This window comes from Mytilus trossulus, chromosome 13, assembly GCF_036588685.1.
Source record: "Mytilus trossulus isolate FHL-02 chromosome 13, PNRI_Mtr1.1.1.hap1, whole genome shotgun sequence".
Taxonomy (NCBI): domain Eukaryota; kingdom Metazoa; phylum Mollusca; class Bivalvia; order Mytilida; family Mytilidae; genus Mytilus; species Mytilus trossulus.
Window position 1 is genome coordinate 22,246,082 of NC_086385.1, and position 72,089 is coordinate 22,318,170.

The 72,089-nt window shown below is 31.9% G+C and overlaps 5 protein-coding genes across 8 annotated transcripts in view; 3 read left to right on the forward strand and 2 right to left on the reverse strand.

Moving 5' to 3' along the window:
- Positions 1 to 2,372, forward strand: part of LOC134695485 (zinc finger protein 62 homolog) — a 13,594-nt gene extending 11,222 nt beyond the window's left edge. Inside the window, exon 5 of the mRNA XM_063556765.1 lies at positions 472 to 2,372. Coding sequence (XP_063412835.1) covers positions 472 to 1,820 — 1,349 coding nt within the window. The 3' untranslated portion in view covers positions 1,821 to 2,372. The remainder of the gene's footprint in view (positions 1 to 471) is intronic.
- Positions 2,373 to 6,060: 3,688 nt separating this feature from the next.
- Positions 6,061 to 17,574, reverse strand: LOC134695173 (cell division control protein 6 homolog). The gene is made up of 12 exons (XM_063556377.1): positions 17,388 to 17,574; positions 17,037 to 17,174; positions 14,821 to 14,908; positions 14,217 to 14,455; positions 13,563 to 13,640; positions 12,450 to 12,959; positions 11,813 to 12,012; positions 10,964 to 11,127; positions 10,060 to 10,306; positions 9,463 to 9,816; positions 8,655 to 8,795; positions 6,061 to 8,321 (listed from the first exon to the last, which is right to left on the reverse strand). The coding sequence occupies exons 2-12, from the start codon at positions 17,164 to 17,166 to the stop codon at positions 8,232 to 8,234; spliced, it is 2,241 nt and encodes a 746-aa protein (XP_063412447.1). The 5' UTR covers positions 17,167 to 17,174; positions 17,388 to 17,574; the 3' UTR covers positions 6,061 to 8,231.
- A 3,828-nt stretch (positions 17,575 to 21,402) lies between these two features.
- Positions 21,403 to 47,169, forward strand: LOC134694627 (pre-mRNA-splicing factor CWC22 homolog). Its single transcript, XM_063555663.1, has 19 exons — positions 21,403 to 21,476; positions 28,212 to 31,911; positions 32,292 to 32,644; positions 34,713 to 34,913; positions 35,358 to 35,486; positions 35,989 to 36,082; positions 37,601 to 37,729; positions 37,940 to 38,075; positions 38,945 to 39,048; positions 39,820 to 39,922; positions 40,245 to 40,307; positions 40,733 to 40,822; positions 41,460 to 41,602; positions 41,927 to 42,004; positions 42,494 to 42,646; positions 43,050 to 43,177; positions 44,914 to 45,015; positions 45,989 to 46,149; positions 46,627 to 47,169. The coding sequence occupies exons 1-19, from the start codon at positions 21,469 to 21,471 to the stop codon at positions 47,052 to 47,054; spliced, it is 6,303 nt and encodes a 2,100-aa protein (XP_063411733.1). The 5' UTR covers positions 21,403 to 21,468; the 3' UTR covers positions 47,055 to 47,169.
- A 4,045-nt stretch (positions 47,170 to 51,214) lies between these two features.
- On the forward strand, positions 51,215 to 63,497 carry LOC134694688 (uncharacterized). Of its 3 annotated transcripts, none has more exons than XM_063555733.1 (5): positions 51,215 to 51,363; positions 58,994 to 59,197; positions 59,611 to 59,793; positions 61,288 to 61,441; positions 62,124 to 63,497. In XM_063555733.1, exons 1-5 carry the CDS (start codon positions 51,329 to 51,331, stop codon positions 62,232 to 62,234), a joined length of 687 nt encoding a protein of 228 aa, XP_063411803.1. In that variant the 5' UTR covers positions 51,215 to 51,328; the 3' UTR covers positions 62,235 to 63,497. The 3 variants fall into 3 exon arrangements, with proteins under 3 accessions (XP_063411803.1, XP_063411804.1, XP_063411802.1); XM_063555734.1 differs by lacking the exon at positions 51,215 to 51,363 and adding an exon at positions 55,363 to 55,547; XM_063555732.1 differs by lacking the exon at positions 51,215 to 51,363 and adding an exon at positions 58,396 to 58,580.
- A 2,812-nt stretch (positions 63,498 to 66,309) lies between these two features.
- Positions 66,310 to 72,089, reverse strand: part of LOC134695222 (ubiquitin-conjugating enzyme E2 E1-like) — a 22,166-nt gene continuing 16,386 nt past the window's right edge. For both annotated transcript variants that reach the window (XM_063556434.1, XM_063556435.1), the window contains exons 4-5: positions 69,976 to 70,108; positions 66,310 to 68,803 (exon numbers count right to left, since the gene is read on the reverse strand). In XM_063556434.1, coding sequence (XP_063412504.1) covers positions 68,552 to 68,803; positions 69,976 to 70,108 — 385 coding nt within the window. In that variant the 3' untranslated portion in view covers positions 66,310 to 68,551. The remainder of the gene's footprint in view (positions 68,804 to 69,975; positions 70,109 to 72,089) is intronic.

Sequence of the window (72,089 nt, forward strand, 5' to 3'; positions counted from 1 at the left end):
AAGATGTGGTATGAGAACCAATGAGACAACTCTCAATCCAAGTCATTTTGTAAAAGTAAACCATAATGGCTATATATTAGGTCAAAGTGTCTTTTAATATCTGAATCTAAAGATACAATCATAATTGATATTGAAATTTGAGCAGAATAGAGAAATAAAAACCCAGATGCCTCGATTGTCTGGTTTGATAGGGACCCGCTCTTTGATCCTGCAGTTGTTGACACCATCAGCATCTTTTTACATGTTTTAATAAACTTTCTATTAAACCCCAAAAATGATAGGATGCAAATTCTGGACTGTATCAATAACAACTTAATGTTTGTCCCAAGTAAGCTTAATTTAAATGCATTGTAAACACAACTGTTTAGGGGACATCATTGTACTGTATAGGCAATACCCTCACAATTTCTATGATAAGTGTGTTGAGTTTCTAGTAATATCTTAATGATCTTATTAATTTGACTTTTACAGAGGGTGAGCAGAAGAGTAATTCAGTGGATAATGATGACTCTATGTACAATCAAATCTCTCAATACATGGTGGACAATTGTCATATGGAGTCTATTGTTGCTACCAACTTCCGTTATAATGTCCCTGTTACTGACCCCTCTTCAGAACAAGGGCAAGCAGACAATACATGTGAAGGTAATCAGAGTGAAGGTGTTAATGAAGATGATAAAAAATTCAACATGGCTTCTAATCTGAAAAATGCCATTAGCACAAACGAAAGGAGAGGACAGTTCATATGCAATGTGTGTGGTATGATTTTTGACAGAATGAATTTGTTCAGACTACATGCAGCATATTGTGGAAACATTGATCAAAAGGTCAAAGTTCACATTGTAGGAAGGAAGAAAAAATATGAATGTCCAATATGTGGGAAGTTATTCCCAGATCGCCGTGGCATTGAGAGACACGGAGTTGTTCATTCAGGCATCAAAGCATATGAGTGTGTTGTGTGTGGACGGTCATACACTCAGAAAGGTCATCTTGAACTGCACATGAAGAAACACAGTGATAATTTCTTTGAGCGGTTTGAGTGTCCGTATTGTTTTAAAATCTTAGAAAAGAAGGATAGATTTGTAATACACAAAGCTTCACACATGTCAGAGTTTCCATACACATGTAACGTATGTAACTCATCCATGAGGTCACTCCAGGACCTCTATCAACATTTCAAAACACATGAGCATCATCAGTTTTACTTTGTTGAAAATAAGATAGGGTTAGGGACACCAGGAGAACAGGTACCAGAAGATAGTACACCAATAGAATTGGTTACAAACGACAGTACACATACAGTGCCACCTATAGAAATATTTGATTCTGACAAACTTCAAGAACTCTCCAACAGCCAGTTAAAGTTAAGAGAAGAAGGACAATACTTGTGTGATGAGAACCACTTTATTTTTGTATGTCAAATTTGCCACAAACAGTTTCAGACTTGGCAAATTATGCTTGAACATGTTGATCGTCATTTCGGTATGACTCGTCAGTTTACATGTGAGACTTGCAATACAGCTTTTGGTACGGTGGAAAATTTAAAAAAACATTTAGATGAGCATAAGAAAGATTATCAAAATATGTGCACAGTTTGTAAAAAATTCTTTTCAGAAGAAGAGGCATTGAAAGAACATTTTGTAATTCACAAGAGATTTGCACAGAAACGCTCTTTTTATGTAAAGCAACCTAATTTGACTAAAAAGCGACGTAAATTAAAAGAGAAACAAGATTCCCCTCTAATAACCTCTCTTGATCATGCTGATCATGTACCAACTTTCAATTTAGACATGCTTAAAGCGTTGGATAATGTATCTTGATGTTAATTTATAAAATGAAAATTTTAAGATAATAACTCCTTTGAGGATAGGCTGGAGTTGACAGATGATTTCAGTCTATTGATTTGTAAACTTGTCTTGCAGATCGTTTTTCTGGCGGATTGGCTTTTAAGAGTTATTGTCCTAAAATGATCGTTTTTTTCCATTTTATGTGTTTTTCACTTAAATTTTGAATACAATATAAATAGAAGATTACAAATTTTAGACGGCAAAAATGATCAGCAATTTGCCCTTTTTTGGTGTTTTGACTACATTCTTGAAAAAAACACTTATAAGCCGTCAAGATTGATAAGACAAGATTTACAATTAGGTCAATATGAGTGCAGTGTTAAATGATCTCTTTATCCTATTGTTCCAAATGAATATTTTTACCCATTTTCCAATATTGCGAAAAGCCAAATATCTTGAAACTTATAATTAATTTGTTGATATTAATATCTGTCATACAGATGGTACCATACACATTGACTAATATTGATTTGGCTCCTTTAATTTTCATAAAATTTTGACAAAATATTTACTTTGACCTGTTGATATATAATTTTTTTTTTAAAGCTTGCACCAAATACTTTATTCGAAAAATTTTCATTGGATATGTATACATAGCAGTTTGACAGAATATTTTGATCATTGAGAAGCTTAATATTTCTTTAGTAATAGAATGTGATCAAAATGTTCTGCCGAATTTTTTAGAGTTATCTCCCTATAGTGTTATGTACACCTTAATGACTTGTAGCCTAGTCAATGCAAATCAAATATGTTACAATAAATTAAAACGCATTGCCCTGTATGACATTTGTTTTAAATAAGTTATTATATTGCATAATTTAAAAGGTAAAAATATACATGTAGGTCCTTAGATTGCTTTTGGCAATATTTGTTATACTTGCCAAACTAGCATGACTATGAAATAATGTGTTGCTTTTATAGTATTTATTAATGAACACAAACAAATGAATTCCCCCATAGATTAACAATTGTGTTGTACAATGTATATCATTTCACATTATAAATATGAATTACAAATATTTTTACATGTAAATATGAATTACACATATTTTTACAATTTGTTTACTAGACACTAAGTTATGTACATTTGTTATCTTTGTCTGTGTATTTCATTATATTAAATATATAAATGTTCATGGTTGGTTCTTTTTAAGAGTGAACATTGAGAAATGAAAATGGGTAATGTGTCAAAGAGACAACAACTCAACAAGATGCAGAAAACGGTTGAGGGACATGAAAACTGTGTATAATCATTCGTAGATTCTCTTGCCTGCACTTCTTGAAATTTTTATCTCTGACTGAAATGCTGCAAGCCAAAACCCCAGTAAATGTTTATAGAATACCATTATGCCATAGCATCAATTATAATTTTGGTTTCTGGCTTTAATTAATGAAATAATTCAGCAAGTATTAAAAAAGGGAGATGTGGTAGGATTGACATTGAGACAACTATCCATCAGAAGAAACGTGGATGAAAGGATCTATGGGTGTCATTGTATGGCCTTCAACAATAGGAAAATCTCAAATCATGGTCAGCTTTTAAAGGCCCTAGCATGAAAACATCTGAAAAAATTCAAGTGTGAAAACCAACAGCTTGTTTTACATATGAGAGGTCAACAACTATTGCATTGTGAATTTGTTTTGCGGAGTACTGTAAATTCAGATATTATTGCGTGCATTTATTATTGCGATTTTGTTATTTTAGACTTAAATGCGATTTAAATTTTTACAATTTTGAGAAAAATCCTGTTAAATTCATATAAAATATTTCAAAATGCGTGTTTAAATTATTGCGTTTACAACTCAGTCGCATTTTTCGCAATAATAAAAACCTCGCATTAATTTCTGAATTTACAGTATATCTGCCACATGTCCTTTTCAAACTGCACAAGTGAGGTTAGGTGTATTTCTCATTAATTATACTTGAAAGGTGTCATGATTTTGTTGAACCTGGTAATTTCTGTCGCAAAAACTGTGACAAAGGGATAGTGATCTATCACCAGCTGCATTATCTAACTACTTAAAAACTTACTATTTAGAAAGGAGAAGACCATGAGACTTCATAGATGTCTATAAATGATAAGTTTCCATCTTATTTATGTCCATTGTCTTTGACCTCATTTTCATGGTTCAGTGACAATTGATTTTTTGTATGGTTAATTTCTCTTATTATTAATAGGATAACTATATTTGGTATGTGTGTACCTTGCTAGGTCCTCATGCCTGTCAGACAGTTTTCCCATGACCTCAACCTCATTTCATGGATGATTCATAAGTCCATATCTCAGAACCTATAAACAATAGGTCTACAGCATTTGGTGTATGGGAGGATTGTTAGTATGACTTCCAAACCAAAACGGTCATTTATTCTGGACATTGTGTGTCTAGGAAAAGAATGAAACTGACATCTACTTAAGCCTTCATTTTATGGTACAGAGCTAAATGTTAAGTTTAAGTGTTTTGTCCTGGGTTTTTTTAAACTATATGCAAAAGGTCAACCATATTTTGTGTATGGAAATAATCAAGAATGTACATGTCAGACTGGCAGGTTTCATTTGTATTTTAACCTGATTTCATGGCTCATTGGTCAATGCTAAGTTTTCCTGGTAAATAATTTAGCGATTGGTCTATATTTAAGGCATGAAATGACTCAAGGTGGGTAATGTCTGCCTGGTTTGCCTGGCATGATTCATTTTATCTTGACCTCATTTTCATGGTGCATAAGTCATTTTTAAGTTATGGTTTGGTCTGTTCTTTGTATACTACAAGTGATAAGTCAACAATGCAGGATGTATGGAATGATTGTCAGATCTATATGTATTTCCCTCACCTCTTTTTCTTGTATGATTAATTAGAAACTTGTAGTTAAAATCCATAGCTAAGACTATCAACGTAAAATCAATGATTAGTAAAGCAAACAAGATATTTCAGTGTGTGCACTCTTGTTATTCTATCAAAATGTTGAATTTTCAGTTCATCAGTTACTTCATACAAATCAATAAAATTGAATATGTCTATTGGTTGTAAGAAATAAGGAAAACAATTTTGGTACAACCCAGCAGTATATTTTATCTTTGACCTCCTTGGATAGGTGGTTCACCCTGTATTGAAGATCACATATTGAATTTATGTTTTAAATTCAGGTGAAGATTTCTTTTAATGATGGATGGAAATTATTGATGTATTGAGATAATAAGATTGGAATGTATTTATGGAAAGCCCTTTACATGCTGTCCAGTTAACAAGAGTGCACAGCTTTGATTGTCTTGATCACAATTGAATTTGGGGTTGAAAGTCTATTTTTCAAATACAAGTGTAACAGAATTTTAACCTTGACATGGAATCATGAAAATAGGTCAAGAACATATCGACCTTGTTAGCCAGAAATGTACACCTAGCAATCATTCTTCTAATATTATGAATGTTAAGTAAATTAATCAAACCTTTTAAATAGCAAAGAAGTTACCAAAAACTCTCCTGGTCACCTAAAATTCAAACCAATGAACCTTGAATATGAGATCAAGGTAAGATGTTTTTCAACTTGAATAAAAAAATTTATTCTATCTGAAAGAGACCTAATCATAAAAGAGAATCCATAAAGGTGATGAGGTCAAGTTCACATTTTAAGTCATTAATAATCATTTGCAACTTGTAAAGGAAAAATATGAAAGCTGGGTATGGGTAATTGTTACGGTTTATAAATTTTTGTTAGGTTGCCTTCTCACTGATGTTTACTCACTCAACATCAATGTTAATATTACAATATATATTATATGATGAGTTAAGCCTTTTTCAACTGATTTTTATAGTTTGTTTATATGTTGTACTGTTATACCACTGTCCCAGGTTAGGGGGAGGGTTGGGATTCCACTAACATGTATAACCCTGCCACATTATTTATGTTTGTGCCTGTCCCAAGTCAGGAGCCTGTATTTCATTGGTTGTCTTTTGTTTATGTGTTACATATTTGTTTTTCATTCATTTTTTTATATAAATAAGGCGGCTAGTTTTCTTGTTTGAATTCTTCTACATTGTCTTAATGGGGCCTTTTATAGCTGACTATGCAGTATGGGCTTTGCTCATTGTTGAAGGCTGTACGGTGACCTATAGTTGTTAATGTCTGTGTCATTTTGTTTTTTTGTGGACAGTTGTCTCATTGGCTATCATACCACATCTTCTTTTTTTATATATAATATAAAGCAACAATAAAACATTAATTCAACAATTTTATTTTAACAATTCACTTGATTAAACATAAAAATTGATTAATAAAAATTACATTCAATTTAAAAATTACATTATATAGAAAATAGAAAAACTGATTCCAGTCTTTGTAAAAATGGAACGATCAGACATACAAAAACTTAAATTATTGTCTTTTATTTTAAGAAATTTCAGGAAGTCCTGAAAAAACAAATTGGTTCATTGAAAAATACACACAGACTCTGAATTTCATGAGGCAATTTTAACATATTGCCTTTACTTATAATCCAAAAATCAACAGCAGCCTTAAAACAAAATTGGTACATTTACAATTGAACTTAGCTTTATACTGTTTAGATGTATTTGTTTGTTGGAAGTTACAACAATTGCAGAAAACTGAAAACTTCATTTACATAATAATATGAACTTTAAATAAAAAAAATCACAAGGTATAAATTTATAGTTTATTTTTACATTTGTCAGAGTAGGTCTTAAAAGTATTATTTGATGTCCAGAGTTTTTCAACAAGTTGAGAGAGTGACAACAGTAATCCTAAATCACAATTTTTAATAAATGAATCAACCCTTTCAAGTATAAGGTACAGATGGAAAATCATAAAATAAGGGAAAGGAATTTCTACAAAAACTTTTGTCATGCCCTCTGAATCAATATTCTGGTTAGCGGTGGTAAAAATAACATGCATCTTTAGACAAAATATTAATATTAAACTTGAAATAATTATATCAATCTATTATAAGAATTGTTTAATTCCTTGCATACAATATATAAGTATACAATTCAATCACACAGTATCACTATTATTATCAAGTATTACAAAATCAAATTTTAATACAAGTTATTTCACAAATAATCTTTTCTTATGGTAAGCTTCTATACTTCAATCAAACAGTCATGTTCACTTATTTTCTATTCAAACAATACACATATTTATTCAAAATACTACGTCCATTTTATGGAAAAGCAATCATTTTCAAAATTGACAATCTTTAAATAACATGTACTACATTTTCAAGTCATACTTAAATAAATTCAAATACACAATTCTTTTCTCACAAAAACACTTGCACATAAATCAATCTTTTCCTTTAAAATTACATTCATTTCAAATAAATATTCAAACACACAATAAAGTGGGTTTTTTTCTTCTTCTCCTGGCAATAAATTAATGATTATTTTTCATGAACTTTAGACAAAAACACATGTCAATAGTATCATTTTCAACCAAATAAGTACTATCCAATTAAACTCACTTTGAAACAAATATACTAGCTATCAAATGAAGAACAAAAATGAGTCTAAAACAAAAGATCTGGTCATAAATATAAGCACATAATAAACAAAAGTTATTGTTTGGAAACTAGAAAAATGCTTGTTTTTGGCCCTTCGTTTGCCCCCAATTCTGGCATGTGAAAGGTATTCAGTATGTCATGGAAGCAGATGGATTTTTAACAATATCTTCTGATTTTGTATTGAAGTTTTTCAAATCTTCAGACATTGAATAGAAAGTGAAATATCCCAATACCAGCATGCCATGAAATGTTTCATATAATACTTAACAAAAATATGACCCAGATTTTAAGCATTTGCACCTTTTCCTTAAAATTGGATATTCAAAAATGGAACTGTACTAATTGTACAAACTACACTTTTCTCTCGTATCATTTTTAATAGTGTAAAAAAAGGATTGTACTATAATATTCCACAAATGATTGCAACCTTATAACAACTCACATTTTACATATTTGCTAGACTAGCATTTTTGAAAAATTGTAAGTTATAAAATGGAGTGAACTTTATAATCTAAAGTAAAATGCAATTGTACATTGTTGTAAGCATAAGGAATTCTACATCCATAAAAAAAAATTCTTAAATATTTTGGAACATAAGTAAACATTACACATGCATCAAGTGTCTTGCATTTCAACTGCTACTTTCAACTATTATTTTATTTAGTTTGAAATTTTTTAGATTTTTTGGTAAATATTTTTGTACCATTTTTTTGACATTTTTTTTCAATAATGACTAAATAAGAATTATAAAAGCTCCTGTTCAGAGAACTTCTACCATAGATTTTCTTCCATGAAGCCGATTCCTCTATGAAATATTTTTTGACAATATCATTGTGGACATTCTGTACATCACATTGCATTATAAGATATATCATGGTAGTCCATCTTTCATTATAGATGACATCAAAACTTTATCTTGTAACGTATGTTCCAGTTCTCTTTCATCAAGTTTCAACACAATCTGCAAATAAATAAAACAATTGAAAATCTGTTAAATGGAATATATCATAGGATATTACTTGTTTGTTTGTATATCTAACAAATATTTGTCTACAGTGTGATTAAAGCAATTTTCAGAATTTATGAAATTGTATAAAATTAAAAATCAAAATCATATAAACTTTAAAACAATTATTACATTACCTTATATTCAATAACTATTTTTTATTTTCCAGTTTCATGTGAAAAAAGGTCTTTTTAAAGTATTATCTAAATTCTTGAACAGGTCGAGTGAAAATAAGTTATGGCTAAAATAAATATTTCCAATGTAGTGGATTTTCATAAACAAACCAACCTTTGCTAGACGTCCATCTTTAATTTTCTTAATACCCATAATTCCTCTTGTTTCCAGCAGATTACAAATGCCCTGGTATTCTGTGTAATCAACTGTTGCCATCTGTCTCTTCTTACATATCTTACTGTATGTATCATGGACCTATAAATCAAAATATAAAGAAGATACAAAACATTTCATAATCATCAAATAATATTATATGTTCTAATTACAATGTTCTCCCACATATTTCAATAAAAAAAATCATTACCCATTAATGTTGATACTACTATATTAAATATTCTTTGCCTGCTTCATTTCTCAACTCAGTTGTTATTATAAATCTGATCTTTTATTTCAATTTTCAATATCTGTTTGAACCCGCAAAACCACCAAAGATATACAAGCAAGTCGTTTGATCCACAGACTTTGATCTAAGGCGAGTGAAGTAGTTCACAACAACATGAGCGACATGCTGACTCAATATCTGACAATCTAAAACCACAAACTTTATAACTAGAAAGTTGTAGGGAACATTGTCAGGACAGAAAGAAAAAATCTTGATTTTGGAAGTATAAAGAATTTTGGATTTCAATTTTAGTAGAAATTTTCTGCATTCAAGTTTGTTGGAAGACCACATTTTGTCGAAAATGTCTTCAACGGTAATTCTGACTGATCAATTCAAACCCGGTCTGGTGTAAAGAAGTTATGAAAATACATGTTTTATTTCCCAGATTGGGAATGCTTTATCCATCCTAAAGAATGTAATACACCTTTCCCTTACCCATCCTAAAGAATGTAATATACCTTTTGCCTTTAATCAACCTACCTTGCCCATTGTGACCTCCTTCATCTTGCCTTTATTCACCATCAGCAGCAGAGTACAAACTATAAGTTTCTGTTGTAGTGGAATGCTATCTTGACTGTTGGATACAGAACTAGAGCCATAGACCTCTGATAACACTTTGTTGATCTGGACCACACCTATCTTCTTAGGGACTGCTGGAGGTCGTTTTGTAGGACTAGATAACACCTTCTGTGTCTTTACCTCATGTTCCACCATTTCTACAGCACGGCGACATACATCAAGAGCCTTCCTCATGTCCCCAGCCACAGCTGATATCTTACGGGCACAGAACTGAATGGCACTTGGTTCCATAACTGCCAAACCCTGCTCCTCTATCTGCAAATAGGCATTATTTATTTTAAAACTTTTTCCAACTACATAAAGAAATTAACTAAAAAAACTTTGTGAAACTAAAATAATCCAAATGAATACTTTTCATCATAATGAAATGACATGTATTATATAACAGAATGTGAATTCTTATTACTGAGATACATTGATACAAACTTTGCAATAGATTCTTGATTTACAGTATATGAACAAGTCTTCCTCTCATCATATCATTTTCTTTTAACATACCTTTTTTAATCTATCTTTAATAATATTTGCAATCTGGTCTTTACTGTAAGGAGCAAAGTTTAAGAGTTGAGGTTTACAGTTGGGCCTAGCCTGTAACCTTGGTAATATTCTATCTGTTAGATCTAAGGCATTAGCTATCCCAATCAGTACTAGTCTAGATTTCTGTAATGATGGCCACTCAAAGATTGTGTATAGTATTTCTTGATTTTTACTGTCCAGTTGATCAATCTCGTCCAAAACCATAATTCTGTAATAACAATGTAATGTATTGTTTATAATTATTATATGTGATCTTCTAATGCATTTCCTCATTTCTCTACATTAAAGGATATTAACTGATATGGTGACCATGAAAAATAATTACCTGATTTGTTGGTTTAACATCACATTTTTAAGTTTTTTGTATATTAACAATGCTTTGTAATCATAAAATTGAAAGCATAAGACTTAACTGCAATTGATTTGCATTGCTTTTTTTTCCAAAACATCTTTTTTTTCCAAAACATAGTACATACAAACTGTGCTTCCAACAATTTTTTCAATTATCAATAAACACTCAAAATTATGCTAAGCAAATGTATTCATAACTGCCACTTAGCTGACTTAATATCTCAACTTTGTTATTGAAATTGTAACAATAAGCAATAAGACATACAATCATAGAATTTGTGATCTATTTTCAATAACTGTGTAAACCCGCAAAACCACCAAAGATATATAAGCAAGTCGTTTGATCCACAGACTTTGATCTAGGGCGGGTGAAGTAGTTCACAACAACATGAGCGACATGCTGACTCAATATCTGACAATCTAAAACCACAAACTTTATAACTAGAAAGTTGTAGGGAACATTGTCAGGACAAGAACAACAAGATGTGATAGGAGTGTTTGAACGTAAACTTACATGCTTGGTCCAGCTGTGGTGAGGTATTTCTCAACTGCACGTAGTCTGTCTTTAGCTGATGGTGGTGACTTTCCTGTTAGATCTGTATATAATTTACCATACACTGTTGCAGAGTCTCTCAATGTCATACAGTTTAAATATACTGATTTACAGCTATGAGCAGCCTAACAATAGAAATAACAAATATAATGATTAGTTTTTCAGTATTTGAATGTTACATCAAAACTTACATAATTCTTGAAGAGATTTTAATAAGAGGATAAATATTGATAAATTTGAAATTCCAGTATTTGTCTTTAAAGAATTAAACATTGGAAACTTGTACATATGTCTGTACCGGACATGACCAGGGTGCTATTGTAGTAGTATTGTATGCATGCAGCATTTGTGTATGTGGTGCATTTTCAAAGGATATGTTTTGTTATCTTGAGAATCTATTTTTGTTCTACTCCCATTACATTGGAAATATTTGGCCCTATGGTCAGGTTGTTGTTGCTTTGACACATTCACAATTCCATTCTCAATTTTATTACTCTTAAAATGTGAAATTAATTTTCAATAACTGTTTGAACCCGCAAAACCACCAAAGATATATAAGCAAGTCGTTTGATCCACAGACTTTGATCTAGGGCGGGTGAAGTAGTTCACAACAACATGAGCGACATGCTGACTCAATATATGACAATCTAAAACCACAAACTTTATAACTAGAAAGTTGTAGGGAACATTGTCAGGAAGAAAAAAAACAAAGAATATGTTAGTACATTTGTAGCTTATAAAACCTGGTGTCTTATAAATTATGTTTTGTATAGGTTCAAATATTTTTTATATAGTCACAGTAATACATACTCTAACATTATCCAGTATATGGGTAAGAACAGCTGTTTTCCCTGTTCCTGGTGCTCCAGATATGTATAAACTTCCACCTGTTTTCTTTGTCACATGACCTCTGACAAACTGGTTTACAGTCTCAGTCTCTACTTCTCTACCTACAATACGGTCTGGTTTGGCTGTATGAAATGACTGTTTAGCTAAGTGGTATGCATGTGCTACAATAGAAAGAAGAAACCTGTCATATAACAGACATTTCAATACAACAAAAATGCTTAAATAGGTTTTTCTAAAATTGTTTATTTCTTGTACATATAGCTTGTAAAAGAACCATATATAATGGATACCTGCATAAAAAGCAAGCATACTTTATTTTTTTTCCTACACAAATTTAACTACAAATGGATGCAAATGCCCTAAGAGTTAAAAGCAGTCTAAACGGCGTCTAGTCTTTTGCAGACTTTCCGTATTTTTATTTTCTATGTTCTACCCAATACTCTCAAATAGCACCATTAGATTTGTAGTAGTACTGTCTTAAAAATTAAGGTGTCAAATTTTTCAGATATTTTAAAACATTATTTTGTAGGTTTTATTTTGTACATCAAGTTTTCTATAAGATAAAAAAAAAGGTTTAAATAATAGTAAAGAATATTACCTTCCTGTTTCTCTAACTTGAGTGAATTGTTTGGTGAGAACAGGGACTTGACTGGTGAACCCTGGGAGATCAATGACAGACCACCCTTATTTGTTTTTCCTGGTGATGGCATTATGTTGTAATCCATCTTCCTTGGCGACAGAGGTATTCGTACCGGAGATGACAGCTTCAGATTACTCATCATTGTACCAGGTGACATCAATAAATTACGAGATGAGAACTGGTTCTCGGTTCTGGTAGGAGACATTACTTTCCGTGGAGAAAGTAAGAAATCTGACTTCTTAGGTGACAGGATATTTCTCCTTGGAGAATAGAAGTGGTCTAACGACAAGTCTTTCCTTGGTGACAGGGGATGATCTGATCCCCTTGGTGATAATAAATGTTTTTTAGGAGATGGTGGGTACTCGGGTGATATAATAACTTGTTGTGGTACAATGCTTGGTGAGGGTAACCCTTTTCCTTCTGGTGATCGAAAGTGTTCCACAGTTTTCTTTGGTGAGAAAGGGAACTCTGAAAAATAAAGGAAAAATGTATTTTTCATTTATATAAACATTTGAATATCACATGTGTAGAAAAACTTGCATCATATAATAAATCATTATCAATACCTTGTCTTGATTTTTTAAACCGTTAGTTAATGTTTAAATTGTTTTACGCTAGTCGTGTTGGTGGTACTTATAGCTTTCTGTTTGGCTACCTGTTGAAGGCCGCACTTTGACCTATTAGGGTTTACTTTTACAAATTGAGACTGGAATGGGAGATGTCTCATACTACATCTTACATCTTCTTAACCTATAATTCCGCTAAACAAATTTCTTTTTGTTTGATGTCAGGCAGGTTCAGGCTGGCATGAAAAGTTTAGTCATAATTGTAATTATGTCTTATGAAAGTGTGAAATAGTGTGAGTCATTTGGTTTTAGAACTTCTTTATTGTGACCATAAGATTTTGAAAAACAATAAATGTATGACCTTGGTTAGTTTGTTGCATCATTTCAAGCACCAACTTATTATAATCCCTTTAAAACTGAATTTCAGAGGCACACAGTTGAACGTCTTTAAAGTATGTTACACAAAAAACTAATTTTCCTTAGAACATTATAATTGTTTACATACTTTCAGTAATTTTATTTTCAGCAACGACTTCTCTTTGACCTTTAGGCTTTGTAGAAGTCAGACCTGAATTCTCATCATCTGAAGGAATATAAATAAAATCAATTAATGTCTACAAATCATTACTTTTAAATCACATGTAAAGGCAATTTTATCAGTGTGGTTAAAATGTATGTTTGCAGATTGGATAAAACCAAAATAGTCAGTTTGACCTGTAAACACATCTTTAAAACAAGTAATACACATAAAAAAACTTTCATTTTTCTTGTCTTAAGTTTTTTTTGTAAAGATGAAAAAAATCCTCATTGTAGATGCTTGTCTTTAATCAAAATTTGATCTCAGATGTGCTACAGTTGCAAGTAATTTTTTGTAATATTTTTCTATTTGTATATATCCTTTTCTTCAGATTTTTAAGAAACTTCTTTGATTGCTCTTCAAGGTAAATATTCTACTGAGTTTAAGGGCTGAATTGATGTCCTGTAAAGTGTCATGATTGCCAAATATTTAACTGCTTGACACCAAATAAAGTTCATTGTAATATATCTTCAAAGAAGAGCGAAGATGAAGAAAAGCCTATAAATGAAAATATTTTCCCCTTGATATTTTGATTTCTTAAAACATGTAAAGCTAGCAAATTATAATGGTACATGGTCTTACCACTTGAGGATGTAGATATAAGTTCCCACATATCTGTGTTAATTTTATCATTTGTCTCTTTTTTCTTCAGCTTAAGCTTGGTCTTTGTTTCAACTTTGTCTGACAAGCCATTTTTGCCCCTGATTGGTGTCTCAGCATTTCTCTGTCTGGCACTTTTCCTACTTGGTGTTTCAACTTTACAACGTCTCCCAGTTGTTGGTGTTTCTGCTCTCTGTCTGGTGCTTGATGTCTTAGCACTTCTGAAAAGCAAAATTTAAAAACTTAAATTCATTGATATAATGACATTGCAGCCATGAATATTTGTCAATGAGAAATCTTAAATCATAATTTTCATTGTTTGCTGATAAGGACTACTATTGAACACACAGGTAATACCCTTGACAACTTTAAGCTTCTTTTCTTGAATGATCATTTAAATAAATTTAGGATGATATTCTTAAATACATAACATTTAAACTGTTAGTTTTCAATGTATACATGGTATATTACCAGTGTTTAGTTAATTAATTAGAAAATTACAAATGTATGAGCATGTAAAATATAACAGGAACAACAAATACAATTTTGAACTTATTGTGAGTCTTGACAAAGATTAGCTTTTTACCTGTCAGTTGATGGTGTCTGTTGTCTTGTTGTTCTTTGTCCTTTCTTTTGTTTACTTGGAGAACACTGTAAATTCTTGTCACTGTTTTCTGTAAAAAAAAAATTGTGAAATTCTGAATTTGTTTACTGTGAATTGTTAATTAGTTTATAGCTTGACAAGACCAGATTTAAATAAAACCCCATAATTTAAAACGTAAAATCTAAAATTTATAAAAATTGAAAGGGACCTCATCTCATGTCAGTTGTTGAGTGATGAATTTGAAAATCTAAGCTGACTTATATACCCTGAACCAAATTTGAAAAATCCTTATGTAGTTCCTGAGCAATATAATTTCATATTATTATTATAACAGTATACTCCCACTTTTTGTAAGCAGGGGCATAACTAAGAAAACTGTGATGATTAACTCAATCATAGTCAATACACCTAATCACTATTTATTCCATTCCGGATAAGTTCTAAAATTACACAACTTTTTCATCCAGTTTAAGCTATCTGGGACCCTGTTAAAGCAATTCACCATGCATGATACTTTTTAATGAGACCTGTTTAAACTACCGTAAATACTTCAACAAAATATTGTTTTACTTTTTTAATTTCGAAAAAGAGGATTTAACTCATCAAAGTTTCTAGATGATCGCTTTCTTAAGTTTTTCCTCCCTCAGATCACTACTGATGACCTCTATTTTTGGCGGCTTGACCCAAACAGGAAGTTGTATAAATGACTGTTTTTCCCAAATTGGACTAAATAGCATTAAGGTGTATTGAAGGACAATCAACTTAGGAATAGGTCCCTATCAGACGGACAGCCTGTTGAAGTGACTGTGTAAATTCTGTACCTTCAAGTATTCATCATCTTTCTTATATAGTTTTACACACAAGCAAGGTTTAAGCAAGGATTTTGAGGGCTTTAGTCACTTTTGCGCGCTATAAAAATCAACCTTATTTTGTGTAAAAGCAAGGGACCAATGATGTATATTACTAGCTTCATCTTTTGACTTTGTCAGATTTTAAGGGATTGAGGCACCACCATGATTGCCAGTTATTCTGACTGTATTGGCCATTATTATGAAAGATTCTGACATGGAATCCAGAAATATAGTTGACAATTTCTCTTCAATTTGTTCCAGGGGTCATTCCTGATCAACAAAAGTTGGGTTATATTTTTTTTTAAAACAATCGAGGAATTTACTTGCAATGATTATTTCACTGCATACTCATTATCCTTATAAAAGGTCTAAATCTATATTTGGAAATCATTTCTATTAAGTTGGAAATGTGTAAAATCCTTTTTGAAACTATTATAATGACTGAAAGGAGGTTGTAAACAAATCAACAATAGATCACGTTTACTACTTTCGGTTTTAAAATGAAATGAAAACGGGAAGTGACACGTGGATATAAATTCAAAACGAGTCCGGATTCATCAGGCAATAATTATTTTTCGATTTCAATTCCTTTTATAGTAAAAGATATATGTTTGTCTCGCTCGTTTAATTAATTCTAAATGATTTCTTATTTTATGGTTTCAATGTCTATAAATAGTCAAAAGGAATATTTTCATGCATGCGTAGAACACAATACAGGAAGCACCTGTTTAACTCGTGTAAGCTTGAATAAACACATTAAAGTTCTTTATTTTAAATGGAAATTGTCGAAAGTTTTTGATGAAAATTTAAATCAAATATGACAAAAATGCCTTCGAATGACAAATCTACAACAAAAGAACTTCAGATTGTGATTGTTTGAGAAATATTGAAATTCAAATGCGAACTGTTCGGGTTGTTAAAATGCTGACTGACTGATTTTCCTGGGGAAATAATTATGATGATCATTCAAATATGGGGTTTATTAATAATTAACAGATTAGTGACCCATCTGGGGTTTATTAATAATTAATGGATTAGTGACCCATCCGATGTTGATAAGCTGATTAGTTGTAACAAGGATGTATAACTAACATACTCTAGTCTAATATACGTCCTTGGTTGTAATCACAACTTGTAACACCTGTTGAAAATATTAATTAGCTGGAGGTCATAAACTTGTCAAAAACATGGACAGGTAGATTTATAGTTTTTAGTGCAAAATTTTTTTACACTTTCAAAATAAAGTGACGAAATTGATTTGAAATACTTTCTTCAATGAGAAAACCCTTTCATAAAATACGAAAGTGACAAGCGCTAGCAAAATCACTGCACAACCATGGTATATACCTTCTTTTGTTCTTTTTCTTGGGGACTCTGGTTTCACTGAATTTTCTTGACTATCTGCATCTTTAGAACTTCTAAGACGAGTTGACTTTCTGATGGGAAATTCTAATTTTCTCTGGACAATTGCAGACATTCCTTAGCCTGAAATTTCAATAGAAACAATAAATTTCAATATCACATTTCTATTCCGATGATGAACGCTTTTCCATAAAGGAGCGCAAAATGAGCAATAACCAATTATCTACAATTGATTCAATATTTTGACACAAGAAAAAAAAAACGCTTTGCAACCAGCTGATCATTGATGATATGAGTCAAAATATTTCTGCCACCTAAAGAAACTGTTTTATTTACCGTGTTTGTTATCTGGACAGTTAGTTTCAGTGCTTGCTAATCATCAATAATACTTTCATATAATCTTAAACCAGTTATGACAACGCTTGGTACGGACACTTCTCTTGTTTTATGTTCAATGGTCTGGTAGGATGTACACAATAATGAAAGGTAAACAAAGTTGGCGGGAAATTTATGTATGAAGCGATTTGATTGGTCATGAAAAATAATATTTTTGTTAACTATTGTACAGACTCGTAGCATACCTGGTTAGACGTTTTTTTCTTGAACTTCCATATCTGAGAGGACTATAACACAGAGATTATGTTATAGAAGTCCCAGCTTCCATATTTATAAAAAGAAGGGTGGTGTTTTTTTTTTTTTATTAAAATTTAACATTTAAAATACTTTATTGATAAAAGTAATATATTGGCGATATATTTAAAATGGATTAAATTTGATTTTTTAAAACATATATGACATTGAAGACGATCGAATGTTTGGGGAAATTTCATAAGCTTTCAGTTAGTCACATATCTTATATTCTATTATTAAAGTTTACTTTTGTTTGTATCTTCTTTGAATATGTTTGTGCTTTCCCTGGAAATTCTCTCCCTGGAAATACTCTTTAAAAAAATAAATGGTTGAAAATGTGCCGAAAATTGATCCGTTGAATTTGGGTTTCACTCATTTTGTAGAAAGATGCGTTGCAAATGTCATTTCTTTCTAAAAAAAAAGTCAAGTAGCAGAAAAACAAAAACACCTTAGTAGTAAGTTTTAAAACTGGGACTGACTTCTATAACTGTTTAATTATCTCACGGTTCAAAAGGACAATACTGAATGGGAATAAACGTTTTCATTGTGTTGCATTTTGCTGGAGGTTAGATCATGTAATTAAATATTTTAAATATGGTTTTTATATGTCTCTGTTTAAAGTTATGTAATTTGCTTATTTTTAGAAATGATTGGGATCAAGAATATGATATCTCTGAAAATATATGTTAATTTTTTTTTATCACGGATGTCATTCGGTTTAACGAGAGAATTGACCGTGAAAGAATACCTAAGGGTGGTCAAGCATTAAGTTTGGCTATGATCGTGAAAGATCTGGTACCGGATCGTAATCAAATTTAAATTCCACCTCAAAATATGTGGGGGGGGGGGGGGGGGGGACGCGGAATAAATCCGAAAACTTAACAAATATGTCTGTCAAAATGATTCAACTAAAAGTTTATCAACAACACTACATGCAATAAGATAAAGAAAAAATGCAGTACTTTATGAGAAAACACAAAAGGCGCAATACATGTCTATTCATTAAAAAAAAACTTTTATGGTCGCCATCCAATATATCATGATATTTTTTAAACTTAATCTTTTGTGTGACCAAAATAAAAGTACATGTATGCTCTTCCGTTGAAACCGTTCATTTGTTCACGATAATCTTGAATTTTGTTGATTTTTCATCGACTTGATCGTGAAAGATTAGACAACGCATTATTTTGATCGTGAACTGAGGACAATGCATGACCAGACTAAATAATAAGAAAACAATAGCTTGTTTACCAATTGATATACTTGCAACTGATGGAAGCGTATAACTGTTTAAATGAGAACGCACATTCAAGCTTTCAATATATTTCTTTTCTAAATTCAAACCTTTACCTCGAAAGTTAAAACAACAAGTATAAAAACATGTCTAGATAAGTTGATTTCCAAAATAGAAGGATCATTACGAGCAAAAAAGTTATATATATGTATCTTTAAACGCATCCGTCATGGTAAAACAGATACCCTGAGAGAACAACAAGCGCAATGAGCACACGTATAACAACAAAGAAAGCGCAATGGACCGGTGATACAATAAGATGCTAGGAATAGTGAGGATCCATGCATTTTAGTCACAAACTGTTATAACTCGGCCAACTTCCCTCTTGTTATGACCTTTGGGTTCGAAAAGGTCGTCCGATTTACTATTTGTAGTAATTTATAAGAAAAATAGTAATTTTGATTACTTTGTTAGATACAACTTATACCGATCGTTAATTTTTACGACTTTTGTACTTTACACTCGTAAGGCTGGTTTATTATTACAATTACTTGTATAAATATTGGCGTTTTATCCGAACTTGGACGATTCCCTCTTTAGTTGATATTGTTACCCTCATGTGTATATGTTTGCACGCGGCCTTATCAACTGACCTACAATGCTACTTACATCAGCTTCCAATGAAACAGGAGAGGTATAGATACAAGCAGGAACAAATATATTTATTATGTTCTCAGTTACAACCAATTATTTGTATGATACAATTAAATCCTTCAGCGAGAAATTAAAGTTTGATCTCTCTATTTGCCAAAAATGTATATTGAAAACAAATTCAAGATGTAATACTAAAAAAATCTTCAAATTATAATTTGTCAATCATTGAAAATGATTCCATGTCTTATGATGAACCTGAGAACAGTATATCTAACGGTAAATGTATAATGTACCGTATATGTTCCTGCATCGGCGAGCACAGCACATTTAAACCTTTTTGATGTCGGCAAACGTCACCGTAGTCAACTTTGAGATTGAAAATTTTGTTATGATCAAAATCAAACAAAAAGTGTAGATTTAGACTAAGAAAATAATATATCAAATAACCCAACGCCAACACAAAAAGTAAAATCCCAAAAATATCATACTCCGAGGAAAATTCAAAACAGAAAGTCCGTAATCAAACGGCAATTCAAAAGCTGAATCAAATCAAACGAATGGATATAACAACTGCCATATTCCTGACTAAGTACAGGCATTTTCTTATGCAGAAAATGGTGGAGTAAACCTGGTTGTATAGCTATCTAAACCTCTCACTTGTATGACCTTTGTGCTTTCTTTTGCAGACTTTCGAGTTCAGGACAAGTCTGCAAAAGAAAGCACAAAATTAAGAGCCACAAAGTGAGAAGAAGAAGAAAAGTTGAAACTCTTTCAGACTATTTCTGCAATGTCGCCAATACCTGTCCAACCAGAGACATATACATATATGGGTAGATATGTGTCTCTGGTCTAACTATTTGCGTTTTTCTAAATGCCCCACCAAGCTGCCAATACTATAAAAAAAAATCTTCATTTGACTAACCTTCAATGCACTATCGTTTATATTCGTTTGTATTAACAGAAAGTTCATTACATGGCTGATAAAACTTTCAAAAGGTTGACAATATTTAAGCTGAAAATCCAAAGTCGACCATTTGACATACACCATGTTTGAAAATATATTAAACATTATCCGTTGAGATTTAATCGACTGCATTTAAAAAATGATAAAATTTCATGTTTCATGTTATCTATGGTCAATCAGGTGTGGGGAAGCTATATACATGTAAGACTATATGAGTATGCATCTAATCAATCAGCAGTCACTGGCAAATATATGATAAAAATCAGACCCATATATAAGTTGAAAACGAACTGAAAATGCCTTCATTAGAGATTTTTTTTTAGAAAGTTCTTATTGAAGTAAAGAAAATCGATTTTACTTATGTAAAAAAGAAGATGTGGTATGATTGCTAATGAGACAATTCTCCACAAGTGACCAAATGACACAGAAATTAACAACTAAAGGTCCCCGTACGGTCTTCAACAATGAGCATGCCGTGTTTAAATTGCTTATAAGATTTATAAGATAAGATATTTTTTTCAAATAAGGTCCCCAGGGGGTATATACACATAAAATATATATAATTGTTACAACATACAGTATTGTACATGACATCTATATAATAAACCTTAATTATTCTATTGATATATATTCATACAGCCGGCTATTATATGCTAAATAAACTGAAAAGTATTTTTAAGAGTTGATACTCCATATGATTACGAACTATTTCTTTTGATAAATGGTTGCGTATAATGCAGGTAATGATTGTTTTACATTTTCCCAGTATTGTCAATAAATCCCATGGGATATCAAAGCCGCGATTGGCAATGTTGTTAGTTGGTGATTCGAGAAAAGGCCGCGGGATATACACATAGTGTCAAAAATATTTTTAACCGGAAGTGTATTTTTTTATAGAAGAAAACGAGAACGGATGAACTTCGTTGAACTACAATATGCCGAGGTATTTTGTGTTATATTGTGAATTAATAGGGACAAATGACATGATCAAAGCTCTATACATTTGATATAATCCTTTAAATATTATTTAACGTAAACTTTGATTATCAAAAGACTTATTTCACGTATTAAACCTGGATTTTTATGACAAAAATATCTGAAAATTTCAGGGGAAAATTATTATTTGTGAACATACATGTTGCAGGAACTAAATAAAAGCTATAATGTAATAATTTACAGAGAAGATCACACTAAAACTATAAAAGTTATACAACTAAAATCGAAAAATATTGTTTCATTATTCACAAGTGTGTGCCTTGTAGAGAAGACTATACCTTCTAAGAAAGAAAGAAATGCAAATGTCCTTTGGCTTATCAATTTCATACATCAATCCTGATAAAAAATTGGTTTAGGTTTGGTAAGGTTGAAACTAAAGTATAGTACTGCTAGCCTGCCCTGATGAGACTTGCCAACGATCTCAACGTTTAACATGTTTTTCTGACATTTCTGATCAATAGACCACTTTCGAGTTCATCCGTCACCGAAAAAAACTCGTCAATTATACGCGCCTTTATCACCGTCATTTGTGCGTTTAGGGGCGTCGTCACTTCCTTACAATGTTGAGCGAGTGGTTGGAAAATTATAATTCTATATTGTACGAATTATTCGGCAAATTGAATTCTGAAAATAGACAATCAACACTGCTGTCATTAGGGGATTGTCATTAAGTACCTACAGAGCAACCATTATTTCTAGAATATCCTGCACAAAAACGATCACTAAGACGCTTGATGAACGTAAATAGTGCAGGGATACAGGCGAGCCCCTCGATCTGGTAAATGACGTCATAAAGGCGTGCATAATTGACGAGTTTTTGCCGGTGACGGATGAACTCGAAAGTGGTCTATTTCGAGGCATGACATGTACATCCACTTGGTCCATAGGATGTTTTAGCCATACTGCCACATCGTCAATAGGACATATCCTCCATACTTTATAATGAATAAAAATATTATATCGTCTGGAAATATGAATTGTATGCGTACAAGGCTTTAAAACAGGTAGAAAGAGTGGATTACATGTATATTGTAGGTGAGCAAAATTTTAACCTATTTTGAACTGAGTACATTTACTAATAAAATGAATATTTTGAGGCAATGTGTGGTTTTTCTTTATACTGCATATCCTACAATATCCAAATGAAATATTTAGGGTAAAACCCACATTTAATTGAATTCTAAGTGAACAAAATATAAATCTGTAAAACTGTACTATTGATGACATCATTAAATAAAACTCTAGACAGTAAGACTATCAAAACATTTCGCATGATCAACATCTTAAACCAGGCCATATAGGGTCAGTGACTGTAAATGTATATCACAAATAGATCATTTGCAGTATACAAGTATTTGTCCTATTGTAGTTGTAACATTGACATGTAATATGTACAAGTTTGTCATTTCGAAAGAGTCAATATTAATTCATTGCTTCTCACAAGGTACCTTTTCATTGCTTATTCCTAGGATCATTCAATGCCAGTGAGTGGACAAAGTAGCACATTTACATCTTTTATTATGACTTTTCTGTTTCACCAAACATGCCAAAAAGGACATCATGTCAATCTAGTTTTTACACAGTTGCTCCGAAATTTTCTTTTTATATAAAGTAAAAAAAAGAAACTTTAAATTGAATGTCATATAAAAACCCAAACTATTATGTATTTACAATTGTAGCAAGGCTTTTCACCTCAAGAAAGAATTATAAATAAAATAATTAAAACCTCAAATCAAGTAATAGTTAAGTCAATTGTTAAAATATTTAATTTAATTCTAAAAACGGATATATACCCAAAATCATGGAAGGACTCGTATATAATCGCACTTCATAAGAAGGGAGACAAATCTGATCCCAATAATTACAGAGATATATCTGTAATCAGTAATCTTCCTAAAATATTCAATGCTGTACTCAATAATAGACTAATCACAGTTGTGGATAAACAGCTGAATAACTGTCAATTTTGCTTCAGAGAAAACCACAGAACTGCTGACAGTATTTTCATATTAAAATCTTTAATTAATAAATATATACACAAAAATAACAAAAAAATCTATGTATGCTTCATTGACTTCAGAAAGGCATTTGACTCTGTATGGAGGACAGCCCTTCTATATAAATTATGCAAAATGGGAGTAGGAAAGTCTTTTTACAGAGTAATAAAACAACAATATTTAAATACAAAATCCTCTTTAAAATATAAAGATCACATTTCTGACTATCAGAATCTAAGGAGGGTCTCCAAAATAGTCTAAATAAAGTTTCCATGTTTTGTAAAAACTGGCAGCTTTCACTAAACATAAATAAAACAAAAAGTATGGTCTTTTCAACAACAAAGCAAAAGCCTGAAACATCTATACTTGTATATAAAAACAAAAAAAATAGAGAATGTTTTAGAATATCCTTACTTAGGTCTGCTGATTAAATCAAATGGTAATCTCAGTCATAGTACAGCTGAATTAACAAAAAAGGCAAAAAAGGTTTTGTTTTCTATTAAAACATATACTAATTCTCTTGCATTTTGGCAGCCTTCCTATCAGAGTGTCAAACAACTTATTTGACACCTTAGTGAGACCTATATTGTTGACTTATAATTCTGAAATAACATATTTGGACTCTTATATAACATATTTCAAAGCTAAAAAAGAGCTTTGGTTTCTGGAAAAATTGTGAACCCATTAGATTTTATTGACAAGACTCCAATAACTTGCATCTTGGTTATTGCAAGATTACCCTTGGCACTAACAAGAGTGCCTCAAATTTTGGTACAAGGAGCGAATTGGGAAGACTGGCTATTGAATGTCATATAAAAACCCAAACTATTATGTATTTAGCAAGGCTTTTCACCTCAAATTTGAATCCCTTATCACATGAATCTTTTCAATTAACTAAAACTTTGGATTCTAGTAGTGGCTCCTATTCATGGTTCACTTTTGCAAAAGATATTCTTTCTGAATTTAACATAGATATAGATAGACTAAAAACCTGTGATAATTTAACACAATTAAAAAATATTAAAAGCTATATTAAACCCCAAATAAACTCATACTACAACAACCTGTTGATGGATAAGTTGAGATCTATTGATGATAAAAGTAAATTAAATTTTTATAAAGGACTTGAGCCAAATCTATTGATCAAACCTTACCTCTCTAACTCAAACTTTGAATTTAGAAAATTAATTACAAAACTTAGAATCAGTGACCATTCATTATTAATTGCAAGTGGAAGGCATTTTAAAATTCCTCGCGAAGAGAGACTTTGCAAAATATGCAAAGTACTAGATGATGAGAAACATTTCTTAATAAATTGTTCTCATAATTCAAATATTAGATTAACATATTTTAATTGCATTAACAGAGAAAGTAATTCATTTGCTAATCTGATTATTTCTCACTGACAATGACAAAGTTATATATATACTTAACCCATCAACACCAACACAAGTGAATAAACTAGAATCCTTTATAAAAAAGTCAATGGAACTGAGAACAGGGGACCCTTTAATATTTACCTGAATTTGTGTATATATATTGAGTTACTTAGTTATTGTCTTTATTTGTTTTTGTTGTTGTTATATGTCACAAACTGTCAAGTTCATATGGCAATAAAACTTTGAATTGAATTGAATTTAAAACTTTTTTTATTTATTTTTTTGCTCTTTAACACAACATAGAGATTTTTGTAAGTTTTTGTTAACACAAATTCCTGGGTTGTATTTTAATAAATACAACTTAATCAATGAAAACACCAATATTCCGAGAGTAATAGATTATAATTAAGACGAAACAGTACTATTGACTTGAACTAGTTCTACTATATATATAGCTAAGGAAGCACCTCAACTACAAAACTTTTATTCCTATTCTATTATTTGAAAAATGTTTGAAATAAAATATTTTGGTTTATTATTAAATCCATTTGAAAAGAGGGACTAGGAAATTTTTGCCAATGACTGTAGAATTGACAACAGATCAAGAGGTTGTCAAATTTAAAATGGCATAGTAATTAAATAATATTGGATTGTTGGGTGATATTTGCTCTGACTGCACAAAGTGACTATTTTACGGCAAGAACCTGTTGAGTCAAATGAAACAAGTTTCTTTTATATTAATTCTTTTTTTAAATTATTGAACTCATATATATACATGATATATATAATATACATGATATATATATATATTTACTTAACTTAAGTTATGTATGCACGATTTTTATACGACCGCAAATTTTGAAAAAATTTTCGTCGTATATTGCTATCACGTTGGCGTCGTCGTCGTCGTCGTCGTCGTCGTCCGAATACTTTTAGTTTTCGCACTCTAACTTTAGTAAAAGTGAATAGAAATCTATGAAATTTTAACACAAGGTTTATGACCATAAAAGGAAGGCTGGTATTGATTTTGGGAGTTTTGGTCCCAACATTTTAGGAATTAGGGGCCAAAAAGGGCCCAAATAAGCATTTTCTTGGTTTTCGTACTATAACTTTAGTTTAAGTTAATAGAAATCTATGAAATTTTGACACAAGGTTTATGACCACAAAAGAAAGGTTGGGATTGATTTTGGGAGTTTTGGTTTCAACAGTTTAGGAATTAGGGGCCAAAAAAGGGCCCAAATAAGCATTATTCTTGGTTTTCGCACAATAACTTTAGTTAAAGTCAATAGAAATCAATGAAATTTAAACACAATGTTTATGACCACAAAAGGAAGGTTGGTATTGATTTTGGGAGTTTCGGTCCCAACAGTTTAGGAATTAGGGGCCAATAGGGACCCAAATAAGCATTTTTCTTGGTTTTCGCACCATAGCGTTAGTATAGGTAAATAGAAATCTATGAATTTAAACACAAGGTTTATGACTATAAAAGGAAGGTTGGTATTGATTTTGGGAGTTTAGTCCCAACAGTTAAGGAAAAAGGGGCCCAAAGGGTCCAAAATTAAACTTTGTTTGATTTCATCAAAATTGAATAATTGGGGTTCTTTTATATGCCGAATCTAACTGTGTATGTAGATTCTTAATTTTTGGTCCCGTTTTCAAATTGGTCTACATTAAGGTCCAAAGGGTCCAAAATTAAACTTAGTTTGATTTTAACAAAAATTGAAACCTTGGGGTTTTTTGATATGCTGAATCTAAAAATGTACTTAGATTTTTGATTATTGGCCCAGTTTTCAAGTTGGCCCAAATCGAGGTCCAAAATTAAACATTGTTTGATTTCATCAAAAATTGAATAATTGGGGTTCTTTGATATGCCAAATCTAACTGTGTATGTAGATTCTTAATTTTTGGTCCAGTTTTAAAATTGGTCTTAATTAAAGTGCAAAGGGTCCAAAATTAAACTAAGTTTGATTTTAACAAAAATTAAATTCTTGGGCCTCTTTGATATGCTGAATCTAAACATGTACTTAGATTTTTGATTATGGGCCCAGTTTTCAAGTTGGTCCTAATCCGGATCTAAAATTATTATATTAAGTATTGTGCAATAGCAAGTCTTTTCAATTGCACAGTATTGTGCAATGGCAAGAAATATCTAATTTCACAATATTGTGAAATAGCAAATTTTTTTTTAATTAAGAGTTATCTTTCTTTGTCCAGTATAGTAAGCAAGAAATATCTGCAAGAATTTTTTTTTAATTGGAGTTATCTTTCTTTGTCCAGAATCAACTTAAATCTTTGTTATATACAATATACAATGTATATTCACTTTTTACTACCAACTGATAAATTTAAATAATCTTTACCATTCATTGATAACAAGCAGTTTTTTTACATCTTAATATTTTATGATGTATTTAAATGAGTAGTAATTGTTGCTAACTCCATTAGAATATTTCAATTGAAATTAGTTTTGGAATAAGGGAAAGGGGGATGTGATTAAAAAATTGGGTTCAATTTTTCTCATTTGAAATTTCATAAATAAAAAGAAAATTTCTTCAAACATTTTTTTGAGAGGATTAATATTCAACAGCATAGTGAATTGCTCTAAGAGAAAACAAAAATTTTAAGTTCATTTGAATACATTCATTCTGTGTCAGAAACCTATGCTGTGTCAACTATTTAATCACAATCCAAATTTAGAGCGGAATCCAGCTTGAATGTTGTGTCCATACTTGCCCCAACCGTTCAGGGTTCAACCTCTGCGGTCGTATAAAGCTACGCCCTGCGGAGCATCTGGTTATATTTATTACGAATATATAATACATTTAATATAATGTCATGAATGTATTATCGACTAACAAAATTGCATTCAGAGATTGTTGAATGCAGGCTAATAAACTTTGAAGTTGTTATCAAAGTTATCTGGGTTGTAACATTCATAAACAATCAACACCGAGCTCAGCATGTGAAGCACATGCCAAAAAAGTGAATTAATAAAGCCTAGATAATTTGTTTTATATACAAAAAGAAGATGTGGTATGATTGCCATTGAGACAACTCTCAATAAGAGACCAAATGAAATGACACAGAAATTAACAGCTATAGGTCACTGGATGGCCTTCAACAATGAGTAAAGCCCAAATACTATAAATTTCCTAATTCTTTAAATACTTACATTTAATTGACATTATTTGATTTTCATGGTTTCAAATCAAACATACAAATTTCATAATGTTTAAATTGGATCTATATTGGGGAATCATCAGTATTCTTAAAAGTATAATCTGAACAATATCTGTATATTTTCAGATTAGCAATAGAAAGACGATCATCAAACAGTAAGACCAAGATATCTCATAGAGACAGTTCATCTGGTACCTCTGATTCTGATTCAGATAGCTCATCTTCAAGTGATTCCTCCAGCAGTTCATCAAGTAGCAGCTCTGGTTCTCATAAAAATAGGTCAAGAACGAACAAGACAGACAAGGCACGAAAATCAAGCACAGATTCCAGTTCTTCAGATGAATCCCGCGAAAGATATTTGAGAACAAAATCCAGCGTAAATTTAAATCAACAACCAATAAGGAAATCACATGATCAGAAACAAAGATCTCGTTCTCGTGATAGAAAAAGGTCAAGATCTAGATCAAATGGCAAAAACAAGCAAATTTCAAAGTTGAATGACAGAAAGTCAAGTGGAAAATTGGTCAGTGATTCTGGTAAAGAAAAATCAAATAAGCCCAGACAAAATTCCCCAAACAGACGCTCAAATCGTAGATCAAGGTCAAATGACAGAAATTCCAGACAAAGATTAGAAGGTGCACAGCGGTCATATGCAACCTTGATGGATGACAGATCACCAAACTTTATTCCACCAAGGTCAAGATCACCTGATGATAGATTTAGACGAGGTAGATCTCGGTCCCATAGTCCAAGAGTAGATCCAAGATATTACAAGAGAAATGATCATGGTGACTATGATGACATAAGACACCCAGATGATAGAGATCATGTAGATTTTGTAAGACCTGATCATAGAGATGACTTCAGGGATTATGGTAGGGATGGTCCTAGGGAATATGGTAGAGCTGGTTCCAGAGAATATAGAAGAGAGGACCCAAGAGATTTTAATCGAGATGATCCGTGGGAATTTGGAAGGGAGGGTAGTAGGGGTTTTGACAGAGACAATTTTAGGGACAGAAGACATGATTATAGAGAATATGATGGGGATCGAGGGAGTAGAGATATTGAGAGACCACATGGAAATGATATCTCAGGGTCCAATAATATCTGGAGTTCACGTGAAAGAGGTGAACAAAGACAAAATAGACATCAAGAAATGGCAAGAGATAAAGAGTTTTTGGAAAGAAACAAATCAAGTTGGACAGATAATAATTCTCCAAGAGAAACTGAGAGAAAATCTTCCAGTAATAAAAACAGCAGCAGATCTCCAGCTCCAGGATCAGGGATGAAATATTCAAGAGAGCGTGAGACAATCAGATTAAAAGAAAAATCCAGGGAAGATCAAAGGTTATCTAAGGAAAAAGGAACAGGTGATCAGACAGATAATAAGTCATTAACAAAAGACAAGGCTTCAAAAGACAGGAAAGAAGAAAGGAAGAGTTCTGAAACAAGCAGATCTAGAGATAAACACAGGGGAAGTAGGTCACCAAGCCATAAAAAATCTAGGACAGAAGACAGCTCAAAGGAAAGTGGAAAACCTAGTGATAGCAGAGACAGCAAAACAAAAAATACAAAAAGTAGCTCACCTGAAAATAGGAAGAATAAATCGGAAGTTAATGAAAGTAGGTCAAAGTCGAACCATGCCAGTGACACTAAAACAAGATCAGATGATAAAAGAATTGACAGTAAGTCAAAGTCAAATCAAACCAGAAGTAGGTCACCTGATAATAGGAAAAGTAGGTCATCAGATGATAGAATTAAAGACAGTAAGTCAAGGACAGATCAGAAAGAAAATGAATTTGCTAAGAGAACTGGAAGTAGAAACAAAGAGGATTTGCAGAAGAAAAATGATAACATTACTGAAAATCAAGGTTCAAAATCAAGAAAAAAAAGTTCCTCATCACCCTCAGATAGCTCATCTTCAAGTAGTTCAGAAGATGATAGCAGTTCTTCTTCATCTTCATCATCAGAGGATAGTGAACCAAGAAAGAAAAAGACCAATATCAAACAGTCTACAAAATCTAAGCCAAGACATGATAGTTCAAGTGAAAGTGATGGTTCACCACAAAGAAGAAAAAGAGGCGAAAAGGAAAAAGAAGGGAGAGCAGAATCATCATCAAAAGGAATCAGGTCTCCAAATTCGCAAAAAAAGGAGAAACTTGGAGATAGGAAAAGTGACAGATCTCTAAAACAGAGGAGATCAATTTCTGATAGTCCACAACGTAAAGAGAGCAGGAATAGTCCACAACGTAAAGAGAGCAGGAATAGTCCACAACATAAAGAGAGCAGGAACAAGGCTTCAAGGAGACATGAAGCATCAAGATCTCAGAGCCCACCAAAGAAAGAGAAAACTGTAAATAAGAGTCGGGAAAGTTCATCTAAAAGACAGGAGAGATCTGATTCTGAAAGTCCACAAAAGAAGAGTACTACATCCAGAAAATCAGAAAAGATACCAGCTAGACGTCGAGATCAAAGACATTCAGCCTCTGCTAGTCCTGTAAGAAAAGATCACAGAGGGTCTATATCTGCTAGTCCTAATAGAAAAAGAGGGGATAAGAAAAGGTCTCCAAGTCCAAATAAAGATAAACAGAGTGGGAGGAGATCTGGGTCAGATAGTCCAGAAAGGGCCAAGACAAAAAGAAGTAAGGAATCTTCAACCTCAAATCCAGCACAGAGGAAGGAAAAAGAAGAGAAAAGGGTGACTTCAAAAACTAGATATAGGGATAAATCAGAATCCAGAAGTCCACAGCCAAGAAAATCTAAGACTCCTGCGACGATGAAAGATTCAGAAAACAAGCAAGATGATAGAAGTGGTAGAAAAAGAGCTGATTCACAAACTAAACCTGAAAGAAAGGACTCTCAGAGAAGAGGTAGAAGATCTAAATCTAGGAGCCCACCTCTCAGTAAAGAAGATAGAAAACGATCAAGTTCTGGTAGTCAAACTGAAAGGAAAGACTCACAAAGGAAAAAAACTAGTGCAGAAAAAGACACTCCAAATTCATCTCCCAGGAAACCTTCCTCAAACAGTAAAGAGAAAACTGGGGGTAACAAACAATCACCTGAAAAGTCAAAATCAAAGAGATCTAGTCCAGAACAGAAAAGGGCAGCTTCCTCATCTGATAGTCCTTCTCCAAAGCCAGTCACCAAAAATAGATCAAGGGCAAGGTCTTCTTCTGTTAGCCCTGAAAGGAAGAAAACAAAAGGGTCAAGATCGTTTTCAGGGAGTCCATCAGGGACCAAAGCAGATCATAGAAAACATGATGAAGACAGAAGGTCAAGGTCACCTTCATCAGACTCATCACAATCACATTCATCTAAATCACCCAAAAAAATAAAAAGTCACTCAACAAGAAGCACTCCTGTCTCTAATCATTCCACCCATAGCTCATCTTCAAAACAGAGACAAAAAGATGACTCTAGCAAAACATTGGAAAGTGTCAAGGATCTTGAATCAAGGTCTCGTTCAGCTTCACCTACTGTAAAACATGCTGATTCAAAGAAAGAATCAGATCAAAATGATAGAAGTTTTGAGTCTCAAAAATCATCTTCACCCCAAAAGCTGAATGTGAGTACTAAATCTGGTGATAGAAATAAAAGTCTTACATCAGGAGTTGAGGATCAATCTTTTGGAAATGAGCCAAGCTTTACAGTTGAAGCAGGGAACCAGTCCTTAGTATCAGACGGTCCCAACACATCAATGGACAGTGTAAAGAGATTGGAACGTAAACATGACATGGCCAAGTTTGAGAGTGAGCCAGAGAGTGGTGAGATTACTAGCAGTGATAGTGAAGATGAGAGACCGCCAGCAATTAAAAGTATTATACAGGTAGGTTGTCTTTTTCTATCAGTCTGTTAGTATATTACTAAATACTTACCACCAAAAAAAGATTGAAATGCATGATAACCAACATGCCAAGTGGATTTCTATATCTGAAATTGAAGACTTAGTTGAATTAAGTGCTTTTATGGCTTGTAATTTTATCTATTGAAGAAATTTCCTTTTTAATAATAAATAATTTTTGTAGGATGATCAGTGTCAAACTATAAACAATGCAGCATCTTTCTAAAAAAAAAGTTTATAAATGTCTTTTTTTATGAACACATTATAATTCTGATTTTAAATTGTCATTCAAGATTCATGGTCAATTATAACTAAATATTCAATATCAATTTTCATTTAGATTCAATGTCAATTTTTCATTTCAGATTCAAGGTCAAAACCAAAAAGAGGAGGATGAGTCTGATGTAGATGATGATGGTCAGAATCAGCAGCCAAGGAAACGCAAACACAGTAGTGAAAATGGGTCAAATGATGAAAGGAAGGAGAAGAAGAAGGAAAGAAAAGAAGATGAAGGTCAAAGGTCATCATCAAAACGGAGAATTGATGAAAGGCAAGATTCTAGAGGTGACAACAGGAGACGTATGAATGATGGTAGAAGTAATCACTACAATGATAGAGGTGATGATAATGATGACAGAGATAATAAGAGAAGGAGGAGAGATCCAGAGAGAATGAGGGGTGGATATGGGGATAGAAGAAGAAGGCCAGAAAGTGACAGGTAATTTATAAATATGTACATCCTTACTTTAATGAATGCAATAAAAATAGAGAGGTTACATACTAACCAACTTAGTTTGAATATTAAATTGAAGCAAAACTGTATATACATTTTCCAATTGCTATTCTTCTTTGAGCTTTTTTCAGACGCCAATTATTTTCTATAATAGATAACAAATAACTTAATCATACAGAGGTATTCTATGTAGACATGAAAATTGAAATCAAATTATGTAGTATATGGAAAGAAAAGTTTTTCTATATTATTATCACATAAGGCAGATTTTACAGTATTGTGTTCTGTCTCCTACTTTCATGTTGCTAACGTGACAGAGACAAAAATGAGTAACGTTAGCGACATTTGGACATGTCACATGAGCAACAACATCTTTTAAAGATAAAATGTATGCACACAGTGATGTTTAATATATGCCTGGAGTAATAAAATTGTACAGTCTGGTTTAGAATTTCTAAATATACAGAATGTCATTTGCAGGTGTACTTTATATCAAATGAATACACAAGAAACCAATTCGTAATAGTAACATTAGCAACATCTACTATCATGACATTACGTTTTGTTGCGAACGTCTTTTTGATGGACGGAATACATTTAAGGTCCTCTTGTAACGATATTACATACAACTGACCTTCTTTGCTTCCCCATCATGTGAAGGAACTGACTCCGAATCTATTTCTGCAAAGGGCGATATTGTAACTCCTATACAGGAGAGTTACAGATCTAAATATATGTTGCTCACGTGACACTGATTTGGACGGAAACCTCGAGCAGTAACGTTCGCAAAAAATAAAACAGCCAATGATATTGATTCTTCAAGTCCTTTGACCCCCTTACGTCATCCAAATTTAATATGATTGCTATTTTCAATTATTTATAAAACCCGGGATAAAAATAACTACAATGGCCTGTCTGAGAACCAACAAGAAAATTGCGATCGTGACATACCACAATGGACGGAAAAGATGTGACGTTAGCAACAATATTATTAAATTACCTTTTTTAGCCTTTACCAATAAAAATCTGCCTTAAAGTTATGATTAAAACACAAAAGAAGACTTTTTATTAAAATATAAGTCCCTGTTATTAGGCTCAACTTATAAATAATACTTCAAAATTCCACTCCAAATAAGCTGGATGTCAGTAAAGTAGGTCATGATGTCTATTCCATGTCCAATATTTTGAAATTGAAAACCCTCTAATTCTAACAAAAAACACAAACACAGAGTTATTTTTATTTTTATTTACTCAGAAAGACACATTTTATTCAATAACATAATGCACTACTCCATTACACAGTCTGTTTCACAGTTTCAGCAATTGCTTTTTTGATGGATACAAAAAAACAATAATTCCTTCTTATTGTAAAATCTGCCATAAGCAACACGACGGGTGCCACATTTGGAGCAGGATCTACTTACCCTTCCGGATCACCTGAGATCACCACTAATTTTTGGTGGGGTTTGTGTTGTTTATTCTTTAGTTATACCCCCGCTTTAAAAAAGGGGGGGTATACTGTTTTACCTCTGTCTGTCCGTCCGTCAGTCAGTCAGTCCGTCCCATGAATATTTTTCGTTGATTTTTCTCAGGAACTACAATACAAGGATTTTTGAAATTTGGTTTCAGGGTTTATCTAAGTCAGCTATACCGTGTGATGCGTTTTCAGATTGATCACTTGACAACTTCCGGTTTACCGAACACTTGTATGATTTTACACATGATAGCCAAGTTGAAAATTTTCGTCACACTTTTCTCAGGAACTACAATACAAGGATTTCTGAAATTTGGTTTCAGGGTTTATCTAAGTCAGCTATACTGTGTGATGCCTTTTCAGATTCATCACTCGACAACTTCCTGTTTTTTTCTATGTTGTGTCATGTGTACTATTGTTTGTCTGTCTTTTTCATTTTTAGCCATGGCGTTGTCAGTTTATTTTAGATTTATGAGTTTGACTGTCCCTTTGGTATCTTTCGTCCCTCTTTTATTATTATTGAGTGAAATTAAACATTTATCTTATATCAGAAGTATAATTCTTTAGCAATGCTTTCAGTGAGTCGAGGAAAAGAAAATCAGAAAATCTGAACACCAGTAACAATGCTGATGACCAGCGTCCTGGTGATACTGTAGAACCTCCCGCCAAAAAGAAGCCAGCAGACGACAGCTTGATGTCTTTGACAACGAGGACAGGTGGTGCTTACATTCCTCCAGCTAGACTAAGGGCAATGCAGGCAAAAATTACAGATAAAACAAGGTATAAAGTAAAACAAGCCTATTAATTATTATATTCTTTCTTAAGAAAAGGGGGCCATTTTGCAATCATCTTGTCTGTTAGTTAGGTCAACAGATATTTTCATTTCTGTCTACTTAGTCATGCTGAACAAAATTAATTCATTTTTGGTTAGCAGGTTGACAGTGATGCACTTTCAACTTTTCAGATCGGCCAGACACCTGCTGTTTTGTTTTCATATACTTTGAAATACAATTGGGGCAATGCTTAGCATGTCAATGTGTGCAAAATTTTTACTTCTTTTAGAATGAATTTCTTTTATGACTTAATGTTCCATACAAACATCCAGTATTTCTTTTGAACTTGTATTAGTACTTTTAGTAGTTTGAAGAAAAATCCACATATCATACATTAATTTTTTACATATTTGTGAAAGTGCTTGTTTCAGTTTTTCTTTGTACATTTCAGTATTGAGTACCAGAGAATATCTTGGGAAGCCTTGAAGAAAAGTATAAATGGTTTAGTGAACAAAGTTAACGTGTCCAATCTCATTTTCATTGTCAGAGAACTGTTCCAGGAAAATATTGTCAGGGGAAGGTAAGATTTTCATTGTTAAAGAAGAACTGTTCCAGGAAAGTTTTGTAAACAGAAGGTAATACTTTCATTGTAACAGAACTGTTTCATGAAAATGTTGTCAGGGGAAGGCATGATTTTCATGGTTATATACCAAACACTTACATGTACATCATTTTACACATGAGAAGCCAAGTTGAAATCTTTCGTCATATTTTTCTCTGAAACTACAATACAGGGATTTCTGAAATTTGGTTTCAGGGTTTATATAAGTCAGCTAAAGCGTGTGATGCCTTTTCAGATTCATGGCTCAACAAATTCCTGTTTACCGAGCACTTACATCATTTTACACAGGAGGAGTCAAGTTGAAAATTTTCGTCACATCTTTCTAAGGTTTACTCTTTCTTACTATACCACATCTAATTTTTATATTGACCACTTGCAACAAAATTGGTTGTTAACATATTAAAAGTTTCTGTTAGAAAACAGGTAATGTTGAATTTGATATGTTTATTTTGTTTGGCAGGGGGTTATTAGCCAGATCTGTGATACAAGCTCAGTCAGCTTCGCCTACTTTTACTCATGTGTATGCAGCATTAGTGTCAGTCATTAATACAAAGGTTAGTATCCTACTTGTCCTCTTAAACGTCATTTTTTCTATGTACTTACTTAAAATATGGTGGTTTGTAAAGATGAAGAGGCCTTATTTGAATAGCTTTAGTATTTTAAATGCTGATGTTCTTTTCCTATCTCAGATACAACACAAGTGTAATAGTTTTGTATATGGCAGATTTTACAGTATTGTGTTCTGTCTCCTACTTTCATGTTGCTAACGTGACGGAGACAAAAATAAGTAACGTTAGCGACATTTGGACATGTAACATGAGCAACAACATCTTTAAAAGTTCAAATGTATGCACACAGTGATGTTTAATATATGCCTGAAGTAATAAAATTGTACAGTCTGGTTTACAATTTCTAAATATACAGAATGTCATTTGCAGGTGTACTTTATATCAAATGAATACACATGAAACCAATTCGTAATAGTAACATTAGCAACATCTACTATCATGACATTACGTTTTGTTGCGAACGTCTTTTTGATGGACAGAATACATTTAAGGTCCTCTTGTAACGATATTACATACAACTAACCTTCTTTGCTACCCCATCATGTGAAGGAACTGACTCCGAATCTAATCCTGCAAAGGGCGATATCGTAACTCCTATACAGGAGAGTTACAAATCTAAATATATGTTGCTCACGTGACGCTGATTTGGACGGAAACCTCAAGTAGTAACGTTCGCAAAAAATAAAACAGCCAATGATATTGATTCCTCAAGTCCTTTGACCCCCTTACGTCATCCAAATTTAATATGATTGCTATTTTCAATTATTTATAAAACCCGGGATAAAAATAACTACAATTGCCTGTCTGAGAACCAACAAGAAAATTGCGATCGTGACATACCACAATGGACGGAAAAGACGTGACGTTAGCAACAATATTATTAAATTACCTTTTTTAGCCTTTACCAATAAAAATCTGCCTTAAAGTTATGATTAAAACACAAAAGAAGACTTTTTATTAAAATATAAGTCCATGTGATAAGGCTCAACTTATAAATAATACTTCAAAATTCCACTCCAAATAAGCTGGATGTCAGTAAAGTAGGTCATGATGTCTATTCCATGTCCAATATTTTGAAATTGAAAACCCTCTAATTCTTACAAAAAACACAAGCACAGAGTAATTTTTATTTTTATTTACTCAGAAAGACACATTTTATTCAATAACATAATGCATTACTCCATTACACAGTCTGTTTCACAGTTTCAGCAATTGCTTTTTTGATGGATACAAAAAAACAATAATTCCTTCTTATTGTAAAATCTGCCACATATAGAAATGGCAAAACTATTTTCTTGCAGAAAAATGATGTGAACAGTGATGTTAAAAAATTCCATCTGTTTTGAAAATATAAGGTTTTTGGCGAAGTTTAGAATTTTAAGAATGATACAATTTCGATATATTTTTAATTGGTTTATATGTTATATTTTGATTTTATTTTCATTCGCTGGTGTTTATGATAATAAAATAAAAAATGATAAACAATTACCTTTAATATTTCAGTTTCCACAAGTTGGAGAGTTGATATTGCGACGATTAGTGATACAGTTTAGACGTGGATTTAAGAGGAATGACAAAAGTCTTTGTTTATCCACGACCAGATTCATAGCTCACCTAGTCAACCAACAAGTGGTAAGATCAGATATAATGAAACATCAGGATATTAATGAAACATCAGAATATTAATTAAACTATTTGAATTTAATGGACACTATCATAAATTGAGAGAATGCATATTTCATTAAATTTATTTATTGTTTCAGGCCCATGAAGTTCTATCATTAGAAATATTGACCTTGTTATTGGAGAATGTTTCTAGATATACATGTTTTATTGTTTCAGGCCCATGAAGTTCTGTCATTAGAAATCTTGACCTTGTTATTGGAGAATTCTTCTGATGATTCTGTAGAAGTAGCTGTGGGGTTCCTGAAGGAAAGTGGACAGAAATTAACAGAGGTCTCACCAAGGGGAATTAACGGTAATAATCAAACTTCGTGCATGATGAGATTTAATCCTTAAAAAATATGAAGTACTCAGAAGATGACTTGGACATTTTTGTTAATGAGTGTCAGAAAAAAAGGTATGAGAGAATAAATTATACATTTGACAGACATTGTAAGTAAGTAAGTTCGTCATCGTTTATCAAATACCATTACACATGCATTACAGATAAGTAGCAAGTAGCTTTTTTGTGCACTAATAATTTATATCGTAGATGGGAGGGGTATATTCTAGATAAAAACTAATGATGAATTGGTCTTTGTGGAATAAGGCAGTTTGTATCTTTTACGATGCTAATATCAAAAAGAAGGTGGGGTGGGATTGCTAATGAGACAACTCTTCAAAAGAGACTGATTGACACAGAACTTACCAATTATAGGTCACTTTATGGCCTTCAATAATGAACAAAGCCCATACTGCAAAAGAAGGACAAAGATACCAAAGGGACAGTCCAACTCAAAAATGAAAAAGACAAACAGACAAACAATAGTACACATGACACAACATATAAAACTAAAGAATAAGCAACATGAATCCCACCAAAAAACGGGTGATCTCAGGTGCTCCGGAAGGGTAAGCAGATCCTGCTCCACATGTGGCACCCATCGTGTTGCTCATGTTATAACAAATTCGGTATATAGTCTAATTCGGTAGATCACATTCATGAAAGGGAAGGGGATTGTAGTTACGACGTAAGGAGCAAGTTAGTTTGTAAAAGGTCTTTTATAAACTGTCAATATTAGCTGATTTTGTTAATAAAAAATATTCTTTGGCACTGATAAAAATTGTTAAAATTCTAGCAAGTTTCCACACTACATTCTCATAAAAGAATTTTTTATTTTTCAGCAATATTTGAGAGATTGAGGAATGTTTTACATGAAGGACAGATTGATGTCAGGGTGCAGTATATGGTAGAAGTTATGTTTGCAATCAGAAAAGATGGATTTAAGGTAAAAAAAAACAATGATAGATTCAGAGTAGGTTGGTACTTACTAAAATGATTGTTATTTCTTGAATAGTTTATTTAGAATCATTTTCATGAGAGGTTAAGTGCTATAAAACCAGGTTCAATCCACCATTTTCTTCATTTGAAAATGCCTGTACCAGGTCAGGATTATGACAGTTGTTGTCCATTTGTTTGATGTGTTTTATTATTTGATTTTGCCATTTGATAAGGGACTTTCTGTTTTGAATTTACTTGGAGTTCAGTATTTTTGTGATTATACTTTTTTTCATAACAGTGTAGACAGCCACAATACTTTTTTTGTAATAATACTAGATTATTTACCTTTAACTTGTTTTTCATCAGCATCAGATAACAGTGATTTGATGCTCACTCAGTCTGTCAGAGGCCTTCTAACGTGGATTTAAATAAAATAAAAGAGTAAAGTACATGCAGGTACATGAGAAGAAAAAAAAGAAATTTTAAGTATTCAACATTTAATTCAACAATGTCCATTTTGTTACTCCACTGATCAAAATATATAAGAAGAAATGGTTGAGTGCACAAGATACTAGTTCAACCTTCTTTTAAATGTTAATGGCAGATCTTTGTCAGAATAAATAACTCACTACTTGGCTACATTTAGTGGGATCTTTAGTTTGACTAACATTCAAGATACTTGTCTATTATGATTTTATGTCATGTTTTTTGTGTGTGTTAAATCAATTGGAGGAATCATTCAAACTGGTATTAATGGTTTCTGTATTTTATTATTAAGGATCATCAGTCAGTTGTTGAGGAACTAGATCTTGTGGAGGAAGATGACCAGTTTACTCATATGATGACGTTAGAGGAAGAAGGAACACCAGAAGAAATGCTGAGTAAGAATTCACATGTTTATATGTGAACTATAATAAAACCGGAAAAAAAATGACAACCTGAATTTTCATCTGCTATTTTGATTTTGGTAGAGAATTTGTATTTTCAAGTATCTTTATAAGTCAGTTGTTGAATTTACTGTTTAATTGGAAATATGTTAATTTTTTTGTTTAATTATTTTAATAAAGATAACTTCTCATTTTACTAGTAACTTCAACTTCAAATATTTCTATTGAAGTTTATCAAGTATGCAATGTTGTTTTCTATTATAAAAAGTATAGCTTGAAAAAACAAAATGTTAATGGTATTTCTTTATATTTTCAGATGTATTCAAGTTTGATCCTGACTTTGAATCTAATGAAGAAAAGTACAAGACTTTAAAGAAAGGTAAGATCAGTGTGCTTATTGAAGGAATTAAACAAGTTTGCATTACAAGCACACACAATGGATGTCATTTCTACTCACTTATAATTAAATATCATGTAAAGGTCTACTTTTTCTGGAATATTTTTGTATGTCATGTATGTGTGTCTAGTTTGAAACGACCATTTTACTTTTGGATTGAGTTTTCTTGCATGTCTTTTAAAAAAAAGCTTCTAGTGACTTAATCAGCATGAGTCTCACTCTAGATATTTGAGCATATTAATGGAAGGGTTTCATGATAAAATTTATGTCATGTTATTCTTCTATCAACACTATAATTAAGATGTAAGTCAGTGGTAATTGTCATTTTGGATTTTTTGTTCATTATCTGTCAATTCATTTTGAAACTTTTGTGAAATAAATATTTGAATCAATTTTGTTTTTTTCAGAAATATTAGACGAAGGCAGCTCTGATGAGGAGGGTGGAAGTGGATCAGGATCAGAATCGGAGAGTGATGAAAGTGGAGGAGAAACTGAAGGTAATGTAGTTTCAAACATACACAAACAATATATATATAAATATAAAAATATGGCACTCTAGGATATATTTGTAATTCTGCTTTTAGTAAAAAAAAAAAAAAAGAAAGAAATAGCTAATATTAGGTTTTAAAAAACAGTTTATCACATTCAAAATAGACAATTTACTTCAGTGAATTGTTTAGTTACAGATATTTGTGAATATATTTTTAAGTCGACAGAAGATTAATGTTTAATTACAGATATACATTAAAACAAATCTGATTTAGGAGAAAAATATTCTGCAACCAATAGAGCAAAAATTATTATTGTTATCTCTAAATGATTAGACATTTATGAGAATAAATGTTCTACAAATTGTGGGAGGAATAGTATTGCTGATGTACATGAATAAATTAGGGAAAATCATACTGTTGATGTTCAGTAAAAAAAAAATGACATTAGATACATGAGACATGTTAAACATGAGGAAAAGATTCTTAAAATAGTGCAATTTAAAGAATTTAAATTTGTTAAAAGTATATACTGAAATTAGGATGAATTAAAAAAATAAAAAATTCAGTAACAAATTCACATTATTAGACTGCTAATGTAATACCAATGTTAAGTTTACTGTAACTTGTACATTATATTTTCTAGAAGCAAAGCAGACTATTATAGACAACACAGAAACAAATCTTGTGGCCTTAAGAAGGACCATATACCTCACCATACAGTCAAGTTTGGACTTCGAAGAATGTGCTCATAAGTTGTTAAAGATGAAAATGAAACCTGGCCAAGAAGTAAGTGTGTTGTCATAGGGTTGCTGTCTCTAGGATGTTTTTTTTTGTTCTTTATGGTATTTTGTTTTCCAAAACTTTTATAATCCTTTGAACTATTCATTAAACAACATTTTTCACTTTTTCTATCTTTACTATGTTCATTTTCAAGCCACATGAAAAATTTGAAAAATACATATATTCAAACCTACCTCTACTCTTAAGTTACTTAGCTTGCGATCAACAAGGACTGAATGAAATATAATTAATCTATAGATTTGTAGTTGTCCTAATGCGTATATCCCTTGCTCTAACACATTTATTAAATGTACAATGGTTTTTTTTCAGATTGAGCTTTGTAATATGATATTGGATTGCTGTGCTCAACAGAGAACTTATGAAAAGTTTTTTGGTTTATTAGCTCAGGTGAGTGTTAAATTATAGCTGATACTCAACTTTTAATTCTATTCTGCATCAGTATTCACATTATAAAAATGCTATTCTGCATCTGACAGTATTCACATTATAAAAATGCTATTCTGAATTTCAAGATTTAATCGTTTGAGGTCTTTAAACATTTCTGGGCTATTCCAGAAAAAAATGTATGGTGGGGTTGGAAGGCAGTTTTTGTCAGCACCCGCCACCCAAACTATTGTAATTGAAAATTATAGTGCATTATAGTGTGAAAAATTGCTCTGATACCCATCACCCATGTATTATTAATACAATGTGCCTTCCAAACCCCCCATACATTTTTTTCTGGAATAGCCCTCTATTCACTTTATTAAGTATTTTTTGGTTAAAGCATTTTCTAAAGATGTTTGAGTTTTTTGTCTTGTAAAAGAAATAGACTTCCTTTTTGCTTGTATACTTCTATAAAATGATTAACATCTTATATATTGTTAATTTTTTCAGCGATTCTGTATGATTGATAAGAAGTATATTGAACCTTTCCAAGAAATGTTTAAAGAGCAGTACGAGACCATACATCGCCTGGAGACTAACAAGTTGAGGAATGTTGCCAAGTTCTTTGCACATTTATTGCACACAGATGCAATATCTTGGGGAGTAAGTTTCCTGTTTAGATTTCTTATTTATAAATGATATAACTAGCAAACAACATGTTTGATTTCAAAAGGTAAAAATCGAATGGTTTGTGCTAATTGATTGCTAATAAGAGCTCTAAAAGTATCTATAGGACAAGCAATCAGATTGCTATGGGGGGTCAGAGTTGGAAAACTTATTTCATAGGTCTGCCATTTTGCAACTATTGTTTGTGTCAGCTGACATTTAAATTATATTCGTGTTTAGGGCAGACCAATAATCAAAATGAATTACCTCCCTTTGACTAGAATGATCAATTATTACAAGCTATAAGCAGACAAGGTGCATATTTTGTGCTCATGAAGAATCTTATTATTTACTTGTGTGAGTGCTTTACTTTATAAAAAATATCTCTCTTCATTTACAGGTCATTACCTGTATCAGGTTAAATGAAGACGACACCTCCTCAGCAAGCCGTATTTTTATCAAGATTATGTTTCAAGAGTTATCTGAGTTCATGGGACTGCCAAAGTTAAATGAGAGACTCAAGGATCCGTAAGTTATATTTAAACATTTTGATTAGACAATTATTGTAGTGTTGATGTTAAGAATGTGTGTTTAATACACAGCAGAGTCCTTTTCATATCATGCTCTTCTCCGGACATGCATGTTATATATGTCACTGATCTTAAAACACAAATCTATCATCTTGATCATTCTCTTATAATGTTCTATTACAATTATTTCAAGTGAACACTTTATAATAAGTTTTCAAAATTCATAGGTCACCACTTCCAAAAACTTGAAACACAAAACAAGGCAAACGGATAGTGATTTTCATTTCCCTTACATTAGACATACACTTCCATGGTGAAAGTTGAATATTAATATTAGAATGTACTTTGTTAAATGTTATGGTTTAAAAAAATAGGAAATTAAGATCTAGAATTTTGTAAAAGCATGTAATTAAATAACAGCCCCTCCTATCAGTTTAAGAATTTTTATGCCCCACCTACGATAGTAGAGGGGCATTATGTTTTCTGGTCTGTGCGTCCGTTCGTTCAGGTTAAAGTTTTTGGACAATGTAGTTTTTGATGAAGCTGAAGTCCAATCAACTTGAAACTTAGTACACTTGTTGCTTATGATATGATCTTTCAAATTTTAAAGCCAATTTGGACTTTTGACTTCTATTTCACGGTCCACTGAACATAGAAAATGAAAGTGGAAGTTTCAGGTTAAAGTTTTTGGTCATGGATAGTTTTTGATGAAATTGAAGTCCAATCAACTTGAAACGTAGTACATATGTTCCCTATAGTATAATCTTTCTAATTTTAATGCCAAATTAGATTATTACCCAATTTTTTGGTCCATGATACATGCAAAAGGATAGTGCGAGTGGGGCATCCGTGTACTTTGGACACATTCTTGTTTATTGTTTCTTTTTATTGTATGTGACTTATAATTTTGAATGAAGCAGGGAATATGACATGCTGCTATATGAATACCTTTGTTTGTGATTTGAATCAATCATGATTATTAAAAAAAAAATCATTCAAATAAAAAAAAATTGGTCTGTGCAGTTAAAAGTCAATATTCCAATGACTTCATATATAATCGATGCAGATTGCTAGTGATATAACTATGTCTTACAAACTCAACAGGATGTAATTGTGAACATTAGCACATCTACAAATCATATAACTTGTTATTACTTTCTCCCAGCAGGTTATGACTTTCAAATTTATTTTTCTCAGCTATTTGTCTCCACCTACATTCTAAAGGTGAAAAATTTATATTTGTTTCCCCATGTGCCTGAAGTGTTAACACCTTAACAACTCCAATCTAATGGGACTCCTGCTGAATATGTGAGAAATAAGAAGAGTTTATTTGACTTATTGTTACATGATGCTAAACTTAATTTGCACATGTTAAGATTGTTTCTAAATATAATACAATCTGTTGTGAAAAAAGGTCATGGCATAACCATTATAATTGTTTGTTGGATTTTATTGAAACCCAAGTATCCTAGTTCTTATCTGACAAGGCATTGATTTTTCATAGAGATTACGAGGGAAGACATCAAGATTATAGGCAATGAAATAAACTAATGAAGAGGCTTTGCAAATCAAATTTATGCAGATTTCTGTATTTAATTAAAAATTAATTTTCTTTCTTGTAATTCCTTCAAAAAGAAATTCTCTAACAAGCAGAGATTTTTGTTTACATATGAAGCCATATTAAGAATAATAGTCCTACAGCCAACCATTTAGTATTAATTATTTCTATTTCAGGACATTACAAGGTTTCTTTGAAGGCATCCTACCAAGAGATAATCCAAAGAATACAAGATTTGCTATAAATTTCTTCACAACAATTGGTTTAGGTGGACTGACGTAAGTCAACTTTGATGTTATTTTAAATAATAGATAAAGGATTACACTATTTACTATCAAGTTCAGTGATAAAGGATTACACTATTTACTATCAAGTTCATTTAAACAAGTGGTGAGGTGAAGTGATGTAGTTTTGATACAAATCTAAATCTAGGTATAAATTATTCACAATTGTACTCAGTGGTGGATCCAGGGGGTGAATAGATGCCTCCTTTGAATGCTAAAATATTAAAGATATCAACGTTTTCATTATATATGAATTCCAAGTGTCAAAATGTCTAAAAATGTGTTCCCCTTTGCTTTACTTTGTTCTATTTATATTCAATTATCAAAAGTTATGACCCCTTTTCAAAAATCCTGGACCTGCCCCTGGTACTATCAATTCAGTAAATCAATTGATAAGTTGGAACTGAAGTTAGTGTACAATTTTGTTTTTGAATGTATGACAAATCTAATTTACTGTCAAAAATTTTGTTGTAAGACCACATTTTATGTTGATTTATCTACTACTTATACGACTTAAAAAGTAAAATCACAAAAATACTGAACTTAGAGGAAAATCAATTTGGAAAGTCCATAATCACATGGCATAATCAAATAACAAAACGCATCAAAAACGAATGGACAAGAACTGTCATTTTCCTGACTTGATACAGGCATTTTCAAATGTAGAAAATGGTGGATTTAATCTGGTTCTATAGTGCTAACCCTCTCACTTTCATGACAGATTCATTAGACTCAAAGAGTTTGAATTCATGTTTCTGTCATTAGCACATGTTATTTGCAATATTGTCAAAAAAGGTGGTATTAAAGGGGCTAATTTTTGCAGTGATGTGTTTTCAACCTGTAAGGCAGGAGGTAATATTGGATGCTTTATAACCTGTATCATTTCTTCTTTTGTATAATTATAACTGATATTCATATTGATTTTTAAGATGAATTATTATAAAGTATTTATGAACTTTGTTTGCAGGGATGATTTACGAGAATGTTTGAAAAATGTCCAGAAACCAGTCGTTGAACAAGAAGCTGCAGAGGAGTCTGACAGTTCATCTTCATCATCGTCCTCATCATCTTCTTCATCAGATGATTCATCTTCATCAGACAGCAGTTCTGATTCTGATTCTAGTTCAGGTAATGTCTAAAATGTCATACACAAACATAAAATTTTCATCACATTTATTTACCAAATGAGAGAGGGTTTTAAATAGTAAGCAGTAAATCAGTCATATTTGCTCTGCAAAAAATATATTCTATGTTTGTATGTCTTCGTCTATTTTATATATTTTCATGAGTGTCCATTATTTTTATGCTCCCTTCCTAAGTAGAGGGCATGATGTTCCCTTCCTTTCATCTGTTTATCCTTTTGCAATTCAATCTGTCCTGTATCAGGTTAAAGTTTTTGTTGAAGGGAGATTACTGTTAAGTGGTGATTACATGTAAATCAACTTGAAATTTAGAACACATGTTCATAATTATATGCCAAATTATGGTTTTGACCCTGACTTTACAGTTCACTGAAAAACTAAAAAGGATGAGCTGGTCCTTTAAACACAATTCTTGTTCAATTTTGTGTTAAAATTTCTATAATAAATCATTATAAAATTTTAGGAAGTTCGTCAGATGAACAATCCAAGAAAAAGAAGATCTCAGCAAAACATCGGAAAAAGGTTGGGGATAAAAGAAGAGGGAGCAAAACTAATGGGGATATTGAAGAACAACATACAGATAAAAGATCATCAGAAAAAAGTAGAAGACGTGGAAAAGAAAATAAAGATGATTATCGTAAAAGTGATAAAGAAAGGGACGATAAAATGGATTATAGTGATCCATGGTCGAGGCAAAAAACTAACAGTGAAAACAATGTTATCAAATCAAAGAAAGGTAACTCTCATAAAAGTAAGAGAAGTGAAAATTCGCCTGAAAAGAGGAAAAAGGAAAAACATCATGACAGTGAAAGGAGGGACAGTAAACGTGACCAACGACAGGAAAGACATCGAAAGAGAAGCCTCTCACCAGAGAATGTTAGAAAACGATGAAAATAAATTTGATTTATTTATAAATATGATTTATGCCTATGAATTTATTGAGGGGGTGTCTGGGTTTGTTGAGAGATCACTGTTCATAGTGCTATTAAATTATCTCATTATTGTCTCAACAGCTTTACTTTCTGCCATTTGTTGTTCAAGGGACTGTGTTGTGTAGATGATTGTCATCTACCTGTCCTTGATAGATTATCTCCCTTTAGAGGAAGAACTGATGAAATGATTAAGAAACGCGATGATAACACCTATAAATAGGGGGTGAGGCTGTAATTTAAAAACATGTTGACACATCAATAGAGATTTCTTATGGATAAAATCCCTTTTAGTTTCTTTTTAAACATTTTGTGAAATATATCACTGAAATACTTGTGGTTTCAAAATAGAAAGAAATTTAAATACGTCTTTCATATTCATTTCAAGACTGAAGATTATGTTTGAATAAGACAAGGTATTTGGTTCACACAGGTTTAATTTACGAAGCACTCCTTCCACAATATTTTTTGTATTTTTGTTCATAAATATGAGTTAAAAAGCACAGAATTTGATTTAAACTCAACATTTCCAAATCTGGTAATTTAAGCCATCCAAATTTCATCTCTACTGTTAACATTTAAATTGTCAATTGGTTGTGGAAAAAGTGCACTGTATTCCCAGGTATATGTTATAGATTAGGAAAATATTTTTACTTGTTTTTGCTTTAAAAGCACCTTTAACTTACTACCTTGTATAAATATATTAATAGTTTAGGAGGTTGTCATTGTCTTTCAAATGTCATTAGTTTTACCCTGGACACTCAGATGTCTACTACCAAAATACTGACCTACATGAAACTGCACATCTATATGAAAAGGTAGTACAAGTATTTTAACCCAATCACAAAAATTATTGTTAGATGAGCAAGGTATCTGGGATATTTTTGTATAGGTTTGATGCATTATACATTCTCTATTAAACAAGATTACATTATGTAAATGTTGTTACTTTGAATTCTGTTATTGTCACATTATCTCTTTTTGTTTTCTTATTGTCTTTATGTTTAGCATGTTTAGCTGAGAGAATAATTAGAGACCCTCCCATCAATGGGGATTAAGTGATAAGTCCCATTGTCCATCTATTGTTTAAAAGTAAAATGTTGTCATCACATCAGTCTGCTTCAGTTGTCATAACCATGGTTACCAGTGATCTTTAATCAAAATTTTGTTTTTAGTCAGTTGATAAATTGTATCCTATGATAACGTCCTTCTCTCCTAGAACCAACAATCTTTTGCCAGCATCTAGTATGCCTATGAATGTTGTTTCCCTCCCCATATCTTCTTTCTTTTATTATATACAAATAAGATAGACATCAAGTACAAAATAAAGAAGATGTGGAGTATAAGTCAATGAGACAGGACAGACATCTCAGTCAACATAGTAAGTTTTTCAAGCAAAGACAAATGTCTATACAATATATCAAGCTCTGAATCCCTCAAGAGTCCAAAACAATTGTGCAACCTTGCTCACACAACGACAAAACAAAAAAATGCATTAATATATAACTAACAACAAACATTGACAAAGTTCCTTGTTTGAATATTTGTCCATCATAATCAGACTGGAGAAATTTGTTTTTCCTTTGCATTTAAGAAAAAATAAGTAAGTAATTAATCTTTATTAAAAGTCTGATAGTCATTTTGATTGTGCATGAGCTTATAACCCACTGCTGTTCTAACTAAAAACTAAAAGTAAAAAACAAAACACAAACAGACATTGCTGAAAAGGATATTACATTTCGATACAGACTAAATTAATATTCCATTTGAATCATATCTTAAACTCTGGCTACTAGGCATAATGATATCCTCGGAATTTAGGTATTGTGTTCACTCTCAAATATCCAAACTCATGCAACATAAGAGCTACTGGAAGCTCAACAGCCTTTTGGAGACGTAAAATGCAAAGAGCTTAACAGCAGAAATCTAATAGCCTTAGATTTAGATGGTGAGGTCAAATGCTGAGAATGCAACAACACCATACACCTTAAACAACTACATTTATATATAAGACACCACCAGGAGAAAGGAAATGAGGGAAACCAAGAATAACCTAGCAAAGAACTGTTGTAACGAAATTGGAAGTAATGGTGTCAAGACCAGTACATGGCTAATGGCAGAGGATGGAGGCAGTTTGTTGTGGCCTTATGTCCCACTGGGATTGAAGAGGATAAGTCAGTAAAGAGATCCAGCCATTTTTAAAAGGGGGATTTCCAACCCAGGACAAAAAAGGGGGGTTCCAACTATATGTCCCCATTCAAATGCATTGATCGGCCCCAAAAAAGGGGGTTTCAACTACCCCACCCCACCCCCTGGATCCGCCAATGTAATAAATAAAAATTAATATAATCCCAAAGACAACAAATTATAGTCCTATCAACAAGTTAGCTTTAAAAATAAATGTTGGGAGAAAAGTCAATGGGGGCTAAACTTAGTATAGCTTAATAAATTGCTGTTGAACACCAAATTGTTATTTATTATTTACAGTTGAAATACTCATGAAATGTTAAATTCTGCATCTGGACATCTGGAACCAAAGGTAAGTAATTTGAACCTGAAAGTCCGACGTTACTGCTTTCCATCACAGTGTCTTTCTCTTTGTCTATTCATAATAGTTCAGGAGACATTAAGTTAGTTAAGCCTAGCCACTTTTCTTACAAAATAGATTTATTGGTTTACATGACGATTAGATAAAGGTTTTCAATAGTTAAAATGAATTCACAAAATCTGCTCCCCGAAAGAAACCTTTAAAAAAATGATTTTATATTATAAAATAACATACTATTGCTAGAATAACAAACAGACTTCATTTTTTATCCAGTTGAAACGATTTGAAAGATAACGAAAAATCATTGATTTAACAAATTATAATCTATATTATTTCTTTAAACGCTTTATTTAAATATATTAATTCCCTTACTTATTTATTCATCTTCCTACAAAACCGTAATAAAAGTTTTGATATACAATACGGTTTGCAAAGAGACAGAAGAATTTACAAACAAAGTAATATGTTTTATGAAGATTAATGCGCCATATATTATTTTGCAATTTGTTACAAGGCTTTTATGAGGAGCACTAGTGTCGAGAGTAGTTCACCCTCTAGAGTTCACCAACACAGTCATCACAGTGCCGTCAATTGTTTTATAGATATAAACTTAATATTTGTAATTTATATATATAATATACTTAAAGTCTTTATTTCGATATAGACTACACTAAGTTATACAATATACTCATACTTCCCTTTTTATATAGTTTAAACATATATATTTATAGTGGATTGGGAAACAAGTTTTGCAACTTATATTAATCCCTTTCCACTTTGCGGGTGTGAGTTCTGTCTTGTAGCGGCATTAGCATACTCTTTTTCGAAATCTACAAGGGTGTCTTTTACGTGCAAGAAATATGGCACTCTCTTAACACGGGTCAGCCATTTGTCGTCCCCTTCCGACGGACTATCATCCTATTTATATGCAATTATAAATGATCAATTGGTCATATGTGAGAAAAATGTGATTAGAAATATATGTCTAAAATATTGATCCCTATTTTCTAGAAATGCTGAAAAATAACCGTTAAGTGGAACCAATAGATAAGTATTAGGCTGTTCGAATCCATCTTCTGGAGGTAATTGTCACACATAATCTTCTTATACCCTTCCAGGTTACCTGATATCACCGTCAGTTTTGTTAGGTTCGTGTTGCCTCTCCTTTAGTTTTCTATGTTTTGTTTTGTGTGCTGTTGTTTTTCAGCTTCTCCTTTATTTTACTCATTGCGTTGTCAGTTTATTTTCCACTTATGAGTTTGAATATCCTTTTGATATCTTTCGCAACTCATATTTTTCTCTCGGATTTTTCTACATTGGAATCATGTACTAGTTTTGTGCGCTTCACCTATTTTCTAGTGCCTTTCGTCAACATGAATCCGATTAAAATAATAGTCGTCAGTAGTATATATTTGGACTCTAAATTGTTGTTATTAAAAAATCCATTTAATTTTGAAATTAGGCAATTTAATCCTTCTTACAAAGAATAGGTTCGTTAAATATTTTTAGAAGGTCTTTTCATAAATATTGGAAAAATTAATCCGTAATACTATAATTAGTCCATTTAAACCAAATGTAGTTAAAGAACGGTTACACACAGACCATGTAGTTTACAGAAATCATATAAATATTAATTCATAATGTAATATTCATACTATAAAATGGAATCAAATTTCACCGGATAAATTATGTCGTTTAGTGCTAAATCAAACAAATCTGTAAGGTAAGAAAAATGTTAATTTAGAGTCAAATCACACAACCACGTACGTAATATTCATGAGCCTGTTCATTGCCCGTGGTTTTCATATGTTAGGTCTTTTTATATATATTTCTTTCATTTGGAGATTTGGTGTAATGGCGACTTTTGAATGTTCCTGTTCAATTAATTCACAATTGTGTGTAGACTCGTGACGATTAAAAGTTTGACAGATCATAAAGACACTTGTTTATTGTTGGATACTGTATTTTGTCGTATACTCTGGTTACTACTGAAATAGTATCCCCATAAGATAAATCAAATTGGAACTATTCTACATATTACAAAGGAGGAAACATATATCAATTAGTGTAAATGTGTATTCATGTGTTGTTTTTGTTTTTGTTGTCTAAATGTACTTTAATCATTCTAATCATTTTCTGTGCTTTATTTTGTAATTCATTCATTTGATTGTATAGCTCCAATTTTGGGCACCATGATTGGTTAATAAAAATTATCTTATCTTATAGGCTAGGGATACCTCAGGGTGAGGATAAGCCTAGGTCTACATTACCATAACCGAAACACCTTTTTTTAAGTACATACACAATATTTATATTACAAACATGCAATTGTGAAATTCTAGAAAATATTGAAATAAATGCAAAAGAATGTATTCCATAACCGCAAATATTTATCATACACTGATATTACCATCTCTTGATTACTCTAAATGTATGCACATAGAAAATTGAATTAAAAAGAAGGATTGTGATAAGATATACCGGATGGGTCCTGGGGCCGATTGATTTTAACATATTTGATTAGTTTTGCCGTTGGATTTCTGTCTCACTGACGTATCTAACCCTGTATACATTCCATTTTAATCATTCGGTATAGTGGGACCGGATAGGTCATACTTTCAGTATCGTTGTCTTACAATTGACGCCGCGTGAATGAAAGTGCTGAGGAATGCAAACAATTATGAGCAACCGTATGGCCTTCAACAATGATCAAAACTCATACCGTATTGTCGGCTATAAAAGGCCCCGATATTTATCTATCTTTGTTTGTTGTTTGTTATTTTCCTAATATAAAACCTAAATATATCACAGGAATTTAATATGAATATAGCAGGAATGTTGTCACAAGAGGAACAGAAATAAAAACTACTTCTGATTTCTATGTAGTTGAGTTTACCATTGCCGGTTTACAAGTTTTATTTTTTTGTCATTATTTTTTGGTAAAGTGTATTTTGTCTTTTTTTGCTTGGTTAGTATGTTATTGCCTGTGCTATGATCAACAGGGTTTTTTTTGCATTTGTTATCTTCTAACAGTTTTAAAATTCAGCTGGTGAAATGTAGATCTATTCAGTAATTTTTATATATTAACATGTCTATACATAAATATACATAAGGCATACTTGTCATCTCACTAAAAAGATATACTTGCATTCTTAATTTATTTTTGATATTGCTAGTGAATCTTTTAACAGGTTTTTGTTTTGGACAAAGTGTTACCTCGAAATGCACGGTTATGGTCGAAATGTTTGAAATTGAAAAATTGTTGAAATGGAAGTTATCATTTAATAATTACATTATCTAGTTACATGATAATACTTATGTGGTCTATCGATTACCACAAACAACTGACATGTATGTATCGTAACAAGGAGCTAAGACCACATGCAGTCTGATTGCTTATGTTATATTTGGCACACATATAAAGAAGTGTCTCGTTTGTTACAAATGTTATGATGTACATATCATTGAAACAAAAGAAATATATATATCAATGAATGACAGATGACTAATTAAACGTACCAACAAGGTCATTTTATAGGGAAGCTTTGTCATCTTGCTGTGTAGTTATAAATAGGTTCACAATATTTGAGAGTTCTGGATGTCAGTGTCCCGTCGTGTCTGGGGTGGGGTGGGAGACACCAAAAAACCCATTGACAAAACAGTGAGGTTGAGTTCATTTAAAAATGCATTAACTCATAATCATATCGCTCCTGATTAAAAGGACCTGATAGTACCATTGTTTAATTACTGCCTGTGGTTTGCAGTTATGTAATAAAGCAAAGTGATGTTTCTGTGCATGTTTATTCCAGTTTGTTCCAGGTTTTTTTTTTGTGTCCTTACTCTTCTTGCACGTGTTACAGTAAAGTTTTCAACTTCTATAACAAATGTTACCATTCGTGCTTTTTTGCTAGTTCATACATTTCAAAGTATTGTCTTGTAATCAGAACAGACACTATGTACCTTCAGCATGTTTTTGTACAAGCTTATAATCATATCGCTCCTGAATCAAGTACCCCTATCGAAATTGTAACCTTGATTTAATTTTCTTCGATTCTAAGACCTAACATCTGATTTCTATAACGGATTATATGTTCAGATCCCTTGAACCTTCGGTATGCATATATAAGTCACCAACATAGAAAGACGCCTTTATAAACACAAGGCTGTTTCCAACACATTGTAAAAGGTTTTATGTTTTAAACCTACTTCAAATTGTTTGCAGTATTTTAACTCGTATGTAATTTATCATAAAAGAATGATTTTTAAAACTACAATCTTAAGATATACTTTTAATAACATACTTACGCATATAATTTAAAGTTTTAACTTCAATAATGCAGAATTATGTCGATATGAAAATATTTTGGTGTAAGTAACTGCTATTTAAATAAGGCCCATTATGGCATATGATAGTAAAATTCAAAAAATGACGAATTTATACAACATTTAATAGTTTTACCACAAAAGAAACAAGCAGAAAAGGAGACCGAATAAACTAACATTGAATATTTAAGTAAATGTCGGTAAATAGATTCAGTAAGAATCGACGAACTAACCCTGTCGAATACATGTACCCCTTTCTGAATTTTTAATTAGCATTTGATCCATGGTCCCATAAAGCACCATATTACCATTATGTTTTATTTATTTATCCGTCTGATGGTTTTTCGTTATTATGTTTTAAATGTTTACTTATGAAAATAATAGGTGAACACATTGGATTGAATAAGGACTGCTCTACTCGATGAACGGCGAATTGCCCCCCTCCCCCCAGCCCCAATTTCATCGCCAACTCCTTTAAAATTAAAATTGAAAATTGAAAAAGGATAAATAAATAAGATAGATAACTATCCAGATGCACGAAATAGACGCTGTGCTTTAGATGTCAATGTTGTCGTCGGTTTGCTGTCTTATTGACATTAAAACACATATCAATGGCATCTCTTTTAAATCCCCATCACGAAAAAATTAACATCGTCATGGTCAAGAAAAGACATACAAAGACCATTGTACATGCAATACCATAGTTCTTCTGCATGCAGGAAAGTGCTTGTATCACTTCAACACTTTGGAACAATCATTCTCAAGTATTGTTTTTTCCCCTTCGTTCACAGACTGTATAAGCGATAGAGATACATTTGAGAAAGTAGCAAGTGGGTTATAGATACACTTTGGCGTATCAAAATTTTATACTTCCGATCTTAAACTTAGACTGAGCAGAACAATTGAAACGATCGGATGCTTAAAAGAAAAACAAGAAAGAAAAAATTAATACAGAAAAATATAGGAAGCTAAAATAAAATTGTCATTCGTTTACCTATCTTATATATGACTATTTTTCACATACTGATACATTCGAACTATTTATTCTTCAGTGTATACACGTGTTATGTTCTGTCTCAGTATATTTATTGTTTACATGATCAAAGATCTCATATTCATTTGTCGTAGTAGATCTATATGATCTACTAGTATATGTATATACATGTATATCTATACCCTTTGTATGTTACATACTTACTATATACTTGATTTTTAACACTACTGGTGTTGAATTTGAAGGGCAAAAAAATATTGAAAATTATGCAACCATATCAGTCAAAGGCGTGTATTTACATAGCGTTATGTCAAGTCTTGTTTACCAAAGTCTTGGTTTCAATTTCAGACGTTTAAATTGATATTATTGTCTATGTTCATGTATGGATCATAGAACCTACAATTAGTTAAGCTAGTTAAACCTGTGCCTTTAACCCTGATAGTACCTCGCTCACGAATGACAATTCAAGATTCTATCAGAATCGATCCCTATATATTAACTTGATATTGAATTTTAATTATCTGATATAAAAGGAAATATTCTGAAATATACATGGAATAGATAGTTATGTTACCTGCAATTAGACCAAGGTAAGACATATACAATGTAAATATAGGTAAATTTTGATAAGAATGATAGTCTTATAAACCTAATATCAACAAAAATGAAAAAGCATTTTCTTATGAGATTGTTCATATGTAAATGATTTGAAAGCAATTACAAATTTGAACTTGTCTACACTGTTTTTCAAATCTACAATAGCTAACAATATATTGCTGAATACAAGTCTGACGTATTGTTTAGATTGTACTAAGATTGCTTATATATTCAAAGGGTATTTTTTTTTTATTCTCTCTTGCATTTTGTTTCATGGCATACTATCTGTATTCCTCTTGTTTCTTAGTTTTTCTCCTAACATGTACCTTTAGTGGTGGTTAGGCTAGAAGCGTAATACCTGAATACTATATAGATATTATATTTTCAAATACCAATGGTCATAAATTGAAATATAAACGCTATTTTCCATAGTTACATGTCTATATAGGAGCGAAACAGAAAATATGTACAAATGACCTCCTTTTTGTTAACTTTATATCATGGTAAAAACGCGAATTTAGTGACGAGAACTTGGTAACCCTTTGAAATATTGTGTCAGCCTACACTACTTTTCATGACAAAGGGTATATTTTGAGCGAAATCAGTACAAAATCGAAAAATCAAGATCCACGATCAAAGCTTGTCTATCAATGAAGGTGTTCCGGGATTTTCCTGCAGTTTCCAATAAACATACTAATATGCACTATTATGTTATAATTTGCGTTTTCATTCTCAACGCTTTACTCTGTGTTCTTAAATGAAAGACTTTCATTCACATTAACTTAACAGCACGAGCATACAAGAGTATTTCTTGAGCTTATCTTTTAACTTTTAAAGATTTTAAGGGACAAGGAAAGATGCGAATCAATACAAATTTTGATTAACTTTTTTCTTGAAGAAATCCATAATCAATAAGCTCTAAGTCTTTAAAACTTTGTGTAAATAACCTCTGTCTACGGTCAATGGCGTCAAATTGAATTTAGATTTAAAAAAGTGATTGAACTTCAATAAATCAATGCTCATGATGCCTCGATCAAACACATTATTGGGGAATCCTTTTCATCTTTACCCAAAGCTTCCAATAAATAAGGATCTAAGTACATTTTAGGTCTACTATCTAAACTGCATTCCATTTTCATGTTAGTTTTATAAGCAGACATGAACTTCAGGTAAGACGCAAACAGACTATTCAATCTCCATGTTAAGGAAAATTATCGAAAATAGAATAAAGCAATTGCGGAACATGAATGACACTGGTGGTCCAAAGAATGACAATTAAAATCCAAAGTATGAATAAATTTGAACTTATTATTAAATGTTTTAATCTATTTATCAAGTGTACACGGAGTTAGACATATCGGTATATCAGTTTATCTTGTAATAAATTACGGGTGATTGATTTAGGTCAGACTCATTGATTACCGGAAAAGATTAATAGAAAATATTTAGAAGTATGAAGTTTAAGGTTTAATATTCACAATAATATGCAGATAAACATGTGATACGTGTTGCCCCGAGTTCTAGTCTGCATGCGAGTAGGTAATCCCTATAAGACACATGGAAATGAAACTCGTTTTGGTTTGGTGAAATTCTATTTTCATATACTAGTAGCAGGAATGCACAGTTGTGTCTCCTTTATTATGGTTATATGTAGGTTATTTTCCTTTGTTTTTTAAATAGGCAGTGGCAGATCCACGGGGGGGGGGGGGTCAGGACCCCCTTTTTCTTGCCGATCAATGCATTTGAATGGGAGCATATAGTTGGAACCCCTTCTTTATTTTGAGTTGAGAATCCCCCTTCTTAAAATGGCTGGATCCGCCACTGTCATATCACGTTTGGTCAACACCGTTGTGTAAAAATATAATACGGAAATGCTTTCCTCGGTTAGGACATAATAAAACATAATTCAATGTTCCACATTAAAAGTTTCCAATATATTAAATTTAGATATATATTCCCCTTATCTTTATTTAAAAGAAAAAACGTTCAAATACTTAGTATTACACTTTAAATAATTTACTCGGCTGCGACTCGTCGACTGAATCAGATGCTTTTGTATCCCTATTGATTAATGGAAGTCTTTGTAATTAGTGTTCTGATTTATTCAAAGCTGAAATGTTTCTTTACAATTCAAATTTGAAATGAAATACCACAAAAGGTTGAGATCTCATTTCAAAAGTGACGACGGGATATGAAATCGACCAGATTTATTGTTTACCACAAACAATTGTTTATTTCCATAAACGCCACAGATTATTATTAGTAGAATGTTCATTCTATTGTCTAGAACACATGCCTTTGTACAGAAGCCAATACACAAAATTTTACATTGAACAATTTTCGACCTTTTAGTTGTCAAGGCGCTAATCTTTACAACTTTTGAAAGAATACAATACTATGTTATGAGGTCCTTTGTATGGGATATCTGATTGTCGAGAAAAATTGCTATTTTTGTATAAATCATAATTTGAATAGGGCATTTAAATCGCTTTTTATTTTTTTCTGCATTGTATTATTTCTAAAGGAGGATATGTTTAGAAAAAGAAACACTGATTTGAGTAGTCATAAAGTAACTATATACCAACGCATAGAGTCATGGAAGTTTTAATTCACTGTGAAATTTAATTCGTTTTAATCCAAATGCATCAGATTATGAACATGAGGCATATATGGTTATGAAGTTTTATTCATTTTAATCCAATATACATTGTAATCGCGAATGCATCAGTTAATTTTGCACATGGAGCATATGTTTATGAATTTTTAAGTATGGATATAAGATTTTCACACAACTATTATACAGAATGCATAAAGTCACAAAAGGATATAAAAGCATTAAATATTTAAAGAAAACAAATCCAAATAGAAAACAAAATGCTGTATGTTTGAAAGTAAGCATTTGAAAAACTTGGTTCGACATCAATTGGAAAAGAAGTATTCAAGGATTTAAACAAAATGAGTACCAGTTCTTTAAAACATTTCCCGGATATTGAAGCTGACCCTTATAATGGTGCACATTATTTGAGGTAGGTTTAATTTTCATGAAATCATGTAATCAAATCAATTACAAATCGACTGCTACAAAAAGTATCTTACCTGGAGATAATTGTAATTATTTTGCCTTTTTAACTTGATTGGGTTGAAGTCTTTTATAGATGAAACTCGCGTATGGCGTAAATGTTTGAAGTCTGGTATCTTTGATGAGTTTGTATGTCGGCTCTGAGTTAGAATGAAGGCTTCGTACTTAATCATTTTTTTCTTTTCATAATTCCATTGTTTTGTAACCCAAATTTTGAAATTGATTTACTTGGTATTTAGACATATGAAGTGAAAGGAAACGAGCATTCGTCGTTTGAACCTTCCTTTTTACCATACATCTTCATATACATTGTAATTAATATTTACTTAACTTCTAAAAATTGTTAATTCTCATTTCTAGATGGAGTAAAACTGCCCGAAGTTTACCATCCGGTTCCAAGAGCAGACTTACAACATCGTACAGCCGGGAACTTTCTTTATTGGATGACGATGTGACTACAAATATTCCTTACCGGTTACCAAGAATCTCACATAGAGATGATTTCAAATCGGAGGATGACGACGATAAAATATTTAGCCGTTTTGGATATGAACCTTCATTGAGGTAATAAAATAAACTTTTTTTCCAGGAATGAAAAGAATACGGTCGTCGTTATGTTCAAGAAAGTACATTTTTTTTTAAATGAAATGCATTTTGGTTTTGTTCGATGCTCTTAAACACAAACAATAACCCGTTACCGGCTACCAGTGTACTACACATGTTTAGATCTGTGTTAACCACAGACAATATAATGCTTTTAATAATCAAAGAATTGAATTAAACATCAAAATGATTGGGTACTTGAATGTTCTTATGAATTATCACCAGCATATAATGCAAGGGTTTAACTTAACGGCTGATAGTTATCTTTTATATCATATAAAATTACTCGAATTGTGTCACTTGCAATTTAAAATTGGCTATTTTTATGTGTAAGTGAATACAATAAGTATGTGTGTTAAAATTGAATATTTTAGAGTTCCTGAACTAGTGCCAGTGGTACGTATGTTGAATCCTCCGCAGACGTATTCTCAACAAGAGCGACAGGTTAACTTGGCCGTACCAAAATTCCAGAACGCCGCCATTACACCAACTGTCAGACAACTTCAATGGCATCCTGTCAAAGATAGCAATATGGAAGATGTACAAGTCTATAAATCGTAGGTTTCTCGTAATATATAATTCGAGAGTAAGATATAGAATAAGCAAAAGCGAAATTTTATGCAAAAATTATAAGAAAAAGCAGAGCAAACCACGAATTGTCAAATATGAAAATAAAAACAAGAAGACAAACGATATGTCACAAAAGTCTGTATAGACAACAGTATATTAGACAACACGAAAAATGAAAAGTTTAACTTGAAGGGGGAAAAACCTCGAACAATTAAATCACATGCAGTTTGATGGAAGCTGTGATAATTGTCTCCGAAGAAGTAATTTAAAACGGTGTAATTTTTAACATATTTATCATCGGAAAGTTTTGACCAGATGAAAAACGACTACTAGTATATGTAGTGCTGATTTCAAAATATGTCGTCCGGTATGTTATTGTCTGAGAATTGTGTCCGTGTTCAATTAAAGTTAACAACGAAAACATTAAAAACCCTTGCGACGAGAATTATTTGTATGTTATTTTTTTTTATTTGCAACAACCCATTATGGAGATCGAGAGTGGGAGAAATCGGTACAATTCACCTTTTACGTTTTTCACAATTCTGTTAGTTTGGGGAAAAACATATTGTTTAGAAGTACTTCCTTTGCTCAGATAAATTATATATTTGATAATAAATAAAGTTGGTGCATACGAGGCTTTCGTGATTTAGTTCCACCAGAAACGGTAAAGCCCAAATAATGAACGCTAAAGACATATTGCCACTTACACGCAGGCACTTGGATTGTGAATCCATTTTAGGTGTGTGACGAATATAATATAAAATTATACAACATAGAACCTATGATTGAAGCGCAAGTGATTTATAAGTGTCTAGAATGATTTAAAAAACCTTCAAAATGTTTATATGGTTCTTTGCCAATAAAGTAAACTTTGTTTCAATCAATACTGAAGTCTTGTTGGAATTTACAAATTAGTGTTTGTAGTTTATTAAATATATTTTTTAACATATGTAAAATGGAATGTTTTAGAATCATTCACGATATCAAGTGACAGCACTGTCACATGCATGCATACAAGTATTACAACCCACTTAAATATGTCTTCAATATAGTAGTCACTATAAAGTATAGTCCATGAGTCTAAATATATCCCAGTCTCTAAATAATGGAAGATGAAAACAGAAAAATTTAATGCGTCCGACGCTTTTGTTTTTTGGATATACCTTCATCAGTAACGCTCAAAGTCGAATATTTGAAATCCATGGATGTTTGTAAAACCGAAACAGTTGAAGAACTTTTAAATAAAACAAGACCTAAAATAATAGCCAAATTCTTCTAAGCAAAGTTTGCCTTAGGGAGTTGAAACCTTAGTGATCATGTTGTATTTTATGAATAAAAGAGATGTAAGGTATACATCAGTGAGGGAACTCCACAAACAAACACTAAAAATATCTAGCGTCAAATAGATTCAATATCTATGTAATATCGAAAGAATTTGGTATTCTGCATTTAGCTTAATATTCAAGCATTTTACTTTCCAGAATGATAGGTAATCAACGACAAAGGTCCAATGGGGACTACTTCCGTCCAGAACCGTCGCCATCACCCATCAGCAGGACGGACTCGCCTACAAAATCTATCAAAAGTATTCACTGGATGCTGGGTAGTGCTAAACATCCGATGTTTGACAACAAGGTAAGGTTACAATCGTTTTGGTTGTAACAATTTTATAGAATATAGATGTTTTCATCCTGTTTTTTGTTTTGTTCATGCATTTGGCTTCGATATAGACATAAGAAATAGTCATGAATATAAGAATAGAGATAAGAGATCTTGTCTTTTTTCTATCAATCTTTTGGAATCAATATAAATTATCTCATTAACTTGTCACATCAACTTGTCAGTGATCATAACGATTTAAGTGTTGAAAACCGTACTTTGGCCTAAAATGGTTTACTTTTACAAATTATGACTTATAGAGTTGTCTCATAGGCACTGAAACCACACCTTCTTGTATCTAGAACTTAAATTCGTTTTTTTGCGCACTTTTAATTTCACACTAACCACCAAGTCATCAACCTTCGTTGAAGAAGTCGTTTGATATGATGATGTACGGTGTATATGAGCAATTGTAAAAAGGGCTTCATTCGAGATAATGGTTTTGCATGCTCATTATGGCTAAAACTGAACCAATGAATTAACGGACCATAATTTCTGAAATTTTAAACTATTACGAATAACCTGGAGTTCAATTATATTCCAAAAATAATGCCCCCCAGCGCAATTTTTGAGTGAAAATCGAACCAAGAATTAGGTCTTCTATTTGTATTCTTGCGACATATGTTTGGTATGTGATTAACTTTTATTTTGTTTGTAGGGTAGAACACGGAATCAAGGACCGTTTTCAAGAGAATTTACAGTGACTTGCATAGCACCAACAAATTGGATGAAAATGAAATGGGGAAGATCGCGGACTATTATTCACTGATCAAAGTTGTTGTATATACATTATTATATACATGTACTATCATTGCTTAATTGTGCATAGTTTGAGCAATTATGGTTATTAGTCAATGAGAGAACAGTGGAGTCATTAATTCAATGTAAAGGATACTCATTCGTCTCCAAATTAAGGAAATTAAATGTCTAATGCAGATGGAAAATGACATATATCGTATGCAAGAGTATGAAAAAAGATGTGTGTACTGTTATTAAAGCGCTTTTCGGGAGCTTTTAATTAGCTATCACGGTAACAAAAATGTCATTGTTTTGAGAAGGGTAAATTTTACTCTTTTATACGTTATCTTCTGTGCTCTGAATTTTGACTGTCAAGGCAAATGTTTATTTTTCACACATATTTTCTTTCCAAATATTACCTCCAGATGCATCCACGGTTAAAGTAGAGGATGTCTTGCTATATTGAACTGGCAAGTTGACAGTTAGAAGCTGATTACAAATTATTCACAGCCGTTTCGAAGTTTTACTACTGCTAATCATTTTTGTGTTCAAATACTAATGTCAGATAATTTTATCGAACAGAAATACATTTCTTATGAAGACATGCAGTTTTGAACATTAAAAAATCCTACATCCATTTCCTACATTATCAACCGGATAAGAGTAAACAACGACTTCTAATACGTGTATTGGGATATGCTTAATAAAATCGTATTGCAATTCGCTGGAAATTGTGTTCTTCATCTTAAAGGTCGTACATTTACAAATACATTTTTGTGCATTAAATTTTAACATGATGGAATTATATTTAGAAATCTAAGCGACACGGAAATCGCTGAAACCTTGGATGCTCCGGAAGGACCAGTAGTTCCGCTCCACCAATGAGTCTCATCGTTACACTCAGTTAGTGTGTAACATTATCAGATACCAAATTACTAGAGTGTACTCGTATGGCCTCATGGTAACACTGAAGGATAGATTACTGCTATTTTCTTTAAGAACATGACACTGTACTTCGAGCAAACGATAGAACACCAGTCAGTGATTGCAGAATACATCGGACAATAAATATTCAATGGTATTTGTAAACACGTTTTTCTAATTTCTTTTAAAGGAAATTAATCCAATATATTTAAATCGACCACGCTGGAATGTTCATAGATATAAGAATGCCTGTTATAGTAAATGACTTTGTTGTTTGTATTTTAATATTAAAGGAGTCATTATGTCTATTTTATGTAATATATCAAATGTGCAATTTGTTATAAATTATTCCATTAAAAATTCATATTAATGTGTTGTTTATATGAGGAAACATAAGGGAAATGGAACTTAATAAGTTCGTGTTCAACGTTGAGGTTGGTAATTACATTATAAATAAGAGAACATTTAACCATTTACTGTAATAAACTCCGGATAACATATTTGTTCAAATCAAATCGGTTTCAAATGAGATATGGGAAAATATTAGAATACTGAATGATGTATTAATTTGAAAAAAAAATATAATCATCAAAACAAATTACTTTAAATACAGATTCATCAATCAAAACCACCAGGATTAACCACTTTAAAAAATGTTCAAGGAAATAACATTTTCAATTTGCTCTCGTTTTGATCCACAGAAAAGATATTTAGGTATTTCATGTAAAAAATTAAATAAAAGTTATTGATGTATATTATTCACCAATGTGAGAGCATCATCACAATTGACCATAAAATCAGAAAAAACACAACTGTAACCCTGGTACCTTTGACAATATAAAAAAAAAATTGAATACTGATTTATTATTACACAACACATTTTTTTTAGAAAACTTCTAGTCTACTTGAAACCAGAAGCTTAACAAGTAAAATATATATATATTTGTGGACATAACAAGAAAAAGGACCATAACAGAGCAAATAAATCTGTCTTTGGTCAGCTTCATCCGAGGAGTTGAATACAACATTACATTCAGTACACAATTCATGAATTGAAAATTTACAGCAAACAAAAGCATCTAAATCCTGATAGTATCATAAATAAGGGCAACAGTAGTATACCGCTGTTCAAAGGTCATAAAATTTGAACATTTGTTATTTGGACTATTTTGGGACTGACAACATTCGATTCAGTAAAAAATTTATGAATTGAAAATTTACAGCACAAAAGAGCATCTGAATCCTGTTAGTACCATAACTTTTGTTATTAGGACTATTTTGGGACTGACAATCCACGAGTCACAAAATAGAGGCTCCTGCAGGGTCAAAAACGACCTGCGACCTCTGGGATTTTTAGAGGCGACTTCCGACCTGAGGGCCTTCTAAAAACGACCTGCGACCTGTGAAATTTAGAAAAAACGACCTCCGACCGACTTCCGTCCTGTGTTGGGAAAAACGACCTGCGACCTGTACATTTCCCTTAAAAACGACCTCTCGACGAATTTAAAAGCGATCTTGCGACCTGAGGGGTACCCTGTGGGAGCCTCAAAATAGACCTGATTATCACTACCTTGTTTTAGATTTAAATCCACTAATCTGTAGAATAAACATTATGTTAATAAGATCAATATTAGCCAAATACAAACATATTTATAGTCAAAGAATGTAATAATAAGCATGGTTCGTCTCAAAACTTGGTTGCTAAGCCTCTTTGTGGTAGATTTCTGAAATTCATTTTTAGTTTCAAGTCCACTTTGACAACAATGAGTTTTGCATCTAAATGTAAATAGGAATTAATTAATGTTTTCCAGAAGCCTAGACAGTGTTTTTCCTTTAAATCCTTGGAATATTTTTTTTCATGATTTTCAAATTGGTTTTATTAGCTCAGCACAACATTAGCAGGGTCAATTATAATAAATATCCTGCTTGAATTTTTAGTCTTTGATATCGACTTACAAGTGCCATTCTTTAAAGTTGAACAAGATCACCTAATGCAATTCCTGGTCTGTACAATTCTTTTAAGTTTTGTGTTAATTGTTCTTTGCTATTTTCTATATAAGGTCATTCTGACTGATGACCTCACCTTTACATTGGGTCAAATCTGCTTAAAACCATTATATCAGATATTCACAAGATTACCATCCAACTGAAAGTAATGGCTACCACATTACCTTATTGGCATATACTAAAACTAGAACTAATAAGCTTAATGTAATGCATGTTGCTGTAAATCTTTTTTGTTTCATCATTGTTTTTTACATAAATTAGGTGGTTCATTTTCTCATTTGAATTGTTTTATATTTGTCATTTCATAGCTGACTATGCATTAAGGGTTTTGCTCATTGCTGAAGGCCTAACAGTGACCTATAGTTGTTGACGTCTGTCATTTGGTCTCTGTTTGAGAGTTGTCTGACAATTATACCACATCTTCCTATTTATATATTTTAAACACATACAAAATAGTCAGTTTCTTGTAAGGCATGTCCTAATTGTTTAGAAAAATCATAAGAAGCAAAGTAGAGAGCACTTTGCCAATTTAAAAACTTGAAAGTTACTTCAATGTCAGTTTACTACTGTACCTCAATCTAATAAGATTTTTCTACATATCTTTAAAGGCCACAGTATAAAAGGTGAATCCTCAACCATAATCTTTGGTTTATCCACATCAAACTGGTAACTAAACTCCAAAGAAACCCTGCCATTATTTGTATCAACTGGTGTTGCAGATACCAAGAAAAAGATCTTTACTCATGTTTCTGAAAGATATTCATGTAGAAGAACCTTTATTGGGCATGCTCACATCCCTCATGGTCCTAATTAAGGGAAAAAGCTTTTAGTGACTGGAGAAAGTATGGTTTCCATCCCATATATAGCATCTGCAATCAAAATAAACTGATGGAAGGGTCAAATACTACCCATACCTTCTTGCTTGAACGGGAGTCACTTCTTTGTAGCATGAATTATAAAATGGCCAAGAAGTGAACATGCCAGTTGACAATAACATTACAAATCTGTGTTAGTAACTCACACAAATATTTCTAAATAACAAAGAAAGCATTTGGATAACCTGTTTTTTGCATTCCTTTTCTAAATTTATTGTATGATTGTACGTACTGTCACATTTTGTATTTAATTGTTGTTCAAGATTTCTTTTATTTGGTGAAGAACAACAAAACAATATATAATAAACATGTTTACCATTTATTGACAATCATAACAACTTGTATAAAGGGAGGTTACCTCAATTAATTGTTTTGATGTGTAGCTCAACATGATTATATCCCTTTATGTGACAATACACTCAATTTTATCTGTATTTGTTTTGGCTCTAAATTTTATTTTTATTGAAAAAAATCAATGACATTTTTTTGTCACTTCTCATCTTATAATTGAAACATGTCATGTTGAATATACACATTTTGCAGAGGCTAATCACTAACACAATATACAAAGGCTCAATAATTTGTTTTATTTTTTAAATAAGGAAACAAAAGTAAGTTCACCACTGATCAGATGTAGAATACATTTTCACAAAGCCCAACTTCTTTTCATTAGATTTTATTGATGTATTAATTTCCTTTTATTTATCATATTGTAAATATGGAAAGTTGAATCAAGTAAATAATATAAAATTAATCAGATTTTTCAAGAATTTATTTCTATATTTTCATAAAATTGACTATTACATGATTATTAGATATAAAAAAAAATCAGCTTTATTTTAGTGCCAGACATTGCTAAATTCATAGAATGTCACAGCTATTTGTAGTACAAAAAAAAACCAGTTGATTGAAACTTGTGCAGTCGAAAAGACAATTGTCTACATTAATAAAATCAGATCTAAAAAGCAAATACAAGTTCCCTTTCCAATACATTTATCTGCCCATTCTATTAAAATTACAGTAAAAATATGAAAGAACTAACAATAACAAAATTTCAATTACAAAATATCTTTCTCTCAAACAGACATGACACACTACATACAATAACTTCTTGCTCTCCCAAATGTTTACTAATCTGAAAAGTACATTAGGTATGCTCTAACACTCATTTCCACACAGTTTTACAAATGACACAAGTAAATACACCTCGTATAAAAATACAGCTGAGAGTTCATTGTATTATAATGGATCAGTACATGTGAATGATCCTTCCATTTTATGGAACTTCATTTCACATTGGCTCAAAACAACATTTGTCTGTTAATTTTGGACAATAGAAAGTATTTATACTTTAAAAACAAGTGGTCAAGAGAACAATCAAGTTATGGTGATGTTAATTAGATAATTCATTTTCAATGGTATTTTTCAATGCTGTTTATTTTACTCTCTGTAATACATATATCTATAACATATAATAAACTATATGAAGTTGGCAACAAGCAGACAGTATCCCAACATATCTTTAACTTAACAATTAAAGGTCACTGTATCATGTTATTTGTTGAATATAAAATTGACACAACACTGAACAAAAGTTGGTTGAATTTAGATGTGATCTTTTACTTCTTTTCTTTCCCTGATTTTGACCCGATTTTTTTTGAAAGATTAGCACACAAGTCATGTCACATGTGATTTAAATGTTATACAACTGTAGAATTGATCTTTTATTTCTCAAGAGATTAACACCAAATAAGACATCTATTTGAAAATGCCAACCCTTTCTCATTACATTTGTACTAGTAAGATGGAAACTACTGAATGATGTGCTGATCCAATCACCAGCCATTTTATTTTCGAACACACTCCAATCATGTGACTTGTCCACACATGTAACATTTAAAGTCACTTCCAAATGTCACATAAACAGGTGCTCTTACACTCATATGAGGTTTATTCAAACATCAACTCTTATAACATTACATACATATAAACAACTTACATAACATGCTCATGCAAGTACAACTAAAAACACTCAACTCCCTTAAATAACATGTGATAAAATGCTTACCCAATCAAAATCTTACAAATAACATCTGACAAGGCATACCCAATCAGATCTCACAAATAACATCTGACAAAAGGCTTACCCAATCAGATCTCACAAATAATACAAATAGACTTCACATACAATTACATTATAGTACATTACTTTAAAATATTATCTGGCAGTTCATTAATAATAATTTACACTTTCATCGACTGTCTGACTGAATTATAGTCATCTAAGCAGACTACCATGTGCTCCTGGAGGCAACTCAAAGTTCTTTTAAATCATTCATACATTTTCACATCTGTTATACAGACTTTGAATTTACAAATGAATACATTTTGAGTAATCAAGTATTTGAGGAGTCAATATTTGCCTCACTGTACTGCACATGCACAAAGATGACAAATTTAATTTTACAATTTTGTATTCCAAAAGATTGCAGACAGGGAGGACTTATCTCATTCAGACATCTTTCTACAAGCAAACAGTCTGTTACAATCCTGTGGCAAATCGTTTTGTCCACTGTCTGGCGACTCTATCATGTTCTGGCCGATTCTGTAGGTACTGTGTAGCAATGCTTCCCACTAGAGGGTCTGAGGGATTACAGTCTGTTAATAATGAACATATTGATAGTAAAACTTTTGATATTGTAAGGGCAGGGCTCCAATTGTCTTTCAAAATGTCCAGACATATAACTCCATTACTGTTTATGTTGCAATGGTAAATACGAGTCCTGAATGTAACCTGGAAAATACAACACAGTTTTACATAAGTTCAAGAACATTAACAAATACATCAAACTTTCAAAATATCTATACTTGTGCTACATATACCAGGGAATTAGATGTCAAATCTAAACTAATCTGTACAAGGTTTAAACCAATAATACAAATGATAAAGAGTAATAAACAATAAACTGTGAAAACAAGCTTTCTAATACACCAAAGCCTTCTGGGAAGATTTTTACCATAAAAGGTCCACACAGGTAATGGTATGTGGATATTTATAGTATTTTTATATTAGACCAATGTTATGTTTTAATATTCACAGTATTCAGAGGTCATAATCTTAACGCAATACTATAAGGTGTACTAGGGCATTAGGTGCCATATCATTTTCTTAAGATGCATAAAAATCTCTACATTAGACAGATTTTTTTTCTTTCTTTTATATTTGGCAAACTGCTTTACAGCTGTTGGATCTCAATTTTTTTTATCTGAGCTGTCATAAAGCTGCTGTTAAATTTTCTCCGCTAACACTTACATTCATAATAATACATCGCTCTTTGTTGTGTTGAAAATAAATGAAGAAGAAGAAAATACCAGTGTCCATGTCGTTCAACTGACACTCAGAAAGTCAAAACTTCCAGACATCAAATCATTAAAACAAAAATATCTCACCAAATAACTTAAAGCCAGTTTGAGTATGAAATGTTTTATGGGTAACTGTAGCAGAGAAGAATACACTTACATTTTTTTTGCTACCAAGATTACTCTTGACCTCACAAAAATGTCAACTGAAGGAATCTTCATTTTGTTACAACTAATAATCATAGTTCTTTCACTGATAAAATTCTTAAATTCAAGATTTATCTCATAAGTCTGTTCTGTTTTATTTTACCTGTAACCTGATGAATGTTCACCAGTTGTGGACCTATAGTTGTTAACTTCTACAACATTGGTGGAGATTTGTCTCATTGCCATCATACCATATGTTCTTCTTTTTATATCAAATTTGGTATCATTATATTTGCATTGCTGTTCTTGGCCTTTATTCAGTATTGCGTGTTTACACAATGACATCTACCCTCATTTATTTTGAATGTTTCAGCCTTGTACTGTTGAAGGTTTGAAATTCAACTCTGAGTCAGTTTACATATAATATATGAAGGAAGTACATCTAAATGAAAAACTTACTTTTGGTGGTTTGAATGGATAATCTGTGGAGAAATGTATATCCAAGAAGAACACGCCCCCTTCATAGACAGATCCTGGGGGGCCTAGAATGGTTGACACCCATTCATACATATTGTCATTCTTGGGTCCAGCACTGAAAACAGAAAAACAGTCAACTATGAAGGTTGTGTACCAAATAAAACATTTTCATGATTTAAATCATTGTCAATTTTCAATGAAAAGACTTCGTATTTTGATTATGTTTTTGCAGCAAGTATCCTTATACTTGGCCTCTAGGATTAATTTATCTAAATTCAAAAACTTTTTTATGTTGCATTTCTTCAGGTCAAAAGTCTGAAACATATCAACTTTGGAAGACCTATCTTGGTGAGCTTGATGTGTGTACTGTTCATGGTTGATGGTATGTACTTCAAAGTAATATACAGTGGATAAACTTAATTTTTTTTTTTTTATAAAACTGACATCAAGCTTAGAACAATAATTTTTCAAAAATGGATTACAGACATACAAAATTTAGTTTTTTGACACCAATCAATGATTTAAATATAGTAATGCTACATTATTACAGTGTGCCAATCTATGGTTATTTATAGTAACATTAACTGTGTTTATTGGTCTATGAGTCTTTAAATGGAAATTCTAAATGTTCTAAACATGGTTCAGGTCAATTTTGATCTGCATTAGTTCACTGGTTATATTGTAACTTTCAAATATACTGCACAGGAGACTAAGTGGAGGAAGTATGTCGTTAGACTGCAAGGACATATATAGCAAAACACTCTTATTCTAAGAACTTCATTGTTATGACTTTATAGGATGTTTCCCTACACTATGATCAAACCTAATATAGATAAAATCTATTCAATAAAGGTCTATGAAAATATCATTAGCCTTTAAGATAACTAAACGTTTTGTATAAAGTTCAGTGTCAATCACTGCTGACAATTATTTTGATGGATTTCCATCCCATAATATATCACAGTATCTGCAGTAATGATCCAGACTTTTAAAAATGAGTGATACAAGGTGTTGACTTCACTGACTAAATTGAGTACATGTATTGATTTTGCAATTTATACTTAAAAATTCCAGGTTATATCATCCAATATAATAAGAAGTTGTGGTATAACTAATGGAGATTAAACAAGGCCATTTTAGTTATATTTTCTCCTATCTATTTTTCTATACTTAAATTATACTCCATTCTATCACTTTTATTGTCTGTCCAACAATCCGGGACTAGAATTACATTAAAAGTACAGAGAACAAATAAAAGTTCAGGTGGCTGATTCTATTTCTAGGTCCACACAAATGATGTTTAAAGTCCAAGTCTTCAGAAATCAGTAGAATTCAATAGAAACCAACTGAACTGTTATATCTCATGCAGTTCAATGAATTCACAGTTTAACAATTAGATTTTCCATGTTGTACAAGCTGTATCAATTTCTCTCTAATTATATCATTTACCGGTATATGTGTAATGTATTTGTAATATGGGGGTTTGACCAGTTTTACCCTTGCCATGTATCTAAAACATATTAATGTACTCAGACTGTGCTGCAATACTAGGCTACATGTGTGTAATAATTCTATGTTTGAATTCAGATTAATTTGCAGAGGCAGATTTAGGAGGCAGAGGCCTGGGCCCCCCCTTTTTGGGAAAAAATTTGGTTGCTTATATAGGGAATCAGTGAAGCGTGACTGGAGCGGGCCCCCACTTAGGTCAGTCAGTGGCCCCCACTTATGAAAATTTCTGGATCCGCCACTGATTTGTATAGCATTTGACCTTCATCCAATGGTCTTCTTTAAACACAGGTTTTACTGTTGTTATTTGATTTTACCTGGAGAAGCCTAGCAGAGCTTATTTGTATTATTGCATTCTTTCAAGTGACACAAAATGTTTTTCTCATAATTCTTTGGCAACTTAAAAGTTTGGCGTACCATTTACATATCAAACTTATTAACACTGGGTACTTCTCATTGTGTCAATGAAATAAAATTTAACAAAAACATTTTTAGGCAGATGTTACTTTTTAGTTGATTATAAATGAAAACACAGGTCAATAAATTTTGGAACTCTACAGACAGATAAATTGAGAATATTAGTCTTCATG

Bases quoted from the DNA above. Each gene is read 5' to 3' on its own strand.
- LOC134695173 (XM_063556377.1), bottom strand. From the start codon at position 17,166: ATGTCTGCAATTGTCCAGAGAAAATTAGAATTTCCCATCAGAAAGTCA. The intron at 14,909-17,036 runs GTATATACCATG...TTTTTTTTACAG, and splicing joins AAGAAAAAGAACAAAAGAAG to AAAACAGTGACAAGAATTTA. The intron at 9,817-10,059 runs GTATGTTAAAAG...GCCTATTTGCAG, and splicing joins TTAAAGATAGATTAAAAAAG to ATAGAGGAGCAGGGTTTGGC.
- LOC134694627 (XM_063555663.1), top strand. The intron at 31,912-32,291 runs GTAGGTTGTCTT...TTTTCATTTCAG, and splicing joins CAATTAAAAGTATTATACAG to ATTCAAGGTCAAAACCAAAA. The intron at 40,308-40,732 runs GTAAGATCAGTG...TGTTTTTTTCAG, and splicing joins GTACAAGACTTTAAAGAAAG to AAATATTAGACGAAGGCAGC.
- LOC134694688 (XM_063555732.1), top strand. From the start codon at position 58,510: ATGAGTACCAGTTCTTTAAAACATTTCCCGGATATTGAAGCTGACCCT. The intron at 59,198-59,610 runs GTAATAAAATAA...TGAATATTTTAG, and splicing joins GGATATGAACCTTCATTGAG to AGTTCCTGAACTAGTGCCAG. The intron at 61,442-62,123 runs GTAAGGTTACAA...TTTTGTTTGTAG, and splicing joins ATCCGATGTTTGACAACAAG to GGTAGAACACGGAATCAAGG.